We start from the raw sequence: 59,093 nt of genomic DNA, 5'->3' as shown, positions 1-59,093 counted from the left end.
TCCTCGCAGACTGATTTTAATATGGTTCTCTGTGCTGCACTCAGCGTGTGACTTGATGGAGCAGTTGTTGGAGTGTGGGTGGTGTTTTCTAGTCTTGCCAAGACAGATTGTTATAGCTGAGCGCCAGACTACTTCAGTAAGGCAGACAGAGGACACAGCTGTGTCCACACTAAAACAATATATCTAAGCCCACACTAAATATAAACTTTCACTCAACAACAAAGGCCATGTGTTTTTACAGTAAAGCCAGAGTTTTACAGATATCTCTGCATGCATATAAAGCACAACATATACTCTTCTGTACACTGTTTGTACTTTAGATTAGTGCATTCCCTATGCAACCCAGTCAGTGTGTTGCCATCTAGAGGCCAAATATAGTTTAGTTTGAAATAAACACAATTTATGATTCCCAAAGAATCCACTAGATGGCAGGTGGAGAATAAAGAATTTCCTCCCAACGTGGCAATTGCTCAAACGCTCATCTTAAAGGACTGCTGCACTATAGAAGTCTATATATAGCTCTGGTTTCTGATTGCATCCTTTTGCACTTAAAGCAGAAGAGACAGTTAAACATTTCAACAGCATGTAAGACTGTCAGAGAGACAATCGTGCAGGTGGAACTACACAGATGGAACTATTTTATTTATTGATTTTTTATATATAAGGTTTTCATAATATACAACCTGGATATCTCTAGGTGTATATTACCTCTCGCCCTGTGACACTTGGGATAGGCTAGGGATAAGAAAATAAGTAAATGGAAGGATAGATGAATTCCAAGTGCTAATCATAGTGCTAAAAACAATATAGGGATAATGTCTCATTTGCTATAAACAAAAAGAATTCTTTATTAACTCTGAGACATCACATGGGTGTAAAACATCCCATTTTTCCTCTATCCAATCCAAAGATTGTGCTTTTAAGATGTGGAAAATATAGTTGATGTTGAAGATTTTTAAACACAACACTCTTGCATTATTCCAGATTTTGATATTCTTTATAACGCCTTGTATCTTAAACGTCAAACTTTCATGTATTGATCTGTACTGTTGCTGTATCTTTTCACTTTTATTTGTTGGTAAATAATTTCTCAACCACTTTCTTAATAAGATCAATTGTACACAGATGGAACTATTTTATTTATTGATTTTTTTTTATATATATATAAGGTTTTCATAATATACAACCTGGATATCTCTAGGTAGTATGTTACCTCTCGCCCTGTGACACTTTAAGAAAATGGAAGGTGTTGGGATTAAATAATTTACAGTGCCTCAGTAATGCTATGCTTTTTTATTAATAAGTGTTATAAAGTTATATAGTGTAGTATTAAGTGGACACAGCCCTGAAAAATAAAGGCATGAGACCATGTGTCCTTAGGGAGTAGAAAGCTGTAGACTCTCGCTCACGCTTGCTTGGGAAAATGTAGATAAGAGGGGACCATCTCTAGTGGAAAGTTACTGAGACACTGTTGTTTAGACTAGAATGAGCTTCTGTAATAAAACTGTTAGGGCCACACCACCATTTTGAGATCCGCAGCAACGTGTCATGAAGGACGCATGTCCCTTCTAGAAGTAATAAAGTGTTAAATGGTCTACTGAGCAGTGTTTTGTCTTCCATTGGATGCCTCTGAGGAATCAAAAGAACTCGGTGAAGTGTTGATATTTACAAAGGATAGATGGATTTCCATATTTGTGCTTTTGTCTGTGGTCTTCTGTTTTCTATGACTCAGCCGTCATCAGCATTTGAATCACAGTCTGATGACACGTGTGATGTAATGTTACCAAGGTGCTGTCAATCTAATCTGATATCTTGGTGTTGAAGTGAAATAAATAACAACCTCTCTTTTTTTTTCCAGCCATCTCACTGCTGCACATTTAACACGGGATATTTCACATCTTGGAGAAATTCTTAAATTTTCAAGGACTTTTTCAGGGATCTTCATCCTTGCCTCTTTTACTCTCTTTCCGCTCATTCCACACCAGGGTTTCATTCAAAGCCACCCACACTTTAGCTCCCATCTGTCAGTGTTCAGTTTATGGTAAGAGTCCAGGGTAAAGGCCCAGAGACAGAGACCTTAGACGTCCAGGAGAGGCAGCCAGGGGGAAAAATGGACCGTCAGCTCAATTACATGTTCACAGAAAAATGGTGATGATGCTTATGATGCTTTGTGAGTTAAGGGCTAACAGATATTCATATTAGGCTTTAATCATAACGTCCCTTATAATGTCAAACTGTGAGTCATCAGTGACCTCAGAACCTGATGGCATTTTGAGTCCCATCAGCAGCACTTAATGGAAGCTGAGCAACATCATCTCCTCAATGCTTGAAAACACACACAGGACCTTTATGTGCCACTCGGAATATCCAGGGATGAATTTATCTGTTCGTAGGGAATGTAACTGTTTAATTAATGATCTAATAATAAAAAGAAAAGAAAACCCTTCTGATTTTGGATTTGTGCATATCTGTGGGTTTTCGTCCAATCGAGGAAGTGAACTGGAGACGTCCGTAACACTAAACACTTGACAGTATTAGGTTTGACCTGTGTTACTGGCAACCTCTAGCAAGAGACTGCGTTTATAGTAAACTTTTATATTTAGAGGAAGTTTAAGGGTCAAGACCACAGATTGGAGCATTTGGCATAGACAGCTTGCACTGGCTTAAAAAAAAGAAACCCTGTTAAATTGTGGTGTTACAGAAGTACAGGCCCTAACTACACCCATCTGTCTCAAATCCTACTCTCTATGACTCATGGCTTACTGATCACTACTAACGTGGGCAATTTACTCTAAAAAGACAAAAAGACAAAGCTACCAGACTTTTACAGAGTGAATCTGTTAGTCTTTCGACCTACCTCCCACACAGGCACACAAACATCCTCAGCATGGATGATAACACAGCAATACACCACATTTTTCACACAGTGATGCTCCACAACTGGACAATTAGTGTTAGAAAAAAGTTAAATACACCCATGTGCTGTTGTGTTGAGCGTTTTGCTGAAAATAGACTTCTTGTTTCCTCTTCTGCAAACATATTAAGTTGGTTTATCACACAGTGAAGTGCAAAGCTATTCTTGGAATGACGTGCACTTCAGGACACTTCAGATTATATTTCCCAGAGGTCGGTTTTCTAAAATTTAATGAGAGCTTAAATTCCAAGCATTCCTCTCAAAGTATGGCCTGTTTTTATTGAAATCTTTTTTGGAAATAGTCCACAGTCACTTCAGAGTTGGCTTTTTCAGAGTGACAGGAGATGAGTTCTCACTTGTTTTTCTCTTTGTCTTGCTACACATACGTCCTATCAACCCATTTTAACAGTGGTTCCACGTGGGTTTAGTAAATGACAGATGTGCTGCTTTTGATTATACTAAAGGGGAAAGAGTGAATACACATTTACTTTCATTATTTCATGCATTTAACATATGCACATATGCCAGAGCTGCTGATGCCCTCCCTGTAACTCTTCTTTCTTTGACTTCTAGTTTGTTTTTCAGAAGGAAAATTAGTCACCAGTGTCTATTTTTCAGATGCATAGCCCTTAGGCACTAACTGCAGAGCTTATAAAACACTTGGAAACTGTGTAGGAGACACGGTGCCCTTTTCTGGAAGACCTCTCATTTAATATTTCTGGTTGTGAATGTGCTTGGCATTCCTACTGTTTGATATTGCAGTATTTATAAATATTCACTAAGCTTAAAACTTATGCAAGAATTGTTTTAATATCAGACACTCATGATAGCGGATCTGATATTGTCTGTATTTTGAACTCCCACTGTCAACATTTCAAGTTATCAACAGCTCCCAAAACTGGTATGTGAAAGGTTAGCTTGTAGTAAGGAGTTACATATGGACAGTAAAAGAACCAAGTATGCAGCATCTTATCTGCTCTATAACATTTTATGGTCTTTCCTGCTCATTGTTCTGGTTTTCAGACTGCGGCCACTATTTTTAGTTTGCTTTATCCTCTGTCATCAGTTACCCACACATGTTCTGTGTTGGGAAGGTTACTTTTAAAATGTATTCAACTACAGATTACAGAATACATGGCCCCAAACGTAATTCGTGATGCATTCTGTTGAGTTACTCAATGAGAGTAATGTATTCTGAATACTTTGGATTACTTAATATATTATCAAGCTTTTTACAACTACATGAATGTACTATTGTGTGATTTATTACTATTACTGAAGGCTACAAATACCAACTAGATTTTTTTTTTTTTTGTGTCCCTTTAGGATCTTTAGCCATCAGAATTGTTGTCTTAAGGCCAAGAAAGATGCCAAGCGGATTTATTTTACCAAGTGGATCATCATGGCCTTGCCATATTGGTCCATTTGATTGACCTTTATTATAATTATGAATTTATTTTATTTTCAGTTGCTACAAACGGGACAGACATGACTGGGGGATAGGACAGGGAGAAAGAATGAAAGAAAGAGAGGGAGAGAAAGAAAACCAAAGGGGAGAAGAGACGGTGAGAAGGGGGGTAAGAAAGAAAAAACAAAACAAACAAACACCTGGATCACCTGTATGGAGAAAAAAAACAGAAGAGAAAGCAAACAACAAAGAGCAACATAATAAAAAAACCCCCAAAAAAACAGCACCATCACAAAAAATTAGCTAGCAGTAGATAACAGTAGATACTAAATAATAAACGATATTGTGCAGCACGCAAGATAGACAGCGCACAATGTGCTTTGAGGCAGCCGCCAAGAAAGGTGTAGTCCACGTCTGTGAACACCCGTGTGTACACCTGTGTGCATACCTGTGTGGATCAGCATGCTTGTATTCCAAAAGGTTTACATGGTTACTAGATTTTTAAATCTTAATATAAAATGAGTAACAGTAGGGTGAACATAAGGTAAGGCTGCACTTTTTAAACTATTTCTGTATCAGTAATATGTTTCTTTCTGTCTGCTTTCAGGACTGCACGTGATTATTTGCAGCTAGCAGATTGTTAATGCTATCCATCAAGTCTAACAGTTTGCACATATATGAACTAACCTCAGCTAACGCCAGCTAACAATGTTAGCTCGGTGCCGAGTGGCCTTCAGTAATAGTAATAAATCACAAATCGTACATCGAAGATACTGTGTGAAGTGGCAATAAACCAGGTAGCTACAACAACTAAAACAAGATAGTTGCAGCAGGCTAATATTAGGTTTGTTTGTTTTTTTGTTGTTTTTTTTTAAAAAAGAACTTACTTCCAGATGTTGGAGGTGGAGTCTTTTGACGCTGAGAGCAGATTGGTTGCTGGCAAACAGAGTTTGCGTTGCACTGTCAGATTTCTCCCAACCCTTTCTTCTTTAAATATTTATTCATTCATTTATTTATTTATTTAGTTTCACACATGGTACAGCAGTAATTCATTTCCTATACACAACCTTCCTTTCAATTAAAGTATAAAGTGGTGTCGGAATTTCTAAGTAGGAAATGCATTCCTGCCCATGCGTTGCTGGTTTTGATGTCCTGGCTCCGGTTCCATTGTGTAACTGACACTACCAACATTAACAGGACACTAACATTAGAGCCTCTCATTGCATGTTTTATTTGGGTTTCCACCAGTGTGGAATTTCCAAAATTAGAGAGGGGATAGAGAGGGGATAGCCTAACATATGAAACAGGAAAACGCTACCGTGTAATCTATTTATTTCAACAAAGTAACTTTGTTCTAATTATCACCTATTTAACCAGTAGCTGTAACAGAATACAGTTACTTATATTTTGTATTTTAAATACATAACACCAGTACATGTATTCCCAACAGTAAATGCAGACTGTGTCGGTAGTTGCTTGATTTTATAAACATGTAACAATGGGACTGAAAACACCTGACAAAGAGGTGTGACTCAGTGCCTTTTTCCATGTAGCGTTCAGGTTTAGGTGATAATTATTATCAAAACCAACACTTATAGCATTGTTACAGTGTTTTCACTTTATAATTCACTGTTATTTTTTTTAAAGAAAGAAAAATAACATAGACACTTCAGTGTTGCCATTACTGTGAAGCTGCCTCTTTTATAATATCTATATTTCCACACATGAATGTGTTAAAAGCTACACATTGTGCTTTTTCTGCTTCATTTTCATGCTATGCTAGGCTAACCCGCTTTCTGGGTGTGGCTGAATATTTGTGACTACGATGCGTTTTTTTCTACAATGTTGAATTGTCTCTTTAAGGCTACTACAAGTTACAATTTCACTTCATGCTTGTAAGAAAAAATATTTTAAAAGAAATATAGAAGGAACTATTTGCCTATGTTTAATAGACTTTGCTCATAAACAGACTGCCGCACACACAAACACTGAGTTACGCTCATTTGTAACCCAACCATACTATTACTTGACTTTGTCTCATTGTACCCTAATTGAAACCAAAAATTCATCCTAAAATCAAAAGAAATTGTCCCAGTATGAAGGCTGGTCTCCAAAATGTGACCGTGTAGCACACTGAGGTCCCCACAACATAAGCAATACAAGTACGCATAAACAAAACAGCCACAGTAAAGTGAGCGTTTTGTCAGCACTCCAGTGAGAGCTAAATCCTCTGAGCTCTTTTTATGTCTCTCAACTCCTGTTTTCTGGCAGACTGCTGACTCATGCATCTCCCCCTCTCGTTCTCTTTTTGTGTGTTTATCTGTCTTTCTTTGTTTCTTTGTAAATCTAGTCGGTGGACTTTTCCCTTGTCTCCTCTTGCACAAGCATTTCTCTGGATTTTGAATAATTCAGCTACATTTCCACATCTTGCATCCTCTGTGTGGGTGTGAGTGTGCGCTTTCATACTGGCAATGTATGTGGTGGTTAATGCCATGTGGTATCTTTATGTGTGTAATCAGTCGTTGTGTTCCTGCGTCATGCTGTAGCTGGATAGTTGGTTAAATCGCTTAATGAGAGTAATGCCTGCTGTGTTTGGGCACAGAGTTCAGTGGGTAAAGTTGGTGTACATACCTAAGGCAACATTTTACTGCTGTTTGAAAATAAAATCCTCTAAACTGAATGTTTAGCTTTTAGCATGGTCATTCTGTTATAGGTGTTTATCATCTGTGAAGCATCACTGATGTTGTTGACAAGATGCACAGTAATGAAGTAAATTTTTGGATGCAGCATCTAGAAATCCCCTTTCCAAATAAGAAACATCTGGAGTGTATCTTTGTGAAAATAAACTACTAGTCAGCCAAGGAAAACGGGAACTATAATCTTGCATAACTGCAAAGAAGAGAAACATATGCTCTCTAATGGTCTGGGATTCAAATAGAGTTTTCATAGCTAACCCTTGGCAGAGTGTTAGCAGAGAGAAATCAGAAAATGTGCTCAGTGTACACTCAACAAGAGGACACAAATTGACTTTATCTCTGCCATGGGCCTGACACGTTTAGTTTTCTGGAAGCCAAAACAGCACTGTTTGACTTTATCACAACCTAAACCTACAGGGTGATGCCAAGTCGAAAGACCCATCAAGTTGTCAGTTTTCCTGTCAGAGTTTTTTGGTGCCTGGCAAGAAATGCAAACACTGTGCAGATGACAATGATTGAAAGCAATTAAAATCTTTCCTCAATGACACTTTCGAGGAACTAAGTCTGTAAATATAAGCATACAAACAGTTTTTGTACACACATTAAAATTATACAGAATTCTAACATGACTTGGGATGACTCAAGATACCCCAAAAATAATCTAATGACATAAAGGCAGTGAGTCAAAGTGCCAGTAGAGAGAAAATATATACAATTAGGGCTTTGAAAAACGGCACAACTTTTGTTTTGCCTCTCTAAACCACCACAGTAGATTCTTCTTTTAAATGTTTTCTAGCAATGACTAATCTGGTCTTTTCTTGCGTGTAACCAGACGTATCCACCGTGTTGTGAATTTGCAGCGCATGTTCTTGACTGTGACAGCGATATGCTTTTCTCCTTGACGGTGTTTTTGACTTGTCAAGATGTTGTGAAGCTGTTTTTCTTAATCCCGGAAAGAATTCACTATCAGCTACTGTAGTTGTCTTCTGTGGTCTTTCAGACCTTTTGGCATTACTGAATTTATCAGTGCATTCCTTCTTTTTAAGAAAGTAACATATTGTTGATTTGACCACTCCTAAAGTTTTTGTTATTGTCTTGGTCCCCGTGTCTTCCTGGCTGACCTAGTTTTGGGCCATATGTTTGCATTGTTATTGTTTTCTCTCTCTCTCTCTCTCCTTCCTCTCCTCTGTCTGCCTGAGCAGAGCTCATGTTGGGCTCCGGCCCTTGGCCCACGCACCTGGCATAATCAACCTGCCGCTGACCTGTGTGATTGCCGAGCCACTATTTAAAACAGTGGCTCAGTGCGCTTCTTAGCTGGATCATTGAGTAACCTTAGTAATCGTTGTTTCTGCAACCCTACAGTGGTTTCTGATTGTGCTCTATTTATGAATAGATTCCCAGACCTGTTCCTGTTTCCTGTCCTGTCCCCGAGTCTGGCAGTGTGGCGTGGAGTTTATTGGAGCGTAAGTGCCCGAAGAAGAGTTTGGAACAAAGTGTGGAGAGTGTGGGAGTGGAGTGTGTTTTGTGGACTCCTTTCCTTTCCTTCCCTGGACTTCCTGACCCGTCGCACTGTATATGTCTTCACCTGGTGTTTCTGTATAAATAAACTATTGACTTTTTTATTCTGAACGAGCTATGCTCCAGAGAAAAAAGGTTAAAAATACTTAATCAACTTAAAAACCTACAGGCAGACTGTTTTATTACAAGAGACTCATGGGCCTGTAACAGGTTTGAATGATGTTTCCTAATGTGTTTTCAGCCTGTTATAATTCTTGACAAAGGGGAGTAGCAATTTTAATACATAAAAATATTAATTTCACAATACTCGACACAGTTATAGATCCAGAGGGCGGATTCCTAATCGTTAAACTATCTATACTTAACGAAAAGCTATGTATTGTGAGTATAAATGGTCCAAATGTTGATGACCCCTCATTCTTCCACTGATTTTTTAGTACACTCTCTGAACACTTAGATTGCATAATCGTTCTTGGGGGTGACTTCAACCTGGGGCTAAATGGAAGAATTGATAGGCTCAATGCAGCAGGAACTCAGTGCAATTGGCAGTCCACAAATATAATCAAGCAGTATATGAGCGACTTTGGTCTTTGCGATGCTTGGCACTCCCTTCACCCCTGCAGTAAGGAATATACAACAGACTTAAACTTAATTATGATAGCGCAAAACATGAACAAAAATTGAGGAAGGCAAGGACTAAACTGGGAGAAAAACTAGAAACAAGTAAAAAAAGAAAGCAGACGCCTAAGATGTGAGGAATGCCGCAAATGACACACAGATGATTCAGCAACAAACAGAGGAAGACAAAGGGCTTAAATACACAGAGGGATAATCAGGGAATGAGACACAGGAGGAGAGCACAGCTGGGAGCAATCACACACAACGACACCGATAAGAAGCAAAACTGAAAACACTAACATGGGACATGAGACCGTCAAAGCAAAACAGGAAACAGTAGACAGCCACAGAAACACGGACTTGACGCTGAAACAAGGAGAAGCACAGACATGAAAACATAACTTGACTAGACGTGACACAAGGAACACACGGGAGGCACAGAGACAGAAACCTAAAGACCAGTCGCAACTGGTCGCAGCAGATGTCCGCCCCTCTCAGAACCAACCAGGGAGTTTTTCCTTCTCGCTGTCGCCAAAGTGCTTGCTCATAGGAGGTTATTTGATTGTTGGGTTTTTCTCTGTATGTGTTATTGTAGGGTCTACCTTACAATATAAAATGCCTTGAGGCGACTGTTGTTGTGATTTGGCGCTATATAAATCAAATCGAATTGAATTGAATTATAAATAAGCAGAAAACAATAGTGAGAATAAAAACCATGAGAAACAACAAATCCAAGAATATAAATTGATCAAAAAACACTGAGTCCCAGACCCAGTACTGTGACATGATGGCCCCTTTCACTTGCATTGACATCTTTTTGCACCTCATATCGATATTTCTAGTGAACTGCTCTAAAATGCTAATTCAACACTCAAAATCGACTCCAGATTGATCTTTAATCTCTTTAATTTTTTTTACAATACAATACAATGACGAATGATCATGTTGGTCATTTGTCATTACTTTTGAGCCACTGAACATGGGGAACCATACATAGAAGGACTGCAATTCAATAGTTTTTTAAAACCTTCTGAATTAAAGCTGAAAACTTGCATTGCAATCACCTCACAACTTTATTTATTATTTACTGTAATGATATACAGAGTCATATGAAAATTTAGCCTGTTATTAGTTTTATTTCATTTATCTCTATTTGTAAACAGTGGCTTTCAGATTGAATGGGGATGCTTGGCTTGAATATGTGCTTGCTGCACCAGAAGCCTTTAAAATTGCCTTTGGCCCCCTGAGGCTGCATCACTATATTAGCTGATGTGTTGCCATTCTGCACATTTATTTAACTGTGCTACTGACTTGTTGTTTATTGTAGACTGTACTATTTTTTTGCTCTTAATTATGATGCTACAACACAACAGTTTTCCTTGTAGAATCAATAAAGTATCAATCTGTCTATCATCTATCTGTTGGGTGAAATCTAAAAACAACAAATAAATAAATATCTGCATCATTTTTACACTTATGTATGAATACATAGATCATAGATTTCACCTGAGTCTGTATGCTCTGACCTGGATACACATCATTAGAAGTAGTTTCACTCCTGTCCCCTCCTTTCATTAACAAGTGTAAAAAGAGTGACACCTTTAACAGTATCGTAGAGTCACTGTTAACATGTGACTCAGAGTGAAATAAATAGGAAGGTAGAAGAAGGAAGGAACAGGAAGACTGACAGAGAACCTTGGAGAAACTGATGGCCTGTGTGTATCTGGACATGTGAGTGTCTGAGTGAGTTAGTGTTTGTGATTGTTCTGTAGCTCAAAGGGTCACGACCTGTTCATTCACCCAGAATCTCACACTCCAGAAACAGTCACCCTGACATTTGGTTACAGTCTTTGTCTTCTTGGCAGCCCATCTCTTTTTCTCCTCTCATGACCATCAGCATCATTGCTGAAAAGTTATCACAAAGCAGGGGCATGCTACCAACACCACCACAGAGCGCCTTCCTCTTAGTCTTTCTAATGTAGAACTGATTTTAATAGAGCAGACAGATCAGGGTCATAGCTGTCAAAAAGGAGCAATCTTCTTCTCTCTGTCACTAGCAGCCTATAGTACTACACCAAACATAATGGAATAAGCATGTATAAAAACCAATGGGTTTCATTTTAAAATAGGCCAAGTACACCTACAAGGATCCATATATCAGAATGATGGAACCTAACATAAGAGATAAGAGACTGTCCTTAAACCACTGTCACGGCATCACAATGAAATTTACTCGTACTCAAACAAAAAAGCGAAAACTCTTAAATAATATAAATACAAACTCTCAAACACTTGAATAAAAAATATTAAAAGGAATACATACCTCATATATACAAAAGACTTGTGTGCAGTAGTAATAATGAAGGCTACATTAACAGATGGATGCATGGACAGAAACTAAAAATATTGTCATATTTTATGGGGAATTAATAAAGATGAAGTTAAGGTGAAGAGAGAGCTCTGTATTATGTTGTTGACTGTGGGAACTGTGATGTTACGTAATGGCGCAGATACTCACAGCATCTCTCTCTCTCTCTCTCTCTCTCTCTCTCTCTCTCTATATATATATATATATATATATATATATATATATATATATATATATATATATATATATATATACATAGCAGCCAGAGGCAGTGGCTCAAGGTTGAGTGGGATGCCTGCCAGTGGGACTTCTTAAGTGCTTCCCCATCACTATTCTGATACTGGCATAACAGCTTCGCCATCCACAGAAGCCCAGTGAGAATATGAGATCACTTAGAGGGTTGTTTCTGAAGGTAATTTCTCCTTCTTTCTCTTCTGCTATTTCTCCCGATATTTCTTCCTTCTTCTTAGCAACTGAGAGGTGCTGGTTTTTCTTCACAGCAGTTTAGCCATTCGATTACACACTCAATAACAATAATACCACTGAAAGCAGCATGACAAAACACCAAAAGAAGAAAAAGTACATCACTGGGGCTATTGCAGCACATACTGTAAATATGATCTTCTAGAAACCTGTTAATAATTGAATATAAATGTAGCCTTTGGGGACACAGAGGATGAAACACATGAAGAAAATAGGAAATAAAATACAGCCCACTTGCATGCCCTAAGATAACATAAACTGAATAATGTGTGCATAATGAGGAAAAAGATGTCCATCAGTCACACTCACAAGCCCGCGCATGTTTTTAGGCTTCAAACACATTGTTTGAACTGTGCTTGAACTAACTGTGCAGGCATTAGATTTTACATGTGACAGGAATTATCCATGTAACCTTAAAACAATGTTAGCACAGAAAACAGAATACTGCAGTTCAGTGCAACAGACCTGTCAATACTGCACTTAAAGCACTGTTATTGGTTTTCACTGAAGTGAAAAGGGCTTTTTTCTATGTCAAGATGGAGACATGTCATTATTGCCAAAATGAGAACAAACTAAGCCCCAGTTACAGCCTCTGAGTAGGAATATGTAACACTGAAAAGTTAACATCAGGCACAGTAATGTAACGTCAAGCTTATTTCCACCAACTCGTTAAAGGGGTAATATTTTTCTGTTTTTACTGATGATTAAAATCTATCAAAGAGTTCAAATGGAAATACACTGCCCGTAAAGGCAATCTGAAACTGCACTGTGTATATAAAACAACAACCAGCATCTTTTTTTCTTCATTTCTCCCACACGTGTTCCTCCTCCCCCTCAATCCAGTTTCCCTTCAGCTTTTCAGGTTCCATCCGTCTTCTCTTAATTTGCCAGCTCTTCTGTCCTTTCAACCTGCCTTTGTAATCCATATGATCCGTAACACAGCATATGATGCTTTCAAGAAGTGTACTTAAATGAACATGCGGTGGCAAATGACTTCTTGAAGGTATTTGAGGACAAATCAAAAACAAATCAGTGCTAAGTAAGATGAAGTTCAAAGAGTGATGAAGACACCAGAGATCTTCTGTTGCTATGGAGATGTGTGTGTGTGTGTGTGTGCATGTGTGTGTGTGTGTGTGGTCCCGATATTACTCATGTTATGGGGACCCAAATCTGCTTTCACAGTTACATCATGGTGACAAAGGGTTGTTTGCTGAGGCAGGTCATTCGATTATAAGGTGAGTATGTGTTTCATATCTAGAATAAAAGGTTAGAGTAAGGCATGAAGCAGCTGTGGTTAGGATGAGTCAAGCTTTTCACACACACACACACACACGCGCGCACACACACACGAAAAGCTCTGCTCTCCTTCCATAGTTACAGACAGCACAGCTGAGCTTTTCTTTTGGGATAAAAACTTAGAGCTGGATGCAAACACAACATCCTCATCTCTCACATTAACTCTTGCCCGCATGGATATTGTTCAAGCGTCACATGAGCCAGTCACCGACCGCACGTGCAGGGCGCACGGCATTGCCAGTGAGAGAGGAGGCGCCGGATAGTGCGCATGATCGCGAGTAAGCGCTGAGACCACCCGGCAATCTCGTGTTATCCTTTGCTCAGCTCTTCAATTTGGACTAAACTACTGTCATTAGTGGAGAAATCGGCGCGATCAGTAGTATTTGAGTTCCTAGAAATCTTAAACAACTTTTAAGTTATTTATCTCAACACTGACGTGAAGGTTTGTTGAGGCATTTCAGCACCGGACAGCGCTTTCTCTCTGCTTGGCTCACAAGTGCGCGTCTGGCACGTGGCAATGACTATCCGTCATAGCTGGTGGGGGGCAAAAGGAGAGAGCATGGCGGACTCTCCATAACATCCTCCCCACAGCTGCTGCTAACACGAACCACGAGATATGAGCATACCGGAGTTCCTTCTGGAAGTGTCCATTGTGATAATAGCTGTTGTTTCTCTGCTGACCAACTTGTCGGTACTGCTATGTTTCGTTCAGAGCAGCGATTTAAGAGCCCATGTACCAGGAATCTTTATGATAAATCTCTCTTTATCTAACATCCTCCTCAGTATTATCAACATGCCTGCCACTTTTCTGGGGGTGGTCAGTGGCGCAAACCCCTTGGGGGACTTGTTCTGCCACGTCGTCAGCTTTGCCGAGACTTTTATCACCAGTAATGCCATGCTGAGCATGGCGGCGCTGAGCATGGACAGGTGGATAGCGGTAGTATTTCCTCTGAGATACTCCAGCAAGATGCGCTACAGGGACGCTTTTCTGATCGTGGCCTACTCCTGGCTTCACTCTCTCATCTTTTCTCTCACTCAGCTGATGATGAACTGGGGAGGCTACAGCTACACTTACGCCTCATGCACAGTTCACCTGGACTTGGACCAGGTGTCTCAGCTGGGAATCTACGCCACCTTCACAGCGCTGTTCCACGGTAGCAGCTTTGCGCTCTGCCTCCTCGTCTTGTGCTTCGCTTACCTGAAAGTTTTGAGAGTGGCTAAGTCACACTGCAAGAGGATAGATGTAATTACAGTGCAGACTTTGCTTCTGTTGGTTGATATCCACCCCAGGTAGAGTGTTTTCTTTGAAAAAAAAAAAAAGTTTGACATGCCTCTGATTTCAAAACAGCTTAATTGGATAAAATAAATCTCTACCAGTTACGCCATACTGAAAAAAACGGTTGCGTAATATTAGGTAACATGTTAATGAGTTTATTAATTATTAATGTCAGAAATTAATGTGGTTTTTTTTTATCAGTGTGAAGGAGAGGTGCCTAGCGCAACGGAAGAAGAGAAAGCAGCGCGCCACTAAAAAGATCTGCGTCTTCATTGGCTCCTTCATCCTCTGCTTTTCACCATATGTTATCACCAGGTAAGCCTTCCAGTGTAGTTAAGTGGAATGGCAGCATGGCACCAAGTCCGTTGTGACATTTGACTGAACTTTGTTTTAAAATGTGAATGTCTTCTATATTTTATAATATTAAGTCGCGAATATATCTAGAATGTATACATCTTCCTTAAAGTTGAGTCATTACTTCTGTAACACAGCATCATAATTAGCCCTAATAAGGTTTCATTCATTGTATGAATGTTGCAGTGGATTGCATTAGACCCTTTATTTGAACAGTAAAAATATAAAACAACTTGCCTCTGAACCAATATAACAGGGGAAGAACCCCCATGAAGGCAACAGATGCCTTTTGTTGTTTCCATAACTTTCCATGCTATAAATACACATCCGGGGAAGTGGAATTTACTTTTTCTGTCTTACTCCCACAGGTTGGTGGAGTTGTTGCCCTCTGTGCGCATCCCTCGTTACTGGGGCATTGCCACCAAATGCTTGTTCTATGCCAAGGCTTCCAGTGACCCATTCGTCTACTGTCTTCTGCGGCAGCAGTACAGGAAGGTCCTGGTTAGTATTATCAGCCGAGTTGTAGGAAAAGATCACTACTTACTGTCTGTGACCAGTGCAAGCAGCACATTTGACACCACAGATGACAGCTGTCTTGCCAGGATTACTTGAGCTTGATGTGGTCATTTTTAAATGATTTAATGCTTTGATCTTTTTTGTAAAAGGTCACAGTCTTTAAAGTCAAAAAGGTCAGCAGATTGAAAGAAGTCAATGCCTTGCTCAAGGACTTTTTAACAAAGAACTGTGTCATGTGACTGTTAAAGGAACATTATTTTCCACTGGGAGAGCTGTGAAGGACACATAACAATTCATACTGAACGGCACCTCTCACGTCCGATGTGTGCCGAAGCCTTTTCAGCCTCTACAGATTGCTGTTTCCATAGGGCTCATTAGTTTGCCTGGAGATGCACAACCACATGAAAACTGCAACATGTTTAGTACTGTGGAAATGTATCTATAAAGTGTGATAACACTGGATTTGTCCATTTGCTCATTTATTATTGTTTTATGCTTACATTTTGTTTGTGTTAATGACTGAAATAGAGTGCAAAAATAGATACAAAGAAGATGTGTGAAATTGTTATATCAGAGCACTTTCAAAAATAAACTCCACTGCCACAGATGAAAATCGAGTCTTCTATTTGAGTACTTAAAGTGAGTGTATACTGCAATACTGCATCAGTCTAGACTAGTGAGTCAAATATTATGATCGTGATCTTTTATTAACTGATATGAACTGAACATATTTTAAACTTATATTTCCACGTGTCTCTGTTCATGCATAAAAATCAAGAAGTATCCAATATTGAACGGTTAAACGAAAAAATTAGAAACCTGTGATCTAGAATCTTGTGAAGCTATCATACTTATTTTTGAATCTTTTGCTGCTACCTCTTAAGCCCATGGAAACTGCTGCTAAGCACTTTAAATCCCTGTTACAGCTTGGTAATGGCTTATTATTCTTACCAAAGCCGGGAATACGAAGGTCGGTGAAGATTTTCAGATACCCTAATGGTGCAAATCTATCCATACACTGGTGTGTGAACAGCCTCTGCAGCGCTATTATGTCAAATAATAGGCAGAGACACAAACTTTTCTTACTCCCACCCCCACAAGCCACGTTTCTTCCTCGTGCCCACACCCCACATACACACACATACGCGCACAGCACTCTGTGCAGTGAAATATGATCGGCACAGCCGCGCTCCTGGTTCGCCTCAGTTTTTACAGGTCAGGGATGCACCGATAAAACAAAGGAAGGAGGTTTCCGTCCTGTGGGTGGTAATTATCATCCAGCATAGAAAACGAAAAGTGGCAGCTTCAAACACACACTGCCACATCACACACCGAATTTTCTGGCAGCGCAAAGCACTCCAACATGCAGCTAGGACTTTTGGTAATGTTTCTTTTCTGGGCGAAAACTTCGTTGTGCGTCCCGCAGCAGAATTGCCATCCAGGAGACGAGTATTTAGGTAAGGTCATCTGGTCCAAACAAATACGCGTACCGTGCAAACCCAAACCTGTGATGCATGCTTAGAGTCCGTGGGAGTTAAACCATGTAACTTAACGTCCACACGGTTTAGCTGATAGACTGCTTTCGACTTCCGATGTTAAGTTACCCGGATACTAATTCAAATAATTTTAAGGCCTACCTATTCATTTTAATTCTCTGCTTCGAGACAGCTAATAGGCGCTTTTTTAGTCTGCATATTTCTCAGTTTTATTACATAATAGCCAAATTAGACTCTGCAGAGACGTGTAAGGGAGATTTAAGAATAAATGTGTGTGACAGACTCATGGCCAGCTGCTGTTTGTTTCTGAATAAACGGTGATTTTAAATGGAGTTTCTTCTTTGGATTATTGTTACGATGTCTCCATCTAGCGTTCAATGAGCGATGTTTATATATTTTTGAGTTTGTATTATTTATTTTTTTTCACAGGAAGATGCAGCAACAGTGCATATGAAGAAAAACGTATGTGAATTTTTTTTTTACTGGACAAATTTTTAACTGCATGGATTGAATAACGATTGGGTAAACCTAGCCGTGGAGCATGGCCTGACCTTTGAGTCAGGTAAAACAGAAGAGCTGTACCTAGAAGATGCAGCATGCATCTGCTCCAGATAGATGAGACAGATCTGTAATCTCTGACATAAAGAAAAAAAATGCAGTACCAAGGCTCAGCCTGTATGGGAGGATTTGTGCTTGTCTATTCTGTGATGAGGTACTATATCAGACAAATTAGCAGTTTTCCCACAAAATCTTATAAAAGCAAATGGTGCTTCCCCCCCCCCCAAAAAAAAAAAAAAAGTGAGTCCCATTGACTCTCATCCAAGAGACAGTGAACAAGTCATAACAAGTCAGGGCTAATGGCACATAATCATACAACATCAGAGCTCTGAAGGCTGGTGAAAAACTCAAACCATGTAATCCATATGAACTGTATCCAAAGAGATAAGGCATTATCTTCAAACTACTTGTAAATATGTGATTTACAGTATAGTCTTTATATTTGAGCACTGGCGGGGAAAAAAACATGTAAAGAATACTTAAAAATAATGATTTAGTCAAACCATGTGTGTCCTCTTTTTGACTCCTTATCTTTCTTTACATCTATTCTGCTCCAACAGCTAAATGCACAGAGCTGAACCTCGGCTATTGTAATGATATGGAATACTCTAGGTAAGTAACAGGGCTTGGCCAAGAAATCTGTGCCAACAAAAACTGTAACTACACAACGGTCTCATAAGGTGCTGTTTTTTTTTTGTTTTGTTTTGTTTTTTATTGTTTTACATGTTGATGTAAATCATGCTGTTAAAAATCATGTATACATTATATCCAGAACCATATTCCCTAACATCCTTGGTCATCGGACTCGTTTGGAGGCAGAGTCAGGGGCAGAGTACCTCCTCCTAAGTGTCATCCATGGCCTTTTGAATGGGGAGTGCTCCCCTGAGATTCGTCTTGTAGGTTGCTCAGTACTGGCCTCACCCTGCAGAGATGACAAGATGGTCAAACCCTGCCGGAGCACATGTGAGGCACTGAGGAAGGACTGCACACATGCCTTTGAGGCCATTGAGATGGCCTGGCCTTATTTCCTGGATTGTGACCGCTTCTTTGCCAGTGACCAAGAAGGCTGCTTTGATCCTCTGGCAGGGCTGAAAGGTAAAGGTCATGTTAATGCACTGTATACTGCCTGAGTAAGTCTGACGCTCTTTTGAAGCACTCTTCTTGGCTTCCCCTAAATCTTGGTGTCCCTCCTCCAGCCAGACAGGAGCAAGCACTGTCCAGTCTCTCTCCTCAGGAGCCCAGTACTATCATTCAGTTCACCTACACCTCCAATGCACAGATGTACAGCATCCTGAAGAGAACAGCAGCCAAGTGCTCTCATATCTCCCACGTCTACAGCATTGGACGGAGCACTGAGGGCAGGGATCTACTGGTGATTGAGTTCACCAACAACCCAGGACAACATGAGCTATGTGAGTAAGGAAGGTTAATGCAAATGTATGATGTTATTTAAAAAAAAAAGGTTTTACCTCTCTAAGACTTGGGGAAAACAAATGGTCAGATATTTTACATACAGCATTGCTATTTGTGATCTTATCAGCGAATAGCACCTCCTATCAGCTCTGCAGGGTTTTACCATTATTTAGCTTGATGTCTTAAATGCAAGATCCCTTACTCATCTTTATTCGTTTGGCTTTATATTAGCCCTCTTAAAATTGTTTCTAGCTTTAGATTTTCTACACTAAATATATATATTCTCAATATAGTGTCAGCTAACAAGCCAGGTGCTTTCTTTAAAAGTAGATAATTGACACAAACATACCTGAAAGGTTATTTTGACCCCCTCCCCTCCTAGGTTGTTTAAACATACACACACATTTATTAAATTCATCAGAACAACTACCTAAATACATAATTTGATTTGTGTTTATTGCTTGTTCTGCTCAAAATGGAAAAAGTTTAAAAAAATAAATAAGAGAATGCAGATTTAATGATTTGCACTTCTGTCCACGAACTGTAGTAGAGCCAGAGATCAAGTTGGTGGGCAACATGCATGGCAACGAAGTGCTGGGCCGCCAGCTGCTCATCTATTTGGCCCAGTACCTGTGTTCGGAATATATCCTGGGAAACCAAAGAATTCAGACCATCATCAACACCACTCGCATCCATATTCTAGCCTCCATGAACCCCGATGGCTATGAGCTAGCCGCCTCAGAGGTAGAGGATAACAATGACCCGGAGCTCATCAACCATGAAGTAAATATTGTTAACAGAAAAAAGACAAACTGTCATTATCCGATCTCAATTTATTAATTGATCTTGGTCTATTTAGTCTGCTCAGCTTCAGGTGTGAAGGTGGAAGAGTGGGTCAATCTGCTAAGAACAGCTAATGCACAGAGCTTTTCAATGTGGATTGTGGACTGTGAAATTTGAAACCTAAGAGGAAACTTTTAACTATTTAATACATAACCGTGTAAGCACAGAAGCTCTACGAAATGACTCCAGGCTTCCACCTCCTACCTCTTTCTCTGTCAGCCTGTCTGCTTGTCTGTCTACATAGTCTTGTTGCCCAGGGCAAGTCCACCTACTCCCAGACAAATGCATAAACTTTGATTTGAATTTGCCAGGGTTTCAACATTTCTGAAATTAAGTGTGCATACATATCATAGCTGGCAGTGGGAAATCTGCATGTACCTTGCTTCACTTATCTAGCCCGTTGAGCAGTTGTAGAAGTCTCTGAGCTCTGTTTATTCTGGCATGCATTATGCTGGATTCTCAAACATGGCGAGACTTCTGTGCTGGCATCTCTTAATGAATACTCGGAATAACAACACTGGTGGTGGAACATTTATTTGAAATGTTGCATAGGCATGCAGCCTTGATGTTGTGCCTCTGCATAAAAAGAATACACTGACTGTCTCCATGCTTTAATGTGTGTATCAGCTGTTTGATACAGGATTGATAAAAAGATTATGAAGTCCACTGTTAGAACTGCCATTGTCATTGCATGTACTGTGCAGTAATTTAAATACAGCAGCACCCACAAACACATTTACTGCTCTGAGTGATTTATCCAGAGAGCATGATTTAAATACAAATGACAGTTTAGAGTGTATCACACATTTTATATCAATATGACCATATTTTAAATGTTATGTACTGCATGTAGTGTGGTAACTTTCCATTTGTATTTATTTAAAAAAGAGAGAGAGAGAGTTAAAACAGAATGTTGAAATATTTGTTCTGTATATGGACACATATACATAAATGTTTACAGCATGTAACAATTTAAATAATCCAAAAAAATAACTTTGTTGATTATTTGGATGAGATAAAGAAATTGTTGTGCTCATTCCAATTTTATTGCATGGTTGTGCTTACAATGACAATAATGCTTATCTCATCTCATCTTATGTTTAAGACTTAATGGTTTCTGCTTCTATTCGCTACTCTTTCTCTTGACGGATATATGATTTTGTCTTCATGTTAACAATAGAATTAACAGTCATAGTCTAACATGTTCCTTCTTGGATTCCTGACTAATAATCATAATATCTTGCTCTTAATATAGTCACGGCACCTACTAATGTCTGGACATGACATCGTTACAGTTAATGTTGTCATCAGTCTCAGCAGCCTTACACATTTTAATGCTTTTAGTGTGAATCTAAATGTTTCAGGGTCACTTGTTGAATGGTTGGACCAATGGTCGAACCAATGCCCAGAATATTGACCTGAACCGGAACTTTCCGGACCTTACGTCTGTCTTGTACCGGAATCGACGCAGCAGGCACTACCGTACTGACCACATCCCGATTCCCGACGCATACTGGTTTGGGAAGGTAAGAAGGCAGTACCAGAAAGTTGACTCTGTTCCTCTGGACGTAGAGATTTTTCAGTGGCAGAAACGTTTTGTCAGTCATCCAAGTGACTTCTTCAGTCCCAGCGGACTGCAGGTTTCCCCAAACTTATTACCAGAACATTTGCATAATGACTGAAACTAGCAGTTTTAGTTTCTCACACTGAAAATGCTACATCCAGATGACCAGAAGCAACTTTTTAGGATTTCTGTACATGGATGATTGAGCATGCATCAAGACTTAAGAAGGTAGTACTAATTTACTAACAATTACCAGAAATAATCTCCAGCAGTTATTTCATATTGGCTTCCAAAAATGATTCAATCTTTTCTTTTTACTGTAGGTGGCACCAGAGACTTACGCAGTGATGAAGTGGGTCAGGTCTCTGCCTTTCGTTCAGTCTGCCAGCCTCCACGGAGGGGATCTGGTGATCTCCTATCCATTTGACTACTCTAGACATCCTCTTGAGGAGCGGATGTTCTCCCCCACTCCAGATGAACAGGTAGGGGAGTGGAATTTTATAGATAGCAGATTTCTAATAACAATCAATGTCTACCTTGGCCAATAATCTGCCAATGCTCAGGTCTTCAAGCAGCTGGCTCGCACATATGCCGATGCTCATGCCACTATGTCAAACAATGACACAGAGAGGTGTGGTGCCTCCTTTTATCGAACTCGGGGGATTATCAATGGGGCACTGTGGTACAGTTTTGCTGGTGGTGAGATACTTTTAACTCCACTCCTTAATTCTCACAGCAAAAGACATAAATCAAACTTCTTTGCGTAAATTTTTTTCCCCCAAGTTTCCCACAATGTGTGCACCTCTCCTACTTTTTGCAGGTATGTCAGACTTTAATTATTTACACACTAACTGTCTTGAGATAACCGTGGAGCTTGGATGCGACAAATTCCCCTCAGAGGCTGAGCTTTACCCAGAATGGAAGAGGAATAAAGAAGCTCTCCTCAGTTTTCTTGAATCTGTAAGTGCCACTTTTTTTTTCTTAACTGTGAATAAAAAGAAATATCTGTTCAAATAATAATATTTCAAAGTTAAACAAGATATAGTAGCATGTTCATAATCTATATGTCATATATATATATATATATATATATATATATATATATATATATATAGTTATGGATAGCGTAGTGGTTAGACTACACGCCTTTGGAACAGAGGATCGCAAGTTCGATTCCTGCCTGGGGCGTCTGTATCCAGTAAGGGTCCTAAGGCTAGACCCCCTATGCTAAGCAAGCCTACCGCAGACATGAGCGAGACAGATAAATATGAAGGCATGCCGGCTCGGACGTCGCCCGGATCAACAAGGTCCGCGTCAGGTGTTGAGGAACCAGGGCACCCTGACGAAAAGTGGGCTACTGGAACAAGAAGGCATCGGTGGGCAAGAGACGAAAACAGGGCGTTGTTGGAATGCTACTACGCAAGTAACCCCGGCGGAAGGGGCTACATGAATAGGATGAGGGACCTATGGATTCTTCGATACCCAACATCCACAATGACGGCGAAACAACTAATAGCTCAGTGTTCCAACATTCGAAAGAAGGGACTGCTCTCACAGCTAGAGATTGACGAGGTACAACACAAATGCTACGGCAAGGAGGAGTCAGGACGCCAGGTCAGGGGGGAGATATCATCACCCCCACCCGAGATTGGGTACATAGCCCCAAGTGCGATAGGAGAAGGATCGTTGAGTGCGAGAGGAACTGACCTGAAAAATAGGATCATGGCCAAGCTTGAAACCTGGATACCCCGTAGCCGGTTACCAAGATTACGTGAAGTACCCTCAGAAGGTCTGCTAGATGATGTTAATGCAGCACTACGGACGATACCTACAACCACGATTACCGACACTAACAAGCTGATTTACAATACGGCAGCAGTGATCAGTGAGATGCTTGGCTACAAGTTGAACAGCGACAAGGGGCAGTACCCTCCATGGAGAAGGAGGCTAGAGGGCAAGATCAAAGTAGCACGGAGGGAGGTTAGCCAACTAACGGAGTTGCAGAAAGGTGCGACAAATAAGGTGCCTAAGAAATACAGCAAGCTGTCCATACCTGAGGCCTTGGAAACTGCCAAGCAAAGACTCACAGCCTTGGCCAGCCGCTTGAGGAGGTACACCAGAGAGATAGAAGGCAGGAGAATAAACCAGCTGTTCTCCACAGAACCAGCAAAGGTGTACTCTCAGTGGCAAGGGAACAATAATAAGAGAACAGCACCACCAAGGCTGGAGACGGAGCAATACTGGAAGAGCATATGGGAGAAGGATGCAACCCATAACGGCAATGCTCAGTGGCTAGAGGATCTGAGGGCTGACCACAGCGACCTCCCTGAACAGGGTCCAGTAACCATCACAGTGGCAGATATCCAAGAAAGGGTCTCCAGTATGAAGAGTTGGACAGCACCAGGGCCCGACATGGTTCACGCCTACTGGCTGAAGAAGCTGACTGCACTCCACGAGCGTCTGGCAGCACAAATGAACCAGCTGCTAGTTAACGAGAGACACCCGGAATGGCTAACTGAAGGCCGGACGGTCCTGATCCCCAAGGACCCCAAGAAGGGACCGGTCCCCTCCAATTACCGACCAATAACCTGCCTCAGTACTACATGGAAGCTCCTGTCAGGCATCATATCGGCTAAGATGAACAGGCACATGGGTCAATACATGAGCGGGACACAGAAAGGAATTGGCAAGAATACCAGAGGCGCAAAACACCAGCTACTGGTAGACAGAACAATCAGCCGAGACTGCAAGACCAGACTGACCAACCTGTGCACTGCCTGGATTGATTACAAGAAGGCCTATGACTCAATGCCCCACAGCTGGATACTGGAATGCCTAGAATTGTACAAGATCAATGGGACCCTAAGAGCCTTCATCAGGAACTCAATGGGGATGTGGCGTACAACACTAGAGGCCAACTCCAAGCCCATAGCACAAGTCACCATCAAGTGCGGGATCTACCAAGGAGATGCTCTGTCCCCACTGCTGTTCTGCATAGGCCTGAACCCCCTCAGTGAGATCATTAACAAGACTGGCTACGGATACCGACTACGGAACGGAGCAGTTGTCAGCCACCTCCTGTACATGGATGACATCAAGCTGTATGCCAAGAGTGAACGAGACATCGATTCACTGATCCACACTACCAGGCTATACAGCAATGACATTGGAATGTCGTTCGGACTGGAGAAGTGTAGTCGGATGGTAACAAAGAGAGGGAAGGTAGTCAGAACTGAGGGGATTGAACTAACAGAAGGCAACATTGCAGACATAGAGGACAGTTACAAGTACTTGGGGATCCCACAGGCGAATGGGAACCATGAAGAGGCCGCTAGAAAAGCTGCAACCACCAAGTACCTGCAGAGGGTCAGGCAAGTCCTGAGGAGTCAGCTGAATGGTAAGAACAAGATCCGGGCCATCAACACGTACGCCCTGCCCGTGATCAGGTACCCTGCTGGGGTAATAGGCTGGCCAAAGGAGGAGATAGAAGCCACTGACATAAAGACAAGAAAGCTCCTTACCATGCATGGAGGGTTTCACCCCAAATCCAGCACCCTGAGGCTGTACGCTAAGCGGAAGGAAGGGGGCCGGGGACTGGTGAGTGTCAGCACCACAGTCCAGGATGAGACAACGAACATCCAAGAATACATTAGGAAGATGGCCCCAACTGACCGAGTGCTCAGTGAATACCTCAGGCAGCAGAAACCCAAGAAAGAGGAGGGAGACGAGGAACCATCATGGAAGGACAGGCCCCTGCACGGTATGTACCACCGGCAGATAGAGGAGGTGGCTGATATCCAGAAATCCTACCAGTGGCTGGACAAAGCTGGACTGAAAGACAGCACAGAGGCACTAATCATGGCAGCACAAGAACAAGCTCTGAGCACAAGATCCATAGAGGCTGGGGTCTATCACACCAGGCAAGACCCCAGGTGCAGGCTGTGTAAAGATGCCCCAGAGACAATCCAGCACATAACAGCAGGGTGCAAGATGCTAGCAGGCAAGGCATACATGGAACGCCATAACCAAGTGGCCGGCATAGTGTACAGGAACATCTGTGCCGAGTATAACCTGGAAGTCCCGAGGTCAAAATGGGAGATGCCCCCAAGGGTGGTGGAGAATGACCGAGCTAAGATCCTGTGGGACTTCCAGATACAGACGGACAAAATGGTGGTGGCTAACCAACCGGACATAGTGGTGGTAGACAAACAGAAGAAGATGGCCGTAGTGATCGATGTAGCGGTTCCGAATGACAGCAATATCAGGAAGAAGGAACACGAGAAGCTGGAGAAATACCAAGGGCTCAGAGAAGAGCTCGAGAGGATGTGGAGGGTGAAGGTAACGGTGGTCCCCGTGGTAATCGGAGCACTAGGTGCGGTGACTCCCAAGCTAGGCGAGTGGCTCCAGCAGATCCCAGGAACAACATCGGAGATCTCTGTCCAGAAGAGCGCAGTCCTGGGAACAGCTAAGATACTGCGCAGGACCCTCAAGCTCCCAGGCCTCTGGTAGAGGACCCGAGCTTGAAGGATAAACCGCCCGCAGGGGCGTGCTGGGTGTTTTTTTATATACTATACTATACTATACTATACTATACTATAAATCATCGATGGTAAGTGAATTGCTAAATTATAATGTTGAACGCATGGATAATTACTCTGTTCAGGAAAAAACTACGCTTGACAAATCTTGCCATTGTATTCCTTTTCTCTAAACAGGTCCACAGAGGAATAAAGGGAATAGTTAAGGATGGTAATGGTAATGGAATAAAAGATGCAACAATTTCCATCAGGGGTGTTAGAAAAGATGTCACCACAGGTATACATAACTATGTCAGTATTTGATGTGTTGGAGTCTTACTTTTGTAAATGTGTAAATTAACCTTAGACAATACACATTTTACTGATTTTCTTCTTTTAACTTTCTTCACTTTCCCTCCCACCGTTCTGCGTCTACTTATTGCCTTTCTTCCAGCTGAAGATGGAGACTATTGGAGGTTGCTTAACCCTGGAACTCACATCGTGACAGCCACAGCCAAAGGATACTCCAAGGTCAGCAAGAGAGTTTATTTGCCTCACACCATGAGCAAGGCTGGACGTGTTGACTTTGTCCTGCAGAAGGTTTGTCTTCAAAGTCCCGCTGTACCCTCTGTACCACCTTCTTTTAAATATTACCTCCTTCCTCACCTCTGCTCTAACATTTTCACTCATGTCCTGCATCCAGGTTCCCGTGGAGCCCGATATTGATGACCACCTCTTCCCCACATCAGACACATGGGATCGATTTGACCCCTACAACCAGTTTGAGCAATACAGGGATCCAGATGTGGGTGATAGTGGGAGAGAGAGGGAGGAAAAACCATGGTGGTGGAACTACTTCTCCCAGTCTGGTATCTCACCTCCAACCTGGCTGCTGAGAAATGTGTAGACACATTTGGGACAATAAAGATCCTGATTACCACCTCCACCACATAAGGAGACTGGTGAAGGACCATTTTACATCCAGTCCCACTGGTGTTCTCAGAGGCGTTTATGTAGCAGGAGCTGTGACACTAACCAGCAGTAACTGAACACATTGCAGTACTTCCTGTAAGGATGTGAATTAGCATTTTTTCCAAGGGGCAACACATTTAATTTTGGGCTGTGAGTGAGATTTGGGGGCAGCATTGCTTTGAAGCAGCATTTACTGAATAATGAATGAAATATGGATGCCACAATCATCCCCTAAAACCTCATCACAATAGAGAACACAATAGAAGGAATGGGACTTGATATTTTGCTTACAGTTTTACAACACTGCATCTGCACACATTTGTGTACATTAAAAAATGAGTTGGGATTTGTTATGTTTATTTTTTTATGGGCATGTACAAGTAAATTTCTTGTAACATTTATCCATATTTCATACAATACACAAAAAATGTAAGCCCACTGGATCAGTAACAGCATGTGACATAGAGCTTGGATTAGCAGCAACACTGTGCCATCTCAAAACTGTAGAAAGCCTTGCTTTTCCCCCACAAGCATAACAAATAAACAGTGAATATTTCTGGCACTCATTTGTTTCAATGAATCAACTTCGGGGAGTGGTTTTCGCATTATGTCACTAGAGGGCGCAAGAGAACATATAATGGCATTTTCGTCGACTTCAACAATGAATTCTCTAATTAGCGTAAAGTCCATTTGTATTCTTCATTAAAGAGTTTATACATTTATTTATCCTAGTGTTTAGTAATTTGTTAAATGTTAGAAAAACATTTCACAGTTCAATTAAATTTCCACACTTTGATTTTTCTGATTTTTCTGCGTTGAGTTAAAGCTCCATGCGAATCTCAGGAATACCCAGAAGAGAGGATAAGCTGTCACAGTGAAGTTGTTTTTATTCTTATGTTTTTAAGCTATCCAGCGGAAGAACATGTAGCGCTGGTGTGCAAGTGCGTCCTGTATCCTTGCGCCTTATCCAGGTGCTCTGTTGTGATTTTTAGCATTGAACGACAGTTGTTTTGCTAACAAACTCCGTAGTCATATATGTAGTACCACAGTTAATGCTGCCAGCTGCTCCGTACATTATTACTCTTTGCGTTTCTGAAAGGAGAATGTGAACTGACAGTTGGCAAGTTATTGACTTGTATCTGCGAGAAAAGCCCAGCGCAACAATGCTATTTTTCAGTTTGACACATGACTTTCCTTCAGGTGCAAACTTTAAGGTGATATAGGCTATGTTCACACAGAGGTAAGTTGCGCAATTCCTAACAATTTGTAGGCATATTTAATTCAAAACAGATTTAATTCTCCCCTTTCCAGGTTAAATGCTTTTCACCTCTGGGTAGTTTGGTTGAAGTATTGTGGGTTTTGTGGGAAGAGTTGTTTAAGCGTGCACTTCCCCTCCATTGCTCTTCTGTTCGGGCCTATAGCCTATAAAGTAGAAATAGTAAGTACTAGTGATACTAATACAGTGAAGCAACCTGAGTTGGGCTGTGTAGATTTTAGAAACACTCTTCTTCTGAGTCCTCACTGAACCGTGCTGCTGATATTAAAGCAAGAACACGGTTATACTAGATGTAGGTTTTCTTTTTGAAAAGGCCATATTTGCATCATGCTATAATTATCTTTTTTTTCTCTTTTTCCAAGGCGGTGTGTTCCCAGATGCCTCCTCCTTATGTTCCTGGAGTGAGTTTCCAGCTGGCAGTCTTCCACTAAGGTCTCTGGCCCTCTCTCTTTCTCTGGCTTTCCCAGTGCACCATGTAGTCACTTTCAATCTGACTGCATCAGTTTCTTCAACATAACACTTTTTAACACTCTGCATATATAATGCAAATGCCAAACCACTTTGCTCTGAGCTTCCTCTATCCTGCTCTCGTCCTCGCCTTCCTTTCCCTCTGCGTCAGTCAGTCTTTCATTCCTATAGCTATCTAGCTATGCCCCAGGAGTAGAGGCCTGCTCAATGTGGCAGAGATGATTTGTTTGCTTTGCAATTATTTTCCGTCAGTGGAGACAAATGGATTCATACTGCATAGACAAATGCACGCAGACGGGGCTGGAGTGACGAATACCATGGAACATACTAATATGTATAGCCCAAAGATAAAGAGGTGAGATGAGGAGTATAGGGATCCTTGGGTAAACTTTATAGACATATTGAGGGACCAAAAATATCTCACTTCCTTAAGACTGTGCTGTGTGTTGAAATGCATAACTGTGAGCCGCAACAAGTAAATGCACTATAATGTTTTAAAGTGACAGGTTGCTGTGCTATTCTAAATCATAGTTTGTAACCCCAAAATGCAATGTGTATATAAGTTTACCAGCAGTACTAATTTGGATTGAAGCTCTTTTTATTTAAATGTAGGCTTTTGTACCTACACGTAACTTTGTTAAAAATATATTATTGCACTGCTCATATGCAATTAAAAATAATTTTTAATGAAAAGTAATGCCTCCTGGATGATCTTTTTACAAATGTTGAAAAAACCCCATAGAATTAAGTGATATTTCAAATGAATTTGATTCTAATTATTGTTTTTGATACAGATGAAGTTTGAACTTTATGAAGATTAATGTCTGTAGTGAGCCAAGCTGAAACACAAGTAACCATGCTACACACACAAGACTCAGTCTGCAAGTCACTGGACACAAAAAGGCCCTGTAGCGCATTTCTTTACTTACTTGGTTGAAAGAACTGGTTAGTGGTAAGCTTGGTGTGATACAATTGGTAACAGACAAAAATTTTCAGGCGATTTTTAGTAATGTGTTAAACAAACAGTTGTAGAAACAAGGGAACATTACCAAATTTACCAAAAAACCCCCCCAATTTAGGCTATAGGCAGATGGTAGTGCTGTCACATTTGACACTGAGACTGTTAAGGATCTTTTGTCTTTTCTCACAGTCTCTGTTCTATGTTGATGGTTTTTTAAAAAAACAAAAAACCCAAAACATTTCTATCACAAGCGATTACATGATTTAAGTTTTAAAAAGATAAATATAATATTTTCAAACCAAAGTCTAAAACAAAGACTGTTCAAATACTTTTAATCTTTTATCAATTTTGTTATCTATGTTTTTTCTTTATTTTTGATTTTTGTGAACATGTAAATATGAAAAAACAAGCACTTTAAAAAAATAAGTTTTGAGGTATACCAGCATTCACTAGATAAGCAGTTAAGAAAATGGGGATGGGGGGGGGGGGGAGATGTTTAAGTTCTTCTTAATAATTTTCCCAGTAGGCATCACTGGGAAAATTTTCTTATTTAACCATGGTCACCCATGGTTAAATAAGAAAAATTGTCAACAAAGCTTTGTTGTAGCATCTCTACAATTCTCCCAAAGTAAAATATCAACAGTTAAGTAAACAGTAAAGTTTGAACATTCAGTGAAGAATCAAGCAGTCCGTGCTTGAAGTAGCTTTGTAAAGTCAGGTAGCCAGCAATTGTTTCCAGTTTGGTTAGTCTGAAAACACATGCCTGTTGTTCTGTATTGCTTAATGAGACTAAATAGCCAAAAAGGTTTAGCTCATACAGAACAATGATAACATAGCGATATATAAACAACAGAAAGAAGAGTTTTATTTTGCTGGCTTGGTGAAATACGCCAAAAATACGAATAAATGCCAATAAAATTGGTGGCAGTCTTGCTTTAGCACTGTTAAAGCTCTAATAAACAAATGAGAAAACATGATTTCTGTAACTATTTATTAGACAGTATGTAGTTATAGAATACACTGGAAATGTTTGGTCTCCTCTTATGCCCCCAATATAGGACACACACAACTGGGCTGCAGACTTTTGTGTGTCTGATGAACTTTCAAACTATCCACAGTAAAAGAGATTAACCTTTTCCTCCCAGCTCATGTCTTCTTGGGTTTTCTTTTCTTTTGCCTTCTGTCTTCCTTTCTTTCATATGACCTTGTCTCCCCTTTTCTAGTGTCTCCGTTGACTATCGCTTGTCCTGTCCCCCCCTCCTCTTCTTGTCTCTCCTTTACCCTCCTTTTATATGAAGGGCAAGTTCAGGGGTCACCAATTACTCTGAGAGGGCTGAGAAAGTTGTATGGGCTTTGCCCTCGGGGCTGCCATGTTGCATTATCATCAGGGAGATTGCAGGTACGCAGCAGCCACTGGCTGCTGGCACAACCGCCACAACGTCAGCCCTAGAACCAGGCCATATAGACTTAGCCAAGTTCAAGCTGTCCTTATGCCTGAATGGCTGGCTGGCTTCTAGTCGTTCCCCCTCACTTACTGATCTGCTGGGCAGAACTAATATGTATGTCTAGGACCCCTCTACCAAATTGTTTTGGCTAGCTTTGCTGATAGGCTTACTTTTGTGCTGCATTGTGGCTTGTGCAGATTTGTGCCTTGAAGAAAATCTTCTAGTATAGTTAGTTTTATATCAAGTATCTCCAGGGTTTCTAGTTTAACACTTTCACTTGTGCTACTAAGTCTGCAGTGTTATAACATCTGTCTGTCAGCAGTCAAGTACCACATTTGCTTAAAGGTTTTGAGAACAAAAATACATGTCCCGGTTTTACTATCCTTTCAGATTGACAGGAAACGGTTATTTGCTGCAATGCGGGACACATTACCTGTTACGAACTTGTCGCAGATGCATCAGAACACATCGTTCTGGTTCACCATCCATCATCGTGATTGTTTACGCTTGTACTTTGTGCTTTCTGCTCATGAGTGGATCAAGGGACAGGTGTTTTGTAGCTTGATGTCTCTACCAAATCAGTAATGATGAATTATACTGTATCGTAGGGAGCAGAGGTGGCAAAAGTACAGACATTCTGTACTTGAGTAGAAGCACAGATATTAGTGTTAAAGTCCGGATTTGACTTCTTTACTTAAGTAAAAGTCAAAAAGTACCGGCTCTGAAATGTATTCAAAGTAAGAAAGCAAAAGAAGCTCCTTGAAGAACATTCCTACCACTTATTTATATGCAAAGGCAACTGAACCTAGTGCTATATTAATGTAATACTAAAATATTATTTGTAGATAGAAATACAAACTTCATTTTAGCCTACATTTTTATTTTAATAAAGGTATTTGGCTTATATCAATAGAACATGAGCAGAGAAAAATAAGGAAAATAAAATAACAGCTCTCTTTTCTGTTGCCTACATTGTAGAGTGTGACTTTGCCTCTAAACAGGAAAATGTGTAGGGAAGAGGTCAAAGTGAGAGTCAGCAGGTGGGGAACCCTAAAATTAGTTGTAATGTCTCAGTGTGGGTAAAATAATCATAATGCACAATAATTTCTATTGAAAGCTTCAGGTTTTCTTAATGTACAGGCTGTGAACAGCTGATCGAAATCCATCACAGTGCAGCAAACTAACCTGTTTGTCCTGCACTCACCTGCAGAGTATTCTTCATGCAACCTTTAACACAGTTAGTCTACCTCAGATTGTTTTGCAGCACATTTCACAATATGAAAAATAATGAAATGTATGAAACATAGATGTCACATGTTATAGAGACCTGGAAATTCTACTCAAGTACAGTAACAAAGTATTTTTGTACTTAGTTACTTCCCACTTCTTGTAGGGAGTGACTGATTAAAGTGACCTTCAGAGGTGCTGGGCATCTATTTACTACATTTTCCAAGTCATTTTCCAAAAGCCAAAAGTATTTTTAATTGACAAATAAAAGGCAAAGCAAAAAAAATAAATAAATAAAGAAGAAGATTTATTTATTATTGTGTAGTTTTTCTTCTGTTACATCAGTTATTGCCCAACATATAAACAACACTTTAGTGCAAATAAGAGGTTGGTAGATGGGTAGAATAGAGGTTCAGTGCTCCTATTCTGAAGTATTTTTCATAATTCTGTGTGGTTCTGCCTGCCTGCCCTTTTGGTGCTATCTCATAGATAAAAATGTAAGAAAACTCAGATCAAGTCACACTAAAGCAAATAAACAAAACAACTACAGGAGTTCACCCATAAGTGCTTTCCAGTCAAAGGGTAGATCCAATAGGATAACCAAATAAACACAATGTAAAACAAATTCAAGTTCATATTCTTCAAAATGTGTTTCCCCAGAACAGATTTTCAGGCCCGCACAGAGGCCCAGCCCAGTGCTGTTTAGGCCGGGGCCAACAGAAGCTGTGCAGCCAGTTGGAGTTGAAATGGCTTCTGAATAGAGAATCCCAGAGTCTGATTCAGCGTGTTCAGCCAAATCCTCAGTAATTGCAAAAACAGCACTTGGTCCACTAATAATGGGTGCGTGTCATCTCCAATCCCCAGTTCGCCTGTCTGTCCACGCCACAGAGGCAGCAATTACAGACTCGGGCCTGCCACTGCACACTGCAAGGGAAGAGGAACAGGTGTGTGTGTGTGTGTGTGTGTGTGTGGTAGGTTACAGAGAAGCTCGAATTAAAAGCTGCATAAATTATTACAAACTTTGAAAAAACAGTTCAGACTTGAACTGGCAGCTCCTCAGTTTACAAAAACAGCGATGATGTAATAGGAAGTGTTAGTAAGTGATTCATTCTTTGTTGAATCCAAGTGTAATGCATAAATATGCTCACAGCATTTGCTGTTGCTGTGACTGTCATTTTCCATTCTATTCAAGATTACTGTATCACCTGATGCCATAAAAATTACACGGCAGGACTTATCCATGTCTTGCAGTGAAAGGAAACTGCTGTAGTGGTATTAACTGAAACATCCTATTAACGTGTCTGTTTTCTCCCTCAAGTCAAAACCTGTTTTGTGTGACAACCAAGACCTTGTTTGAGCAGCACTCGTTTAGAGATTTCTCTGAGTCACTTCCTTTACAAAACACTCTCATGGCTACCCATCTGTGACCTCAACAATGCCCGTCACACGGATTTACTAAAACATCAACTGATCTTTCCTGTTGGACTGCTATTATTTTATTTGATTTTTTCCACAGAAGCATGACGAGTTGGTGTTGTGGCAGACAATAGAACAGACTCGGGGTCTGACCCCAAAACTAATTTGCCAGCTTACGCTCGCTGAACAAGTGGCAGTTTCAGTACTAGTCAGTTTGTTTACCCCTCATTCTTCTCTTTATATGTTATGATTTTGTTCACTGTTATGAACACAGCTATAAAAGGGAAAAGCTAAAAGGATGGAATTAAAAAAAACAAAAAGTTTCTGGGCTTCCCCCATCATCTGCTTTCTCAAACCACTCTCATTAAATCTGTCCTGTATTTGGAAGTTGAGATTATATCTTAAACCTTCCTGTGATTTCAAACCATTAATATGACAAGATAAAAATTACAGTGTATGATTGTGACAATTCCAGTATTGTACATTCATTTAGTAAATTGAGACGCTGGTTTTCCTTGTAAAAATCTCGCGTGTTCCTCGGAAACTTGGCTTTCATTGCTCAAGATTTGTTAAGAGACAGTATCTGCTTTTCATTTTCCTATAATACTTTTGTTGTAGAATTATACCATAACAACCAGTGTCTTGTTTCTCAGGGGTCAGAGGTTGGGGCGGTGTAGCCGTAAGCAGCAACAATATGTGTGAAACGTGACACAGCTATGCACCATTTGTTTGTGATTATGTCGATTTCCTAGGGCAACTTCTGTCGGCAACTTCTCACAGACCGATAGCATGCACAATTACGAATTTATGATGTGAGAAAAAGCTGTGTGCTCACATCTGACTTTATACTATGAAATAGATAAATATTTGTTGTGACGACTAGGTTTTTCATGCTGTAAAATTAAAGATACTCAAACTTTTAGTTAGAAGTAATTCCAGAAATTCAGCTTATAGCTATTATTACCTTGGTGATAAGAGCCGGGTCTCTAGCTGTGGCCAAGTCTCCTTTGACTTCATTTTCCAGCCCAAAATGAAATAGTGTGGGGGTTGGGAGTTACATTACATTAATCTGCTTTTTGATGCTGGACAGGCAGTGCAAGTTTGTTAATCAGAGCTGAAAGTGGCTTACAGTAAAAAGTGAAACTTTATGGCAGGGTGGTAATTCTCTGAATTCTCTGCCGTTTAACTCCCGAGTGATAACTTTCACACTACGAGAGGTCATCTGATCCATTGCTGATGTAAAAGAATGTTCATTTGCAGAACTTTAACAAATTAGAAGGTTTACTAAACTGGGCCATGAACTAAACACAATGCCCTGCTCTGAAGTGTTGAGGAACAACACATACCATTACACTTACCATTACCAAAGGATGCTGGGCAGAAGATAAGACAGATGTGAAGACAGAATTTCCCCAAACTATTCCTACTCTAACTGTTTCTCTGTCAGGAAAATGCCCTAAAGCTACACAAACACAGAGACAAATATAAAAGCGGAAGATGCAACCCTATGGAAAGCTGCATTTTTAGAATTACTCATCATGATTCAGGGTAGAAGTGAGCAAAGCTAATGAGGAGAAAAAAAGGTCAATGCAATTATTTTTCACTTCAATGCATTCAAAATCAAGGTGATTTTTTTTGTGTATTTGAGAGTTTATGGAGGTAAAATTGTCTGACCATTCATCCGGCTAATGGGATTATTTATTGTGGAGTTCTTACAGTGTCTAAAATGTCCTCATGGATGATCAGTCAAAAGATTCACTCGAGATATTTTAAAATATGTCTGATTCACTGTCTGATGTTGAATCGGGGCGATGAAGTCAAATGCTAAAGTTGAAATGTCATTCAAAATTAATGTCAGTACTTGAACTAAACATTTGAGACTGTTCAGTGTGCAGAGACATCTTTTGTATCTCTCCTTTCAGGGAGTGCTGAGAACTGGCCTTTGCACCATTCAGGTAAAACAGTTTTTTTTTCCTCTTTCATCTTTTCTGTAACCTTTAGTTTTTGGTTTTGTGGGAAGTAGTGAAGTAAAATGCAGTTGAATTAAGTGGTTGTTAACCCGAGGCCTCTGGTGTTCCTTTTCTTCCTCTGCTCAAGTGGTTGTCCCATTTATTCCTTATGCAATGTTGAGATGTAGACCATGCGGTATTTTTTGCTATTATTATACATTGCTGTAAAATAGTAAACCCAAGCGTGTTTACTGAAAAAACATTTGATTTAATACAATCAACAGTGTAACAAAATCGTTAGAACCTGGTAAAGACCCTAATCTGGTCTTTGCCAAGTTTCTAAAATTATTTAAATGCAACCACATATGTATTTAAACAATACATCTCTGATATTATTTAAATACATCAGTTTAAACACATATTACACTGAATTGTTATTTATTTAATAAAATCTATGAAGAAGTACCAGAAGTGTTGTGGTGTGTACATATCCAACTTCATAAATTTATGCTATTCTGCAATGCTCTTTTTAGAGAGAATAGGCTTTCTCCTGGCAAAGCTTTCAACAAACCATACCTTCTTGCAGATTTTCTAATTGTGTTGTCATGGATTTGAATATTTAACACACAAACTGAGGCCTATAAAGTCTGAGACGTAGCTTTTGGGAGATTTCTCTGAGCACTGCACAGTCTGACCTTGAGGTGTATTTGCTGGGACGTCCACTCCTGGGAAGATTGGTAGCTGTCTTGATTGGTTTTCCACTTGTGAATGTCCTGATTAATTCAGAATTTAGATTTTTTTCGACTTTCTTTTTCACATCTATGCAGCTTTTTTTTGCCTTATTTCACAAAAGGAACTCGGGGTATAATGGTTTAAACCTCTGCCTCACTTATTCTCAACCCAACCTGACTTTTACTGAATGACATGTAAACTGGCCAAAGCCTTTGGCAGGGCCATGATAACGCACTAAACAGACACTAAGATCATTGTCCTTGCTCTCTCTAAAGCTAGGCTTTGTTGATCATATTTCCTCGGGGAGAACGAAACAGAAAAACACTTTAAAAGTCAGCTAGAAAGAGGCAGAGAAAGAGGAAAAGCCCTAAAGGCAAATGGCAGGAAACATCAGTGCCGTTAGACGGAGCTACTTTAGCTGTCATGCAAGAGTATGTGAACGCACCACTGAACGCACAGAGTCAGCATCACTGAGCACACAAATAGCCCTGGTGGCGGTGATGATGCCAAGCTATTTCCTATGTTTAAATTAGCTTTATTACACTTAGAATAAACCTACTACTATACTACGCTACGACGCTATTTAAAACGTATCGAAAAGAAAAGGAGTTGCACAAATAAAAATAAAATGTGCAGCTGGGCTTATCCAGTGTACAGTTTATCAAATCAGCTTTAACCTCCTAGGACCTGGCGTCCACATATGTGAACATCACATTTTGGGTTATTTAGACCAAAATACTCAATTTTGCTCTACAAGGGCCTGATATCCACTTACGAGGACATTATACTGCTACTGTTCTATCACAATTTTAAACGAATATCCTCATATGTGGCTCTTATTTTTCTTAAAAACAAAAATAAGGTAAAAAAAAAATCTGGTAATTCTTTGTTTTAACATTCATCGGGCCCCAATATGCCCAAATATCAAAGAGAAATTAAAAATGCATGCTGTGGAAGAGTTCGGGTCCTAGGAGGTTAAACCTTTACACTTTTAACGTTACCTGTTATAGATCCTCTAGAAGTATGTTTGAAGATCTAGACAGATGACAAATTAAATAAAAAAAATTAAATTGGTTTGCAAAGTCTTGGGCCACAGTGTTTCTTTGGATCCTTCAAGTCTCTGGAGATCTTCCAAACTTTTAAAAATAGTTTTTCCAAAGTATAGTCACTCATTTAGTGTGTGCACCATCACGCATTGGTTCAAAATCTCCTGAAAGTGTTCATTAGGGTTGGGATTTGATAACTGTACAGCTACAGCATGCAATTGACACAATTTTGATACTAATGAAACCATTCAGTAAACCTTAATTCCCTATGGATAGGACAGTATCATCCTGGAAGATACCACTCCCATCAAGATACCACTCCCATCACTTAGAACAACCTCGCACTGATTTTCAGTGACCATTTCCTCTTCCTACACAAATGTGTAATATGTTTTGTCTATCCAGAGTTCATTTGTGTAGGTAGAGTCCCAAAAATAACATCTACAAGGCTGTCCTCATTTAAGAGTACAGGATATATGAACACACAAATAAACTTCGCAGAAGAACAAAGGAAATTTGTGTTTGGTCAGTTATTTCTTTTTGCTTTATTGGGAATAATTCTTATACCCCACTGCCTTTTTATTTCCCCTTTGAGAGGAAGTGGAGTTCCCCTGCATTTGTGGGTTGAGCAGCACGGTTGAGTACATGAGTTGTGCTCACTAACAACTTGCCAAATCTTCAATGCCAATGCCAAATGGCTTATTCTGGAATTTACTTTTGATTGTTGTAGTTTATTGGATTGGATTATTGAAGTCTAAAAATACAAGACATAGTGGCAATTTAACATTTTATTCACTCAACAAACATGGGCCTTAGTAGTATGTTGAAGAAACATACACTGCCGATCACCAGCTTGGTCAATCACTGCTGTGGGATGGCATTCCATTCTTCAACCAGTGCTGTGTTGGTCACATAATAAGGTGTTTGGGATAGGCAAAGAAGATTTGGTAACCCAAATACTCAACTCTGCTGCTTAACCCACGAATGCATTTCCCATACAAATAGGTCACCATTTAAGGCTTTCCAGCAGTTTACTGCCAAACTGTACTGCCAAGAAATGTTGTTACAACAAAGACAAACAAATCTTTTTTTATTTTATTTGCCTTTTTCCAGCTTCATTTATTATTGTTATAATTTAATTCAGTATCACAAGGCTGTTAGAAAGCAACTGTAATTTGTTGCATAGTTAGAAGTCAACCAATGAGTCAAAGTGGTTTAAACTCCACAGATATTTGGTTTGTCTGAGCTGATTACACTCATGGAGGAAAAAGTAGGCACTGTGGGATAACACGTGGTGGCATTGAGTTGAGCCGTTGGCCTCAGCCTGTTTACTGGGCAATGTGTTAGGACAGGGAGAATGAAGCGGAGAACTTGTATGGGTGGAGATGATAATGGGCGATTTCTCACACACAAGCGTGTCTCTTTCTCATTGTATTCAATGACACTATCTGTTTGTTTTTGCAGCCAGCTCTTATTATCTGGTAGCTGTGTTTGCTTGTGCAGGCATGTGTGAATATTCAGTTTAAGTGTAATTGTAGACAAGTGCATTTATTGGAACAAGACACATGGTTGAAAGTTGCATATACGAGATTAAGAAGAGAGTATTTTTTTTCTGTATCTGTGTGGTGCAGCCAAACATGATGGAGCTTTTTGTCACAGATCATCACCCGGCGGGATCACACAACACGATGTGACAGTGCACAGTGCAGCTCAGCAAGTGGTGCTGGGATTTTAATTGATGTTAAAACCAGTACTTGAAGCGCTGATGAGTTATGTTACTTGAGGGCAGGATTCTTTTAAAGCAGACAGAAAAAATCTTAATTGATCGGGGTTTTTTTGTTGTTAAGATGAAAATACTTTTTTCTTTCTTTTACAGAAGTTTTAATAGAATATATTGATAGTCACTATTTACTTTTAACTGATTATTGCTTTTCAGAAGTTAAAATGAGCAAGGTATTATAACATTTAATATCCCAAATATGTGAATGTCTGTCTTGATATTATAATACTATTAAATATCTAGAAACTCTCAATCTGTTTGTATTCAGCTGTACTTGGAAGACATGCCATCACACAATTGATTCACATATTAGATGAAGTCAGTAAAGTTCTTTTTATGGAAAAACCAAACAAGTTCTACCATGGAATGTTTAGGAATCTGATAACAAAAGAGTTTAGTGTAGTGTGCCTCTAGATTTTGACTGAAAAACAATTGTGCAAATAAACAACTCGGACTAAAACTGAAAACTATGATTGTCTTCTCATGTAGGTCAGTTGTCACATATGGGCTTCAATTAGAACCGGACTACAGTAAAAACAGTAATTTTCTGAGAGTTGCTGTTATTATCTTACTTACTGGATTTAAGGTTACATATTTATGCTATAGAACAGGTGCTATACAGTTCAGCTCATTCAGTTGGTTAAGGAGTTATTATACTGAATGCAGCTAACAGTATTATGCTTGAATGAATAGTGGTATTGTAAAGCGCTTTGGGTGCCTTGAAAAGCGCTATATAAATCCAATCCATTATTATTATTATTATTGTAACCTTCCACTTAAGTTTTTCTTGATTTGTTCCCTTGAGACTTCAAACTAGTTGCAGCCAAATCCTCTGCATATGACCTTCCTTTAATCTTGTGTTAGACAAAAGTGATCCAGTGTTAGCTTGGTGCATTGAGCTCATTACACAGTGATGAATCCCTCACATTGCATTAAGTCATTTGGATGACAAAATACGTAGGTGTGCCCAGTGAAATTAGCATAGATTTAGCTTAGCCTACCACTGCTTTGCCCATAGCTATTGAAAAATGCACCTTTAGGCGGACAACAAAGCTAATATTAGCTTAGCATTAGCAAACAGGGGGCTTAATCAGGCTGCTGGGCTGTCAGAACGTATAACCACATGCTTCCAAGGGTCCCTTTGGAGTTATAATCCAGGGTCTCGGCAGGCGATGACCTCATGGGCTGGACTGGTGCCTGTGGGAGGATTGGGGAAATTGTGTGTCTAGCAGGCCACTCACTCAGATTTGTGCGTGTCTGTGTGTGTTCTTCGTGTTATGTGGGCGATTGTTTTATTGAGGCATACGACACAGAGAGCCCACTGACACTGGCGAGCTGAACTTTGGAAAGATGCACAGAATAGAATTCCAGCTGTTTTGTTTGAGCATTTTTGTGTTGTATCTCATGGAGCTACACTGTATGCGTGCGTAGGCCCCGGGATATGAGAGCAATGATATTTCAATTGCCTCCATGCCACATTGTATTAGCAGTCTACATTGTTTTTCCTCATGGGTACGAGATAATTGAAAAGGTTAACCTGTCAGTTTTATCTTATGTTATTTGTCTGTCCTTAGACTAAAATAGTGGTTAATGACATCTGTGACTGCCAAGATGGCACACTCACATGAGTCCTCTGTGACCAAAAGGCCATCTTGTACACTCAGAAATGATGAGGATGTCTATAATGCCAGACTAAGACTTTATTTGGGAGTAGGTTACATTCGCCCTGCTATAAAGGAGTATTAGGGCCACATTAAGAAAAACAATATATTATTGATCATTTTGAGAATAAATAATTAAAGTTGGAAAAAATATTTCAAGTAAAAGTCGAAATACTCTTTTGAGAAAACAGTCAAAATGTGGAGACAACTGCCACGGGTGCTACATTCTCTACAAAATGCCTTATTTTTATGACATGGTGAAATCATACTTCAGAGTCCGTTTTAGTTATTAGGATGCATATACACAATAGGACAGCAGATTGCTTTTTACTAACTCATCTACACAAAGTAATTTGTAGAGGGTATAGGACCTGTAGCAGTTGTTTGGCTTGAAACGATAACTCTAATCTCTAATTTTGACCTTTTTTTTTTTTTTTTCAAACAACATTTTAAGTTTAATCTAAAAATTTAACTTGAACTTGTTTTTCGTAATGTTGCATGATGATGACACCAAAAAAAAAAAAATCAATAAATGTATGTTTAAGTTGCACTTGATCTAGTTGAGACCCTAGACCCTAGACCACCCCTTTTACAAACCTAGCTCCAATATAAGTGGTGGGGGCTTGGGGTTAAAATAACTCTACATCTTCACACAGAAAGATGGAGATTGAAAATTAAAAGTCAGTTGACTGAGTTAAATGCACACACATGCATGTACAACACACACATACAGATGATGAATCTAGGACTCTAGTTGCAGACTGCTTTGCTGTCAGTATTAGGAAATGTCAATAGCTGCAGCCAGCCATGGACATTGTCAACCAGAAAAGACCCAGGACTCGCTGGCTCCACTGAGCATCGCAGCAGAGGTAACCTGTCAGTGTGATGCAGAAGGGTTCAGATCTGAGGACCAAAGACTCCTTATGAAACATAGTGTAATCATTAAGCTTTGCTGATGATTGGTAAGTAAAAAGGGGAAAAACTGGAAGTCACAACTTGATATCAAAATTACCTGCAGAGATCCATAAAAGTTAAATGTGTTAATTTTTTCCAGGGTTGTCTGTATCATAAAAATAATTTTGTTTAATTAAAAAAATCTGACAAAATATAATAAAATTGAGATGTGGTCTCAATCAGAAAAGTAAAAGAAATAACAGAGGCAACGTATGATTAGTACATAATAGATGCTAATAATACAGCTAATGCTACAGTAGTATCAACCCTGCATAGCAGTAGGTTTTGGATAAGCTAGTTCCAAAACATGAGTGAAGTTAGCCTCAAAAAAGTCCAGTATATGGTAAAGATAATGATTTATTTAGATTTAATTATAATAATGTCAAACCTTCTAACAAGTATGACCATCTGCCAAACACTGTGCACCAAAAACCTCCAAAATTAGTTTAATTGGTAGCAAGTTGAATGTTTTCCCAAGTTTTAAAAGAGCAACTGCTTGTCATTTTGGTTCTAACATAATACATTTTAATCAAGACATGTTTGAAATGAAGACTTTCTGGGTTAATTACACGTTTTTATACATAGACACCCACTTTCAGAGGCTCAGTATAGGCTTGCTTATCCTTACCCGGCTAGCGAGGGGCTGGAGCGGATCCTATCCTACCATAGGGCGAGAGGCGGGGTACAGCCTGGACAGGTAGCCAGCCTATCACATTGTAACTGGACAAACTAACATAATTTTAGATGTAAAGATTGTTTTTAATACTTAGAAATCCTTTGCAATTAATGAATGCCTGTTGTCTCATGTCTTGTCCCCATGTGCTCTTGCAAAATATTCTCCCCGGGGCTTTAATGTACCCAATTCTTGTTGCCGCTTGTTTGTGGGTCTTTCTTCATTTAGTTTTATATTTTATAAGTGAAATCCATTCTCTGTTGGGCTGAGATCAGGTGACTGACTTGGTCACTGAAAATACCCCATTGAAAATTGCCTTGTGAAACTCATGGGTTGATTTCTCTGTATTATTTTGCCTTCTTCGCTGAATCTTTGACCACTGATGTGGTTTGCTTCGGCTCATGAGCTGTTCCTTTTCTGTTCCTCCTCCCATCATTTTGGTGGTTTCATGTGTCCATTATTTTTCCTTAACTTACTTTGTGTCTGTGTGTATGAATGTCTGTTGTCTACTTGTACATGTAGTGTGGGAGTATAATTTTTAGTCTTTGTTTTTTTGGACTAATAAACAAATGCACAAAAGTTTTGTGGATGAAGACTTGATTGGAACCAGTTGATTAGTCTTCAGACTTCAGGCCTGTGGGTACAATTTTATCCACATAGTGGAATATCCAGTCAGCAGTTGACTTGTTAAAGCCATTCTATTCTGTGACTATCAACATTTTCAAATACACACACACAAAAAGAATTTTCAGACTGGAAATTTTGAAACTGCATTTTATGAAAACCAGTTAGTTTGTGTGGTGCACAAGAGGATACTATCTGCCCACATCCTTAAAATTCACATGCAGATATTTGTTTATCAAGATTAGGCTTTGATTAAAAAGGGACGATTCTTTAATCGATTTCTGTTGACTGATTGTCCTCTGAAGCAATGGAAACATAAATCCTGTGCCTGTGTGCGTCTGTCTGTTTATTGAAGTGTGTGCACTCTTGCTCTATGTATGTGTGTGTCCATGCTCTCTCCATGAGAACCAGCCCTCTGGCCTTCCAGCTGAGTTCACAGATCCAAAGTCGAGTTAATCTGGTTTTACCTTTAGCCCCAAAAACAACACAGGAGTAATCCAGGAATAGCTGTAATCAACCATGAAACCAGTGATGGCTGCATGCTAGCTGGGGTCAGGGAGCACAATCAGAAGGCGACCTGGAGAGAACTCTTGGACATTGAACTAATAGAGATTTTTCTGGATGTGATCTGACTATCTTCTGTCATACAGGTTCTCTATAACTGCTATACATTTAGTCTTAGAGTTTGTGACAAGTTTAATCTTTCTTTTCCTGATTTTTGCTAAAACCTCCTCACAATTTACCTTTCACAAACATTAATTTGTTGAAATTGTAAAGCCAAGTAATACTGCACACAATGGAGCCCGTTGCGTTTTCCCTACGGTGTCTTGTGTGCTGGTGTTTTTGGTAACAGGTCAAAGATTCTGTCTGGTTGATGTCGAATGTCTGGAGTGGCGCAGTCTGGACCTCTGTCAGTGAATCCCTGTCTCAACACATTCAGAACAATTATATAAGGAGGCCTGGGATGCTGAGAGGCAGAAAGAGAGACGAGGGCAGGAGTGAGATAAAGACGGGAGAGTGTACAAACAGATGAATAAATGAGTTAAGTGGAGAGAAGGGAATTTGTGCTTTCACCCACCCACCCCTTCCTGTTGGACAGTTGAGTGTATGCTATAAGTGCTCTCCCTCTTCTCCTTATGCTTCACTGCTTCTCCACTCATCTCCCAATAGAAATTGCTCTGTGGCATTAAATATGTAAAATTAGCATTTTAAGTAGAACACATTTCTGTGTCGTGCCCCACTCCCCCCACTCCTCCCCTCTGCCTGCTGCCCAGCCCTGAGCGCATCAGTCACACAAACTCATGCATGCATATGATATGCATTTGGTCATCTCCATGGTAACACTTGTGGGGGAGGGGAGGGGCTCAGAGATAGAAGGATAAAATGGTGTAGTCATTGAAAATAGATCAGGTTGTATTTATTTTTTATTTAGTGAGTTTATTCATGGAATAAGTCACAGTGCTCTGTTAATGTGAAACGCTATGTAGGGGAGAGCGGGGTAAGTTGTCACACTGTTCATAACTCCAACACTAGAAGCTCTATCTCAAAAATGAAATAGCCACTTTGTGTGACTTCTTCTTCTATAGTCAACCTCCTGTTCACATGTAGTCAAGACTGCTCTAATCTGAGGTGAGCACATCTTTTTTATTTTTTTGACCTAAAAGGAAAAATAAATCACTTTAAATTTTTGTCAGTACAACTTTGTTAGGTATAGATGTTACAAATTATTATTTTACACAAAATAGAGGAGACATTAACGTGTCTTTTGATACTTCAGCTGATGTGCTATGTTGAGCTAACCCTGACATTTAGCCAAAATTAGCATAAATGTCAGTTTGGGGCAAGTTGTCTCATTAACTTTGGGGCAAGTCGTCACATGTGACAACTTGCCCCAGTACAAATAAATGCTCCAAAAAATTGATATTGTAATTCATTTGTATTTGTAATAAGGTTTTTGAAGAAAGGAAGGAGAGGCAGGAATTAAGGAAGGAAGGAAGAAAGTAAGATGGTTCGAAATTATCAACGAAAGACAGAGCGTGGCAGAACACCACCTGACATTATGTTAAAGGCAGTCAGGCAGGTAAAGATGCAGAACAAATCAATCAGAAGTACAGCAAAGGATTTTGACATAAATTACCGTACTCTAACTCGGTATTGTCAAAAGATTACCAGAGAAGAAATTGAAAGTCAGACAGCCATGCCAACAACAATGGTTGGTTATACAACGCCAAGGAAGATTTTTTCCCCTGATTTGGAAAAGCAGCTTGTTGAATATATTACTAGGTCAGCTGACATTTATTTTGGTCTGTCACCAAGTGAGGTCAGAAAGCTTGCCTACCAGTTTGCTGTGGCACACGAACTGAAGTTTGTGCCTTTGTGGGCAGAAAAAGAAAAGGCCAGCAAAGAGTGGTTTACAGGCTTTTTAAAGCAGCATACAACATTGTCACTGAGAAAGCCAGAAGCAACTAGCCTTGCCAGGGCAAGTAGCTTCAACAGAGAGAATGTCAATGCTTTCTTTGACAACTTAGAGAAAGTGTTATGCAAATATGAGTTTGGACCAGGAGACATTTGGAATGTTGATGAAACTGGGGTCACCACTGTACATAAACCAGACAAAGTGTTGGCCAGACGTGGATTCAAACAAGTAGGGTCATTGACCTCTGCTGAAAGGGGAACCCTTGTCACACTGGCCTGTGCTGTCTCAGCCATAGGGAATAGTTTACCTCCATACTTTATTTTCCCACGTGTCCACTTCCATGACCATTTCCTGATCAACGGGCCACCCGGCAGCAAAGGAGGGGCAAATTCCTCTGGATGGATGAAAGACACACACTTTGTTGACTTCCTGCAACATTTCAATGAACATACAAAGTGTTCAAAGGAGAATCCCTGTTTACTCCTTTTGGACAACCACGAGTCTCATCTGTCCATTGATGGACTCAATTATGCCAAAGAAAATGGCATAATCATGCTGTCATTCCCACCGCACTGCTCACATCGGCTCCAACCATTAGACAGGTCTGTCTACGGGCCACTAAAGAGGCACATCAACAGCACGTGTGATGCCTGGATGAGGAACAACCCTGGGAAGACAATGTCCATTTATGACATTCCTGGGATTGTGGCAATTGCATATCCTCTGGCTGCAACCCCATTGAACATTCAGGCTGGTTTTAGGGTGGCTGGGATTCAACCTTACAACAGAAATGTATTTCTGGAAGCCGAGTTTGCACCATCCTACATCACAGATCGCCCTATTCCGGACCCTGCCCTGCCAGGCTCCAGCACCAACTCTGCACTGCCAGGCCCCAGCACCAACTCTGCACTGCCAGGCCCCAGCACTACCTCTGCACTGCCAGGCCCCAGCACCAATTCTGAACTGCCAAGCTCCAGCACCATCTCTATCACGAGCTCACCCTTACCCAGCACTGCAATTACTGACAGCGGACTACCAACTCCAGAGGACATCCGGCCATATCCAAAAGCTGGCCGCCGAAAACCATCCAGCAAAGGAAGAAAACAACGCAAATCAGCAATTCTAACCGACACGCCAGTGAAGCAGCAACTAGAAAAAGAAAAGAATAAGGCTGAATCTAGCAAAAAGCTGTTTCAAAAGAGAGGGACGCGAGGGGGGAAAACATCTGGACCTATGAAGAACAACGCAGCTAAAAGAAGAAAAATAATTCAAGAGTCATCATCAGATGATGAAGAGTGCTTCTGCCTTGTCTGTGTGGAGCCATTTTCAAACAGTTGTCCAAAAGAGACCTGGGTAAAATGCGTAAAATGCAACTAATGGGCCCATGATGCTTGCACCTCAGGCCAGGCAATTTATGTGTGCCAGAATTGTGACTCTGAAGTTGAGTCTGATTAATCAGAAATAGGGCATCTGTTTTGTTCAGAGGATAAACATGTTAAGTAAAGCAAGTTATTTGCAGCATTCCATTCATTTATGATGGATTTATGTGCAAGCCAGAGAACATTTGAGTTTAAAGTTCAAACTAAAGTTTTCTTTCTACTTAATGTTTTGATTAAAATGTGTATTGGATTGAAATAATTGTTTTTTTCCAAATTCTCTTGGCATAATTGTTCAAATTTCCAGTTTTGGTTTGAATTTAACAATTAAAATCAATAATCACAATTAAGTATTTGTGTTCTTATTTTAAGATAATCTAGTGTGACAACTTACCTGCCGATGGGGCAAATTGTCACAAGTACACATTCTCCATTCAACAGTCTACAACTCCGTAATGAGATAAGATATGAAAATGTAATGAATACATCATATGTGCCCGAGACTTCCTTCTTTCATTTGGTGAAACATTTATTACGTTGTGATGTATGGTGCTCAGTAAGAGTTAGTCAGTGTGAAAAGTGTGACAACTTACCCCGCTCTCCCCTACTCTATATACACACATGTCATTTTGGAGCTCACACTTTTCCATTCTGGCTATACAGACTCAGATGTAGCTTAACTCTTCCGCCTGCTGTTTGTAAATGTTTTACTGTTATCTTCTGTTGAAAGCATTATAGGTTCCTCTGGAGGTGGATATTTTTAGACAAAGTCATCCTGCTTTGCAGTATCTTTGTCTTTTGACATAGACGCATAGTTGTGAGTAGTAAGAATACAAGTCACACAGAAAAGATGATTAACTTTTGCCCTCACAATTCTGAGTCAAAAGCCAAACATTGTCTGTGGAGAACTGGCCTTTGGTACCCCAACATCCCAAGTCCACCTCTAAGTCTACAACACCTAGTACAACAGTGATACACACTATTCTTCTTTGTAGTACAAGGGCATTTAGTGTTTGTAAGTTACATCTTTTATTTGTCTTATATTTTCTATGTAAAAGATCATCTTAACTCACATTACAAGAGAAGATTAATTTTAGCTCTGTTTAGAAAAAGAGAAAGATCAGTAACATTTGCTTTACAATTCCCCGATTGTCAAAAAATGGCATTTTAGAACATATGTGTAAAAAGAAAATGTTAGTACAATAATTCCCTTTTTTATTCAACCATAAGAGTTACGTATGGTAGGATGAACGTTGCTTTAAACAGTTTTGAAGCACTTATTTTTTCCCCCATTGTGTACTTTGTTGTAGCACCGTATTCTAACTTCTTTCTGAAATGCTTACTTTCAGCTCCTGACTAGTCCAGTCTGCTTTGATTGATCAGTTGAACTCACAAAAGTTAGCCAGCATATAAATGAGTAGCATAACCGTGTCAAAGCTGTTGACTGCTTTCAAAATTGAGCCACATTTGAATGATATTCTGTCATTTGTTATTTATATTTGTCACACTAAACCACTGGCATAGTGCTTGGCTAAGGGGCAGCTTCTTCTCCCACTGACTCTAAAATGATTCCATTATAAGTAAGGCACACCTTCTGTTGATGGCAAGCTTGAACCGAAGAGTAATCATGCACTCCTGTCATTTCAGGAAATGGCAATCCAGCGGTTTGGAATCATTATAATCATTATAATGGAATCATTTTAGAGTCAGTGGGAGAAGAAGCTGCCCCTTAGCCAAGCACTATGCCAGTGGTTTAGTGTGACAAATATAAATAACAAAGGAAAAGATTTAGCTACAAAAGATGCACTTCAGGCAGTTACACAGTAACATTTTCTATAGATGAGAATATGTATGTTTGAGTTTAAGAAATTATGATTTTTAAAACCTAGTAACATTCAAACAACGAAAGCTATATAACAGATCTAAAGAACATGGAAAACCTTGTAAAAGCACAATACAGACACTACTTTTTTTTTTTTCTTCATTTCTACTCTTTGGTTAGGTTAAAGCATAATTACATAATTACTTTTTTAGTAAAAGATCTTTCTTGCTTTGGGTTAGACCTTTTTGAAACATTAACCAAATTAAAGTTTGTCATTTTTCTACCATCGTATGTATGATTGGTTGCCTAAAATGGAACAGCAGTAGGAAAGCAAAGCTATAAATGGCAAAGATATATTACTAAAGTATATATGACTCACAAATGAATGTATTGAGAATGAGCTTTAGCTGTATGGGAGCATAATTTTCATGAGATCGGGCTGACTGATGACAGATAAGTTAAAATGTGTTCAATTTCTCGCCTTAAAGCAGCAAGGTCATGTCTCAATCAGCGTAAATCAAATGGTATTGGATTTTTCAGCTTTTTCTGCTCCAGTTGCAACTGTGGTTAATGGCCAATCAATAGCAGTTAACAGCAAGATTATCATTTAGCAGCAGCACCAGCAATTAGCTGTACTGCAGGAGTAGACTGATTACTGATCAGAAGATGATTGTCTGCCTCAAGGTCTGCTGCATAGTGAGAACCTTCTCAACAAGTGTAAATGTGTGTTAATTTCTTTTTCTTTTTTTTTCTTTTTTTTTTTTTTTTACATTATTGTAGTACGAACAAGAGCCTTATTATTGACCCAATGTAATACAGATAAATTTTTTGTTTTACTTTTGGTACTTCTTAAAGTGTTGCAGTCGAAAGGGATATCCTTTGACTTTTCAGCATTCTGATAAAACTCACAAGGCCTAAAAAACATCTCAATGTTCCAGTGGAACTTTCTAGTTTTGATGATAATTTAGCGTAAAAGGTTAATTATGAGTACATGCAGCCACAGTCGTGTGGAAAATTGATTTGAATGCAGTCTTTTGGCATTCGTCATAATGAAATTATCACCATTAGGGCTGCATGATTTTGCATAAAATGAGAATCACGATTTTTTGGCTTAGAATTGAGATCACGATTCTCTCATGATTTTCTTTTCCAGTATAAATATTTATTGCACGTATTAACTGCACATCAACTTCGTAACAGTTGAGACTGAACATAAAAACAACAAATGTCTCACGTTTTGTTGTTGCTGCAAAATGTTGTACTGCTTGAAATTCCGTCTCCACCGTTGCTCGACACTGCGTGTATAGAGCAGGTAGTGCAACAATAGAAAAATAGTTGCGGGACGGCACTGTGTAGCGTTTGTCTAGGGTGTTGATCATTTTCCTAAATCCCTCGTTTTGCACAGTGTTGATGGGAGCCATATCTTTGGTCAGGTGATAAGTGATGGCCTCCGTAATTTCTTTGTGCCTGTGGGAGTTCGATGGGTATAGGGAAGCGCTGTATAAGGTTCCCGTTATTGATGTTTGGGTGGTGGACCGGGACGGATTTTCTCCTGTCACTTTCTTGTCATCCCTGTCGTGCTCTCCATTGTTTTTTCCCTGCTAATTTTAGCATCACACGGCACAGCTTCTGTATCACGTGCTATAAGGCTCCGCCCTTGTCATTTGTTGAGCAGGAAGAGTGAGCGCTTGTTTTCATGCAGATTACGTCCCGGATCAAAATGCGGTACAATCGTCGTCGTTTTTTTTTTTGTTTTTTTTTTTGTGTTTTTTAATCGTTGTCATTTGGAAATGAGATTGCACATAAGTATGAATCGAGATCGCGATTTTCTAACGATTAATCGTGCAGCCCTAATCACCATCATATGTGGTTCTTACTAAAGGCCAAAAAAATTCTGATTTTGTTCGTACAAAGTAAACCTCATAGAAAAAAAATTGCCTTTTGGGTTATTAGACAGACCCATAGGATTTTTCTAATAGAAGTATTTTCTGATCTGCTACACCTGTTAAATACATATGTACCTTTGTAAAAGTAAAACAATGTAATTTTAATTTAGCAGTCAAATGGTCCTTGATCTGATATTTCTGTGTCTCTGTCCTGACTCCGTGAGTCTGAACAACCCATGAGAGGGGTGAATGCTCAGTGGCTACAACACTCAGTATAAATGTCTTGAAGACATGGCTGAAAGGCACTAATGATTTTCTCAGCAGTTCTCAAAATCCTGTCCACTTTGATTTTCTTCTGCTGTGTTGTTTCAGAGAAAGGAAACAAGTAAATGACTAAAATACATGTAGTACTTCAGCCTGCGTAGGGAGAGAAGCTGTGGATGGTCATAATGGCTGTGGTGTTGTCAGTGGAGGTCAGGTGGTCTATCAGATGAACTCCCAAATAACTTGCTGTGAACTCTTCACAGCTTCAAATGGTCAGTAAGTAGGTATGGGAATTGCTAAGATTTTCACGATTCCGATTCCATTTTCGATTCTGTTTAACGATTCGATTCTTTATCGATTATTTTAATAAAAGGAGAACACTAAGGGCGATTAGCTTAGAACTTTGTTTTATAGCTTCTCTTTGAACAAGACAGACATTTAGGAGTAACATGGCCTTACAAACCCAACAGTGAGATCTTAAGAGATCCACAGCCTACGGCTCTTCAATGGGGTGTCACGGGGTCCCCAGGAAAAAACAATAATTGTAAATTAATAAAATAAATATTCTTCTGTAGCAATAACAAAGTATAACATAATTATTCTGTAGCAATTACACAAGGATATCCAATAATGTCCCTGCCTACAATTAAACACATTCACTTACTGAAAATCAGGGGCATCTGCTGTGGCAAATGGGTGCAAGCCTTTGACCACAAACTTAGTCACTGCTCGGTGACATTCGTCTATCCTGGCCTGAAAGGAGACGCTACCCGTAGACTGCAGCGAGAACTGCCAGCATCTGAGCCAGCCAGACTCTGTCTGTGTTTCTCATCATGGTTACGGTGCGGCCACGTCCAGACGCCTTCCTGACCGCTCCGCTCCGACTATCCACTTTTCTTGTTTTTTACTTATTTTTTACTCTGGTTTACATCCCAAAATCCTCTAGTCTTATAGTTTACGACAGCGGATCACTTGTAAACATTGGTGCCAAGTAGGGCTGCCACAAACGATTATTTTGATAGTCGACTAGTCACCGATTATTTTTGCGATTAGTCGACTAATCAGATCATCATCCATTGGACGTAAAACTACAGCTTATTGCACCAGCAGCATCTGCTCTTATAACTATCATTAGCTTACAGCTTTAAGTGTTTAAGGTCTGTGCTAACTAAAAATAAAGACAAGATGATAGTTTATTAAATTTGCAGATTGTTTCGGTGAAGTTTAATAAACTCCTTGCTATCTAAAATATAACAGGACACTGGAGTATATTCTGGAGCATCTCACACTTCTGATAATCAGTTGTCTGCTTGACGTTTATTCAGCTGTGTAAAAACTATAACTTTAATCTCAGACAAACTGATTTACTCAGGAACAATTAAAATACAAAAAAAAAGCCAAACAATAACATTTTAAGTTATCTAAGTGACTCATATATATTTAACCTGAGTAGCGAAAGACGGCGGTGGGTTTGAAAACGATTTGCGGGGAGTCCGGTGTTCTCACGGCGCTAGTGAGCCTAGCCCCCGGCTCGCTAACGAGCCAGTGGGTAACAGATGTCTCCGAAAACGTCGGAGCGCTTTTGAAAATATGTGGTGTCCTGATAAACTGAGCAGATATTTGAGGTTTACACAGCTACATTCTCGCCTGAAAATATGTTAAACGTTTATTTTGTGACCCAGAAAGAATAATAAGAGTAACATTAAAACTAACTAGCTGCCGCCATTGTTGGAAACTGCGCTGGGCCGCGCTATGAATTCTGGGACACAGCTGCTTCTTCTTCTTCGGCTTCGGGGTTTAACGGTAGCTGACATCCTTGTACATGCAATGCTGCCATCTTCTGTTTCAGTCCGTTATTACACTCTTAAATCCTGCCACTTATTCCTGCGTCTTTTGTGATCTTACAAAGCTTCAAACGACGCGTCGACTATTAAATCAGTCGTCGACGATTTTGATAGTCGACGTAATCGTGACTAGTCGACAAATCGTGGCAGCCCTAGTGCCAAGGTTGCACATCTAATCTTGGACACTTTTAAACCCGACCCTTCCTGGCCACCAGAGATTCTACGCGGCGCGGAGAACAACAAAGGACGGCCAATGTACAATCCATGGAGAACAAACTCGATGACCTAAGAGCAAGGGTCACCTTCCAACGTGACATGAGGGACTGCAACATTCTGTGCTTCATGGAGACATGGCTGACCCCCACCGTGCCGGACCAGGCCGTAACTCCGTCGGATTCATTCTTTGTGCTCCGCGCGGACAGAACGGCAGAGTCGAACAAAACCAAAGGTGGAGGAGTGTGTTTCATGGTAAACAGAAAGTGGTGTGATGCCAGGAGCATTTCTACTCTTTCCAGCGGCTGCTCACCACATCTGGAGCATTAAGTGCCGCCCTTTCTATCTGCCCCGTGAGTTCACCTCGGTCATCGCCACGGTGGTCTACATCCCACCCCAAGCGGACACAGGTATGGCTTTGTCTGAATTACATGATGTACTGAGCTCGCTTCAAAACAAGGACCTGGGCGCAGCCCTCATTGTAGCAGGAGACTTTAATAAAGCGAACCTCAGACAAGTCATGCCAAACTTTTACCAGCATGTCTCGTGTCCAACGAGAGGGGATCGAATTTTGGATCACTGCTACACGCCATACAAGCAGGGCTACAAAGCTGTCTCACACCTGGTTTTTGGGAAGTCTGACCACAACGCCATCTTTCTCATTCCCCAGTATAAACAAAACATATGGAGGGAAGACGTGACCACGAGGGAGGTAAAACGGTGGACTGCCCAATCAGAAGCTACGCTACAGGACGCACTCAACGACGTCGACTGGGACATGTTCAGAGCATGCGCAGTCGACATCAACGAGTTTACGGGAGTAGCAGTATGCTTCGTCAATATGCTAGCGGAGGAGATTATCCCCACTGCGAGAGTCACCACATTCCCAAACCAGAAACCGTGGATGGACAGATCGATCCGCACTGCAGTAAACGCCAGGACCGCCTCCTACAACGCAGGTCTCGCCACTGGCGATATGAGCGCCTACAAAGCAGCCTCATGCGGCGTGCGGCGCGCAGTGAGAGATGCCAAACGCCGGTACCGGGAACGTGTGGAGTCTCGCTTCCACCAGCGTGACACACGGAGTATGTGGCACGGACTACGCACCATTACGGACTACAAAGCCAGGGACACTGCGCCGATCAACGCCGACTCTGCATTCACCAACGAGTTGAATCAGTTCTACGCCCGTTTCGAGGTTAGCCAGGCGGCTAATTCTATCTACCGCCTGACTACCGAGGACAGTGACGTCATCAGCGAGAGACCGGTGACCAGCATCGCGGAGCATGACGTCCGAGCGGCATTGAGGAGAGTGAACACAAGGAAAGCGGCGGGGCCAGACGGCATCACCGGCCGTCTGCTGCGCTGCTGTGCTGACCAGCTAGCAGGTGTGTTCACTTACATCTTCAACGAGTCCCTGGCGAAGTCTGTGGTCCCCACATGCTTCAAAAGATCCACCATCATCCCTGTGCCCAAGAACAGCAAACCCTCATCCCTGAACAATTACCGGCCAGTTGCACTGACCTCGGTAGTAATGAAGGTGTTTGAGAGGCTGCTGAAGAACATCATCTCGTCCTCCATCCCAGACACCACAGATCCGCTGCAGTTCGCCTACAGATCCAACAGATCCACAGAGGATGTCATCGCCCACGTCCTACACACCACTCTCAGCCACATGGACAAGAAACAGGGTAACTATGTGCGAATGCTGTTTGTTGATTACAGTTCAGCGTTTAACACAATAGTGCCCTGCAGACTGTTCACAAAGCTCAGGGATCTGGGACTTAACAGCCGTCTGTGTGCATGGGTGTTGGACTTCCTCACTGGCAGAACTCAGGTGGTGAGGGTGGGCAGGTGCTTCTCCAACAGCATCACCATCAACACAGGAGCACCTCAGGGATGTGTCCTCTCGCCACTGCTCTACTCCCTCTACACTTCAGACTGTGTAGCCACCCATGGCTTCAACACCATTGTGAAGTTTGCTGATGACACAGTGGTGTTGGGTGCCATCTCCAACAACGATGAGGCGGCCTACATGGATGAAGTGAAGAATCTGGTATCATGGTGCCAGGACAACCACCTCCAGCTGAACGTTGGCAAGACCAAGGAGCTGGTGGTGGACTTCAGAAGGGGTCAGTACAGAGACTACAAGCCCATTATCATCAATGGAGCTCCAGTGGAGAGGGTGCAGTCCTTCAAGTATCTTGGTGTCCACATCTCCTCAGACCTGACATGGGCTGCCCACATTCAGGTCCAGACCAAAAAGGCTAGGCAGCGCCTGTATCACCTACGACAACTGAGGAAGTTCAGGGTCTCTCCAAAAGGCAAGAGTGATCCGTACAGCAGAATGCTGCTGCAGGATTGCTCTCCCCCTGCTTCAGGACACCTACACCAGGAGATGCCGGACTAGAACAGCGCAGATACTGAAGGACCCGTCCCATCCTGGCAACAAACTGTTCCAACTTCTGCAATCTGGTAGAAGGTTCCGCATCTTCCGGGCAAGGACAGAGAGACTCAAGAGGAGCTTCTATCCCCAAGCCATCCGGGCCCTAAACACACACACCATATATATATATATATATATATATATATATATATATATATATATATATATATATATATATATATATATATATCTCCATCCATCCATTCGCTTCCGCTTATCCTTTTCAGGGTCGCGGGGGGCGCTGGAGCCTATCCCAGCTGTCATAGGGCGAAAGGCGGGGTACACCCTGGACAGTCTGTCGCAGGGCCAACACACAGGGACAGACAACCATTCACACTCACATTCACTCGCACATTCACACCTAGTGACAATTTGGATTAATCAATTAACCTATCCCCACAAGCTGCATGTCTTTGGACACACTCAACAAAAATATAAACGCAACACCTTTGTTACTGCTCCCATTCCCCATGGGATGGACGTAGAGACCTAAAATTCATTCCAGATACACAATATAACCATCCCTCCCACACAGTGGTCACAAATCAGTCCAAATGTGTGGTAGTGGGAACATCTGCTATATTGAGATAATCCATCCCACCTCACAGGTGTGCAGTGTTGGGAAGGTTACTTTTAAAATGTATTCCGTTACAGAATACAGAATACATGCCCCAAAATGTATTCTGTAACGTATTCCGTTACGTTACTCAATGAGAGTAACGTATTCTGAATACTTTGGATTACTTAATATATTATCGTGCTTTTTACAACAACGTGAATGTACTATTGCTGTGTGATTTATTACTATTACTGAAGGTCCGCGACTCCGAACTGTAGTAAAGGGACCTCTGACTAATACGGCGGGGTCCCTGTCGGCTCATAGCCGAAAAATAGCTTTACTTTGTTGTGTGGGTCAATTTTTCTTGCGAGAGACAGAGAGAGGCGTTGAAAGACTGCTCCAACGGAACTTATTGTTTTCGGAGGAAAACACGAACACGGTGTACAGTCGAGTCTTAATAGCTTACTTACAACTGGGCTCGTCAGGCACTCTTCTTGGCTGCAGTGGTTATTATTATATTTACATGCTTCCAGCTCCCGTTTTTCCTCGACGACAACTCGTACCTTTCCACTCGCCTTTTTCTCCCTCCTCGCGCTCACAGACACATAACGTGTATGGCAGTCCATTCTCCCTGCAACACGGACTATACTGCCCATGATGCTACATTCTTTAGAGCTATGCTTGTAGCATTCTGCCTGTTAGCTTAGCACAACAACAACAACGAAAAGGCGCTCTCTCACCCAGGAAACACACAGTCGCAGAAAGAGAGAGAGAGTGTCGCCCTGTAACCATGGCAACCGTAACGCTGCCGCCTGGAACGAAAGAACGTAGCTGTCAAACAAAACCCAAACAGTCCTGACCCGCGACAAAATGAAACAGGAAAGTACCGCAGTGTAATCCATTTATTTCAACAAAGTAACTGTATTCTGAATACCACCTTTTTAAACGGTAACTGTAACGGAATACAGTTACTCATATTTTGTATTCTAAATACGTAACGGCGGTACATGTATTCCGTTACTCCCCAACACTGCAGGTGTGCCACATCAGGATGCTGATCTGACATCATGAGTAGTGCACAGGTGTACCTCAGACTGCCCACAACAAAAGGCCACCCTGGAATGTGCAGTTTTGTCTCACAGCAAAATGCCACAGATGCCACAAGCAATGAGGGAGCGTGCAATTGGCATGCTGACAGCAGGAATGTCAACCAGATCTGTCGCCCGTGCATTGAATGTTCATTTCTCAACCATAAGCCGTCTCTACAGGCGTTTCAGAGAATATGGCAGCACATCCAACCGGCCTCACAACCGCAGACCTCGTGTAACCACACCAGCCCAGTACCTCCACATCCAGCAGGTTCACCTCCAAGATCGTCTGAGACCAGCCACCCAGACAGCTGCTGGAACAATTGGTTTGCACAACCAAACAATTTCTGCACAAACTGTCAGAAACCATCTCAGGGACGCTCAACTGCATGCCCGTCATCCTCATCGGGGTCTTGACCTGACTCCAGCTCGTCGCCGTAACAGACTTGTGTGGGCAAATGCTCACATTCGATGGCGTCCGGCATGTTGGAGAGGTGTGCGCTTCACGGATGAATCATGGTTCACATTGTTCAGGGCAGATGGGAGCTGAGAATGTCCCAGTTCTTGCATGGCCAGCATACTCACCGGACATGTCACCCATTGAGCATGTTCGGGATGTGCTTGACCGGCGTATACGACAGCGTGTACCAGTTCCCACGAATATCCAACAACCTCGCACAGCCATTGAAGTGGAGTGGACCAACATTCCACAGGCCACAATTGACAATCTGATAGACTCCATGCGACGATGTGTTGCACTGCATGAGGCAAATGGTGGTCACACCAGATACTGACCGGTTCTGGGTCCCCAGACCCCCAATAGCGCAAAAAACTGCACATTCCAAGGTGGCCTTTTGTTGTGGGCAGTCTGAGATACACCTGTGCACTACTCATGATGTCAGATCAGCATCCTGATGTGGCACACCTGTGAGGTGGGATGGATTATCTCAATATAGCAGATGTGCCCACTACCACACATTTGGACTGATTTGTGACCACTGTTTGGGAGGGATGGTTATATTGTGTATCTGGAATGAATTTTAGGTCTCTACGTCCATCCCATGGGGAATGGGAGCAGTAACAAAGGTGTTGCGTTTATATTTTTGTTGAGTGTATGTATATATATATATATATTTTTTTTTTTTTGTGTTATGTTTTTTGGCACTGTGTTTTAGGTCATTGTTGTACTGGAAGATTCATATTCAGTCTTCTGTTGTAAGGGGAAGAAGGTTGTCATCCAAGGTTTTACAGAACATAGCTCTGTCCACTGGCCCTCAAAGTTGTCAAGTCGTCATCTACCCTCAGCAGTAAAATAGCCCCAAATCATAATGTTTCCATCTCCGTGCTTGACTGTAGGGATGGCATTCTTTGGGTCATACTTTGGCATACAAGTTGATGCCAAAGAACTTGATTTTGGTTTCATCACACAGCACCTTTTCATAACCACTGCACTTTCTCCCAAGCTTTCTGGCAAGATGGCAAGCTTAAGATAATGCTGTACACGTGCCTTCGTGAGCTGGGAGACCCAACTGCCTTTAGGTCATTAACAAGTTCCTCCAGTGTAGTTCAGGGCTGATCCACCACCTTCGTTATGATCATCCTTTCTTTGCTTGGACCTCAGCCTGAGGATGATGATGGCCATTTTTCATTTCTTCCATTTCCAAATAATCAAATAAAGCTTCCTTTGACAGCTTTTTGATCTTGCCCATGGTGATAGAGAAGTGAAATGGAAGAAATTAATTTTGTTGACAGGTGTGCCTTATACACAAAACAAGATAAGATCAGGAGAGTCTGTAATTTATTGATTGATTCTAAATGTTATGGGAGGAAGACTTCTGGCTGGGTTGCAGGGGCTCAAATACTTATGTCACCCAGCAACAGTGATGTTAAGTATCATGTAATTAATAGTGATTGTTCATTTTTTTTTTTGTAAGTGAGCAAACTTGCAAATTCAACTGGGGATCAAATAATTATTTCCCCCACTGTATGTTGGGAACCATTCAAAGTCTGTTTCTAGACTTTGGGGAAAAAAATCAGTGAGGGTATTTCCCAAAATGGTGGAATTTTATAATAGTCAAATGTTGATGTGTCCACTGCAGATACTTCGTGTGGTTATCCACTAATCCAATCTTGCAAAGATCTTTTTAAGGGCTGATA

The 59,093-nt window shown here is 40.7% G+C and overlaps 2 protein-coding genes across 3 annotated transcripts; both read left to right on the top strand.

Annotated features, from left to right (window-relative positions):
* The first annotated feature begins 13,498 nt into the window (after positions 1-13,498).
* Positions 13,499-15,991, top strand: LOC146573204 (G protein-coupled receptor 26-like). Its single transcript, XM_085278733.1, has 3 exons — positions 13,499-14,591; positions 14,779-14,892; positions 15,300-15,991. The coding sequence occupies exons 1-3, from the start codon at positions 13,918-13,920 to the stop codon at positions 15,541-15,543; spliced, it is 1,032 nt and encodes a 343-aa protein (XP_085134859.1). The 5' UTR covers positions 13,499-13,917; the 3' UTR covers positions 15,544-15,991.
* Positions 15,992-16,616: 625 nt separating this feature from the next.
* On the top strand, positions 16,617-27,372 carry cpz (carboxypeptidase Z). Of its 2 annotated transcripts, none has more exons than XM_085277853.1 (13): positions 16,617-16,904; positions 17,373-17,405; positions 18,062-18,113; positions 18,274-18,596; positions 18,698-18,913; positions 19,462-19,658; positions 21,122-21,283; positions 21,645-21,803; positions 21,885-22,020; positions 22,142-22,281; positions 26,037-26,136; positions 26,293-26,438; positions 26,542-27,372. In XM_085277853.1, the coding sequence occupies exons 1-13, from the start codon at positions 16,811-16,813 to the stop codon at positions 26,743-26,745; spliced, it is 1,962 nt and encodes a 653-aa protein (XP_085133979.1). In that variant the 5' UTR covers positions 16,617-16,810; the 3' UTR covers positions 26,746-27,372. The 2 variants fall into 2 exon arrangements, with proteins under 2 accessions (XP_085133979.1, XP_085133978.1); XM_085277852.1 differs by having other exon boundaries at positions 16,618-16,904; positions 19,462-19,697.
* The last annotated feature ends 31,721 nt before the right edge of the window (positions 27,373-59,093 follow it).

Source organism: Mchenga conophoros, linkage group LG6, assembly GCF_057382185.1.
Source record: "Mchenga conophoros isolate Kocher_MC1m ecotype Shallow Benthic linkage group LG6, M_conophoros_male_GT1.1, whole genome shotgun sequence".
NCBI classification, from domain to species: Eukaryota; Metazoa; Chordata; class Actinopteri; order Cichliformes; family Cichlidae; genus Mchenga; species Mchenga conophoros.
The sequence above is the reverse complement of the archived record's forward strand: the minus strand, read 5'-3'. Positions and strand labels throughout refer to the sequence as shown.

Excerpts from the sequence above, each read along its gene's own strand:
- LOC146573204 (XM_085278733.1), top strand. The coding sequence starts at position 13,918 with ATGAGCATACCGGAGTTCCTTCTGGAAGTGTCCATTGTGATAATAGCT. Across the intron at positions 14,592-14,778 it reads TTGGTTGATATCCACCCCAG|TGTGAAGGAGAGGTGCCTAG; the intron begins GTAGAGTGTTTT and ends TTTTTTTATCAG. Across the intron at positions 14,893-15,299 it reads TCACCATATGTTATCACCAG|GTTGGTGGAGTTGTTGCCCT; the intron begins GTAAGCCTTCCA and ends TTACTCCCACAG.
- cpz (XM_085277852.1), top strand. The coding sequence starts at position 16,811 with ATGCAGCTAGGACTTTTGGTAATGTTTCTTTTCTGGGCGAAAACTTCG. Across the intron at positions 26,137-26,292 it reads TAGAAAAGATGTCACCACAG|CTGAAGATGGAGACTATTGG; the intron begins GTATACATAACT and ends CCTTTCTTCCAG. Across the intron at positions 26,439-26,541 it reads TTGACTTTGTCCTGCAGAAG|GTTCCCGTGGAGCCCGATAT; the intron begins GTTTGTCTTCAA and ends TCCTGCATCCAG.